General features: G+C 40.0%; 1 protein-coding gene, 1 long non-coding RNA gene and 1 pseudogene across 3 annotated transcripts; 2 read left to right on the forward strand and 1 right to left on the reverse strand.

Moving 5' to 3' along the window:
- Positions 1-34,974: 34,974 nt before the first annotated feature.
- LOC116102595 lies at positions 34,975-43,416 on the forward strand. Its single transcript, XR_004123237.1, has 3 exons — positions 34,975-35,044; positions 39,807-40,001; positions 43,261-43,416. It is a non-coding gene; the product is annotated as an uncharacterized LOC116102595 (long non-coding RNA).
- On the reverse strand, positions 41,867-60,586 carry Gorab (golgin, RAB6 interacting). 2 transcript variants are annotated; one of them, XM_031387414.1, is made up of 5 exons: positions 60,435-60,586; positions 53,605-53,962; positions 51,412-51,513; positions 49,268-49,408; positions 41,867-43,565 (listed from the first exon to the last, which is right to left on the reverse strand). In XM_031387414.1, exons 1-5 carry the CDS (start codon positions 60,493-60,495, stop codon positions 43,124-43,126), a joined length of 1,104 nt encoding a protein of 367 aa, XP_031243274.1. In that variant the 5' UTR covers positions 60,496-60,586; the 3' UTR covers positions 41,867-43,123. The 2 variants fall into 2 exon arrangements, with proteins under 2 accessions (XP_031243274.1, XP_031243279.1); XM_031387419.1 differs by having other exon boundaries at positions 53,601-53,962; positions 60,435-60,559.
- LOC116072340 lies at positions 59,163-59,281 on the forward strand (annotated as a pseudogene).
- Positions 60,587-67,698: the final 7,112 nt, after the last annotated feature.

The following is a 67,698-nucleotide window of genomic DNA, read 5'->3' on the forward strand; positions in this document are numbered from 1 at the left end:
CGCTTGTGTGTGAGGTTTACCAAAGCTCACTGATGCGCACTCATGTGCAAGGTTTACCAAAGATTACACTGGTGGTTTGAATATACTTGGCCCAGGGAGTGGCACTATTAGGAGGTGTGGCCTTGTTAAAGTAGGCATGACACTATGGAAGTGGGCTTTAAAACCCTCACCCTAGCTGCCTGGAAGCCAATCTTCTAGCAGCCTTCAGATGAAGATGTAGAACTCTCAGCTCTGCCTGCACCATGCCTGCCTGGAAGCTGCCATGCTCCAACCTTGATGATAATGGACTGAACCTCTGAACCTGTAAGCCAGCCCCAATTAAATGTTGTCTTTATAAGAGTTGGCTTGGTCATGATGTCTATTCACAGCAATGAAATCCCTAAGACACTCACTGATGTACATTCATGTGAGGATTACCAAAGCTCACAGATAGACACTCCTGTATATGGTGTCCAGTTGCATGGGACCCAGAGGAGAAGCTATTTAGGGATGTGTTCTGTGTGGTCTGGGGGAGCCTGCGATCAGAAGATCTTTAAGGTGAAGGCAGAGAAAGAAAATGATCCTTAAAGGAAAATTTCCTGTTCTAAAACATCATCGATCCTCAGAATAAAGTTAGTCTCAGCACTGCTGTAGATACTTGCTTTCCTAGACTTCAGCACCAAAGAAGGAGCAAGGCAGTTGGGGTTCTCACTAGTCGTAGGCACAGAAAAGGGCCCGGACTTCAGAGAATGGAAGAATTCCACCTGCTTCCTCAGAAGTAAAGGCCTAGTGCCATCTCTTCCTCTCCCCTATTCCAAGTATCTCTACTCACTTGCTATTCCAACACCTATGCTCTTAACTCATGGTAACAGCAATACGCTCATGAGAATAAAACACTGTGAGCAGTGCACAGAACACTTTACAATGCTGCTGGAAACACATGACAATTTATAAGAGACAAAATGCAATCCCAAAATACTTATCATATCTGAAACTGTAATTTCCAAAGTAAACAGTTCAGTAAATGAATAGATGAGTCATATCATGACCACTGAGGTTCAAACCAATGGTCTACAATATCAAGTAGAGGCAATATCCCAAGCCACAGCACTATATCTAACTCATGAAAATCACATACAGGACACTACAACACACACACACTCATGTTTACACGCACATACAATCATGCGTGTACACATACATGATGCACTTACATACACTAACACATACAACATGGAACTTGAAAGATAGATCCAGTGCTGCTTAAGTGAATGGTAAAGCAGCTAGAAGGTGCAAAGGAAGATGAAGAGACAAAAAGAAAATTATAGGTTTTCATAGCGTTGAAATAAAGGACTAACCTCAAAGATAAAAGTGCTGATAGGGTTTAAGAAAACCCTCCAAAGATAGAAGTTTTTGAAAGAAAAGCTATGGATAAATTCTTTCAAAAAATATTCTTTTGGTAAAGAACTAGAACAAACATTATAATGATCAGGAGTTTAAGAAAAGCTACCAGATGACATATTAAAAAACAATGCTGAGAAAAGCCTTATCTGACCATACAAAATGGTTATGACTGTCATTCTAGGCCATGGGAAAAAAATAAAGGGATTGTGATGGATTGCATATGCTTGGCCCAGGGAGTGGCACTACTAAGAGGTGTGTCAGAGTACATGTGTCACTGTGGGTGTGGGCTTTAACACTGTCATCCTAGCTGCCTGGAAGCCAGTATTCTGCTAGCAGCCTTCATCAGATGAAGATGTAGAACTGTGTCATGCCTGCATGGATGCTGCCCTGCTCCCACTTTGATGATAATGGACTGAACCTCTGAAACTATAAGCCAGCCTCAATTAAATGTTGTCCTTTGTAAGAGTTGCCTTAGTCATGGTGTCTCTTCACAGCAGTAAAACCCTGACTAAGACAGGGCTCATGTGTGAATGGCTTGTTCTCCAGTTAGCGATGCTACTGAGAAGCTATTGGATCCTGCAGACACTGATCTTGTCATCTGATGAGTTCCTAGCAGGATGGGCGAATAGAAAGTGGGTCTTTGTGGGATTGTAGACCAGTGGTGGCACGTCCTCATCCACCCACCATAGGCGTGATGCTTCCATTGTCTTTATTCTGCGGTTTCATTTTTTATAGAAGCTTCTAATGTGATAGAATCTCATTTGTTTGGTTTGGGCTTTGTTCCCTGTCACTGGATGTCTGGTGTGAGCTGGCCAGATGATGGGACAGTTGATGCAGCATGTGGGTAGCTCTCCTTCACTACTTTCTGCTGTGAGAGTTTCAGAGATTCTGTTCCATTCCCACGCTTCACAGCAATTGTCTTCAGCTTGTTGAGTGGTGTGATAGTATTTGTTCTTTTCTATTTCCCTTCTACAGGGACTTGTAAGCAACCCTCTTGCCAGAAGATGCTATTGGTAATTTGTGTTGTTTATGAGTTTGTCTGTAGGGGTTTCATTAGTTCCATGGATCTTCTCTGTGAATCGGCCTTCGGTTACATCGATCTGTTTTCTGTCTTGTAGATTACTGCTCTAATTTTTATTATCTCCTTTCTGCTGCTGTTTTAGGTGTCCTTGGATCTTCGTGATCTAACATATTAAGGTAGGCTAGGGTCACCGTCTTAAGAACTCTCTCTTTCTCTCTTGCTTTGAAATGAGACCGTAAACTTGTACATTCCCTGCTTGGGCACTGATTAAGCCATACTGCATGAATATCTATATGCCAGAGGTCTTAGCCTCCAGAACAATTGCAGGGATTATAGCATGTGCCTCCACACCTGGGTAGAAATTGATAGTCTTAAAAATGGAAGAAAACATTTTTTCATTCTTATGAAAAATATAAAATGTACTCATAGATATTTAAGTGCTTGGTGGCACCGTTCTTGTATAACGGTCTCTACTCTCCTTCCTAACAAATTTATGTTGTCATCGTCACTGAGGTAGAGCCTAGTCCAGGCTGGTCTCAACCTCCCTAAGTAGCTGAGGTTGACCTTTAAACTTCTGGTCCCCCAGTACCCGACTAATACAGAAGTAGAGGCTCACAGCTATCCATTGGACTGAGTACAGGGTCCCCAATGAAGGAGCTAGAAAAAGGACCCAAGGAGCTGAAGGGTTTGCAGTCTCTTAGGACGAACAACAATATGAACTAACTACTACCCTCAGAGCTCCCAGGGACTAAAACTCCAACCAAAGAGTACACATGGTGGGACTCATGGTTCCAGCAGCATGTGTATAGCAGGGGATAGCCTAGTTGGTCATCAATGGGAGGAGAGAACCTTGGCCCTGTGAAAGTTCTATGCCCCAGTGTAGGGCAGTGCCAGGGCCAGTAAGCAGGAAGGGGTGGGATGGTGAGCAGGGGCAAGGGGAGGGAACAGGAAATTGTTTTATTTTTATTTTTATTTTATTTTATTTCCCTTTTTTGGAGGGGAACCTGGGAAAGGAGATATTGTAAATGAAGAAAACATCTATTTAAAAAATAGAAAAAAAACCCTTTTGGTCCCCTACTTCTACCTCCCAAGTGCTAAGTGCTGGGATTGTAGGCTCATGAAATGTGCCAGTGAATGCTGGACTGGCAAGCAGTTCTGCCAACTCCTGAACTCTTTGTCTTGTCGCTGTCTATATCCATTTAACTATACCTCATCATTCTTCTTTTCCCTCAGATCCTATCCACTACTCTTTTATTCTTGTGATTTTTAATGACCACAAATACTTTCACTAGGAGAAATCCCATACCATTTGCATACCCGATTTATTTTATAGCAAAATGTCCTTGTCATTCATGTCAGGATTTATTTTTTTCTTTTTATGTCTGAAAATTTTTTTCTGTGCCTGTTTAACAGCATGTATGCCACATTTTGCTTACCCATGAACTTACTGATAATACTTGGGTTGTATCCACATTTTTATCTATACTGAATGTTTCCATGAGTGTGGCTATAAAAATATCTTCAAGACTCTTGTTTTGATTTCTAAAATTTATTTGAGACTTTGTTTATTTGTTTGTTCATTCATAGACAAGTTCTCACCATCTCCTCCAAGCTTGACTAGAATTTGAGAGTCTCCTCCTCAGGCTCCCAAATGCTAGGATTAGAGGCATTTGATACCATAACTGGCAATACCCTGATCTTAATTCTTGGAGGACATACCCTGTATTTATTTATAGACATGTCCTTGCTATGTTGTTCAAGATGAACTAGCACTTGAAAGCCTCCTGGCTTGTCCCCTCAAATGCTGTAATTACAGGCATGTGCTACCACACTTGGCAAGATACTGATCTTAATTCTTTGGGGACATACCCCAGAAAGAGAATTCTTGGATCATGTGGTAATTCTATTTTTATTTGTTCTTTTTAAGTACCATATTGTTTTCCTTAGTGCTATACCATTTTACTTTTTTATGAGCAGTGCACCAGGTTTCCAATTTCTCCATATCCCTCTAGCATTTGCTATTTTCCATTTGTTATGCTATACAATATATCAGCCACTCTGGTGAGTGAGGTGGTGTTCTTTGTAGTTTGTAGCTTGTGCATCTTTTTATGTGCTTACTGGACATTTGTATACATATATACATACATACATACACACACACACACACACACACACACACACACACATTCCCACAAAGCTTTTTTCCCCATATTAAACTGATCTGTTTGTTTTGTTGTTGAGTTTTAGAAGTTCACTGTAGACCCTGCATTAATCTGCTATTGCACATATGATCTGTATGTCTGTTCTCCTATTTGCAGTTTTCCTCTTAGCTGTCAATAGTCTTTTTGGATTTCATGAAGTTCAATTTGTCTACCTTTGTTGTTGTTGTCTGTGTCTTGGTGTCATATCTAAGAAGCCATTAACAAATTCAACATAGGGAACCCCTTGTCCTGTGGTTTCTTCTACAAGTCTGTTTTACATTTTAAGTTTAGGTTATAGAACAAGTTTGAGTTAATTTTACCATATGGAGTTAGGTAAGGGTCCAATTATTTTATATGTGAATATCCGGTTATCCTGGCACTATTTGCTGAGAAGGTTTTATGTTTGGTTGGTGGGGTTTTTTGTTTGTTTGCTTTGTTTGTTTTGCTTCTTGAACGATCCTCGTAATTCATTTGAAAAACCCCACATGTAAGGTGTTATTTCTGAGCTCTATTCTACTTGAGTATGTCTGACTTTATGCCAATTTCAAAGTTTAGTACTTTGACTATATATATATGAATTTTAACCCATTTCTGCAAAGAGTAACATTAGGAATTTGATAAAGATTTTGTTAAGACTGCAGATCATTTGGGTAGTGTTGTCACTCCTGATGGTAATGAACCTTCCAACCCATGAACATGGGTGTCTCTACTGTCTCCCACACTTCCTTAGTTAACCCCATAAGTGCCTCCATCTTTCTTGCGTAACTGCAGATGAAACTACTGCTTTGATTTCCTCCTAGGATTGCTCACATCAATGGGTCGAAGGACATCTGATTTCTGCATGCTTACTGCATGTCTTAACACTCAGCTGAATTTGTCAGTTCTATTGGTTTTATTTTTGTACATTATTTAGGATTCTCACCATATGGAAATCTGTCACCTACAAACAGAGAGAATCTTGCTTATTACATTCGAAATGGATTGACTTGTTGTCGATGTTTTTCATTTCATAGCTTTGACTGGGACTCCCAGCAATATGCTGAGGATAAAAATGACAAAACTGAGTGTTGCTCCTTTATGTTAAAGGAAAATTAGCCGTTTGCTACCCAGTGCAATGTGCACTGTGACTTTTTCATAGGCATGATAATGATAGTGATTGTTGGTTTGTTTGCTGTTGGAGACGCAGTCTCACTGTGTAGCCAGGGATGTTCTGAGCCTCCTGCCTCAGATTCCAGAGATGTATGTTACCTAAACTTCGTTGATTTGTTTAAATATTTAAAACTTCATCTCAACACGAAATCTCAACAATGTAGGTAACTAAACAAGACCTGAATGATGACACCACAGGCCAATGGGGGTGTGGGAAATCTCGTAAGGCCCCGTCCCTAGATGAAGAGCTACAGACAATTGAAGACTACTGAGAGGGGGGACTCAATATGCTCCAGGAGTGAGCTTCCTATTCCTATTCCTATTGGTTATTCAATACGAAGTAGTCAGCTCCAAAAACATACACACAAGCAACAGTAGATGGAATCATTTATGTATATGTACATATGTTACATGTACATATATGTACTAAAATTTATATATGTACATATAATATATACATACAACAGATATATATTGTATATATAAATACAACACATGTATATATATATATAATTATAATTATAATATACATAATTAATTTTAAAAAGCCCATGAATTTGAAAGGGAATGGGGCAAGAGATACAGTAGCCCTTGGAAAGTGGAGAAAGGAGGAAAATAATATGTATAGTAGTGATTAAATTCTCAAAAAATGTATAAATAAAATTTTTACAAAACTTGAATCTAGCATTCATGTCAACGCAACTTTGGAAGCTTCTATGTATGACTTTTTAGGTTTGTTTACTTGAATATATATTTCATCTGGCTTAATAGTGTAAAGACATTGTTAAAATTTATTCACTTGGCAGTTTGTTAATAGTTGAATGTCTTAGGAAGCCACTGAAGAACGCTCTTTAAAAGTGTGATAGGATGCTGAGGGGTAGATTTCCACACCTGATGGCTTCTCACAGTGATGAGAGAGGGGAAGAACTCAGTTCTATTTAAGGGGCAGGCCATTGAAAGTTTGACCAGTGAGTATATAGATGATATGAACTGGATTTGTTTATTTTTTATTCTTATTTTCATTTTTACTTTTTTTGGGGGGGATGGAGGTTACAAGACTAGGGGAGCAGACATAGAAAGACTGGGAAATATGTGTGATTGGGATGCAAGATGCAATATTCCCAGAGAATCGATAACAATGTTGGGGAAAAAAATAAGTTGAATATCTTTGATTGGAAATACTTGGGATTAACAGTTTTTTCAGTTTGGAAGTTTTTTTAAAGATTTATTTTTATTTATTTTATGTGTATGAGTACACTGTATCTGTATAGATGGCCGTGAGCCATCATGTGTGTGGCTGCTGGGACTTAGACTCAGGACCTCTGCCGGCCTGCTCGCTCTGGCTTAATTCACTGTAGCTGCCTTCAGTCGCACCAGAAGAGGTTGTCCGATCTCATTACGGGTGGTTGTGAGCCACCATGTGGTTGCTGGGATCCGTACTCAGGACCTTCGGAAGAGCCGTCAGTGCTCTTACCTGCTGAGCCATCTCGCCAGCCCTGGAAGATGTTTTAATTGTGGAATATCTGTAAGGACTTTATACTAATTAAGCATCCCAAACCAGAAAATTCAAGATCTAAAATTTTAAGATTTTTTTTCAAATTCTGAAAAATTTTAAGCATTATATTAGATTTTAGATTGATCTTTGTGCTAAGAATATTCAACCCTCCTCACTTTAGTAATCACAGGAACATTTTGCAATGTGTAAAAGTCATTATTTACTTATTCAGTTTCCTAATTTTGGACATATCTAATGTTCTTAAATCTTCATTGTCATAAACATCTTCCTTCATATGGCTATCTACTAACTATTTTTTCCACACAATATTAATAATGTATTTATTGGGTTGGTTTGTTTTAACAACCCTCACTCTGTCACATCAGCTCATATAGTTTTTATTTAATAAAATGCATAAAAATCTAATTCTGGGTTTTATTCCATGAGCTCTCTCAGTTTCCCTGCTGCAAATAGAATCCCAGGACATCTAGGTATTTATTCCTACCTTACAGCCTGCCTACAGACAGAGGACAAGTTTAATTAAAGAAACAAATATATCCCACATCTAACATACATAACAAGGAAGAGCTCAGAACATCCCAAGATCTAGAACAAGTCATCACTACTCTCAGTGTACTTTCATTCAGCAAAACACTAGAAGTTCCATCCAGAGCAATCCAGCGAGAGAAAGAACTATGTAGTGTATTGACAAAGGAGAAATCAAATGGCACTATGCATAACTGGTGTGATCTTATAGATAGAAGCACCCAATGACCCCAACAAAAATTTACTAGGCCTAATAAATGAATTTGGGAACATCATAGGAAATTAAATTAAAAATAAAACTATCATTGCTCTATGTCAATAATAACTTTCCTGAAAAGTAAAGAAAGCAATTCTGTTTATTTAAAAAAAAAAAAAAAGGCATTTGAAATAGATTAACCAAAGGCACACCCCCAAAAAACTATGGTGAAAACTATAAAACTTTGATGAAAATAACTAAATATAGCTACAAATAGGAAAACATGTTACTAGATAAGAAGGAACAACACTGTTCAGTTATCCATACTATGCAAGTGCTATGCAATGCCTATCAATCCTTCACAGAGCTAGACAAACAAGTTTTAAAATTCACATGGAATCCCAAATCTCTAAACAGCCAATTTTTAACAAAGCAGAAAATATTAAGCTTTCTGAGTGATATACTACGAATCTCTAGCACAATTCTGGCATAGAAAGATGGACAGAAGAAAGCTATGACATATTTGAATCCAACTATTCTTAAGTTGCTGCAAACATGAATCAGAAATGTATACTCTTCGCTGAATGGTGCAAAGGAATGAATTCAGATCTACCTTTTCCTGGTTACAAAAAACTGCCTAAAACAACTTAAGACCTGAACCTATGAAACTGCTGGCAGAAAGAATGTGGGGATGCTTGAGAACACTGAACTGTATGGGGATTTATTTTTTTAGATAAGCTCCTCAAAATACAAGAAAGAAAACCAAAGATGTATACACGGGGAATTACAGTAAGCTAAGATCTTCTATGGGAGTGAATAAAATGTTTCAAACATACATCAGACAAAAGGTTAATATTCAGAATACATAGAAACCCAATAAATCTATTAACAAAAAATAGTATTATATTTTTAAGCAATGGGTAATGGACCTAAATAGATACTTCTGAAGAAGACACACAAAGGCCACTAGACAAATTGCAAAACATGTGCAACATCACTAGTCATCAGAGAAACGCAACCCAGATCTGCAAGTGAGATGCCGCTTTGAAAGTTTGAATGGCTGTTATAAAAAGGACAAAAGATAGCAAGTGCTGGCTGAGAAGGAGAGAGAATTTCTGCGTACTGTTGGTGAGGATGTAAACTGTGTGTAGTCATTACAGAAAACCATAATAGAGAGTCTTCAAGAATTAAAACTCAAGCTGCCATATGAGCCAGCCATCCACGCCTGGGAATTTATCCAAGGGAAATTAAAGCAATATGTTAAAGAGATATCTGTACTTTGATGTTTATTATAGTACCACTCACAACAGCCAAGAACTGAAAACAACCAAGATGTATTTCAGCCAATGAGTGAATTAAAAACTAGTGTGTTTACATGCAGTGGAAAGTTACTGGGTTATGAAAAGGAAGGAAAGAGAGGAAAGGAAGGGAAGATTTTTCAGTTGTGACATCATGGATGAAGGTGAGATGATGCTAGGTGAAATGAGCCCGCCCACTAGACAAGGACCACTTGATCTCACTTGTGTGAAGAGTGTATTTAAAAAATAATCTCGAGGAAGCTGAGAGCAGGACGTGGTTTTAGGTGCTAGCAAGAATAGGTAGATGCAAAGACAGGAAAGGTTGATCAAGGACTCCAAAGTTGACACAGCAGACATAGGCTCTGCTTTTTCACTGCATACTAATGTGATTATAAGTAATTGCAGAGTATTGTGTGTTTCAAAAAAGCTGGAGGAAGGGATTCCATTTTTCTTTACCACAAAGAACTATCTACCCTGACATGAATGTGTGTGTGTGTGTGTGTGTGTGTGTGTGTGTGTGTGTGTGTGTCTGCATCAAGCTAGGATGTGTATATTACCTCACGAAAATGTATAAACATTTGTGTAGATTAAAAAAATAAGTTCAAATTTACAAAATCTATCACTTTAAGAAGATTCGTTATTAGCTAAGTGTGTATATATAATCTATAAAAATTCAAACTTAAAATAAAAAGTATAATACATTTTTTAAAAGAGAGAAGATAGATGCATTACATAGAGAAACAGTTGGTAGCATCTGTGACTTCTTAATGCTCTGATTTTGAATGGTCCACAAGGGTCATTGTGTTAAGAGACTGCTTCTTAGTCTGAGGCACTATTGTGAGATGGCAGAGCACTTGAGAACATGGCTTTGAGGAAGATCCTGGAACCACCAGCTTCCCCTCTCTGATTTTTACACTCTGCAAGGTGAGCAGGGATTTTCTGCCATGATATGTTGTGCTGTCACAGAGCCAAAGTAACATGGCCAAGGGACCATGTTCTCAAACAAGAGACTAAATAAATCTTTCCTTCATTAAGTTTTTGTGATGATTGTTGTTGTTATAAAATATAAAGCTAACAACTAACTAACATATCCAGAAACTCTTCATGGAAGAAATTATCTTGTGCCATAGCTTAACAATCCCCTGGACTCAATGTCCAAAAATACAAGACAGCAACCAAGTTTGCATTTGCTTATTGCCTGCTATTTTCTTTTCTTCTGAGTGTTCTCACTGGGATTTTGCAAGACTGAGTAAGAAATGTTGACTAATCTTAGACTGAAAGTACTTCCTTTGAGTAGATTATCCAAGATGAAATTCTCTACGTTAGCTCTTTAAAGTCCTGTGGATGTGTGAATATGATTCATATTTAACTTCCTTAAGTCTTATTCTCCTTATCTATAAAAGGGGATGATTGTATGTTCCATGTGGTTAAAGTAAGAAATGACCTGTTCACATTGATAAACTCCCTAGCTTGTTAGATACTCCATCAACAGCAAAAAACTGTCAAAGTCCCAATGCTAAGGAGATGTGTCTTCTTCAGATTCCAGTTATTTCACGGCTTTTCCTACATCTCCATCAGAAAAATATGCCTTTGTCTAGAGTGAACCACTATACATAAAATAGCCATTGAATACAGCCATTAAAGTAGCCATCGAATATCACTGGTTATCAGATTTCATCCTGTATTGAAGAGTCACTGAATGAAGTCAGTGACTAAGACTGAAATAAATGAAACCCAACTTGACAGCTCATTTTGGGAATGCACAAAGAAAACAGCTTCCCCTAACAGTATCTTTGAGAGAATGTTTGCCACTGTGTAGTGAAGAAAATGAAAGAAAAAAAACAACACACACGTTGTCTAGTCTAATCGTTCAGTTCGTCTATCACCTTTAAAGAGTTTCAGAAACAAACTTAAAGTTAATTGCTATAAGAGTAATCTAATGCCGTGGCTTACTTGATGCCCTTGAATTACTTTATTCAGATTTCTAGTATATAAAAATGATCTCCCCAACTTAGTACATATGCCATCAACAGCAAAAAGCTGTCAAAGCCCTGAGGCTATATAAAAAGCCCAACATATAAAAATAAATGATCAGAGCTGTGAACTTTGGTGGTAAGAAAGCTTGCTGAACTCTCCAGGACTCTGTTATTGTAGAGATGAGAGCCCCAACAGTCCGGGCAAAGATGTTCTACTTTTACAGCCATGGAAACAGGGATCTGCTCAAGGTGAAGGTGCTGAAGGTGACTCCTCATGTCTGTGGATCTGAACTGGGGCTGGCCAGATGCATTCCCGAGAATAATTCAGTGCCCCAGATATTCTCCTGTGTCCTGTGAGACAACAGACCATAGCTTGCTATCAAAACCCAAGAGCTGAGCATCATTCAGACAATATTCAATCTGTGTTATTATACTCCAGCTCAGGGATCAAAGCCTACCTTGTTGAGTTATTTTTATACTTTGAGAGTTAAAATAGATCTCTGATCTTTTTCCCCTAAATGTTACACTACATTTAATGTACACCTAGTCCCCAGGAAAACCCAAGACTGAGTACTTTTGGGTCACCAGTAGCACCTTATCCTTTCAAACACTGACTTCTTTGGTTTCCCCCGTGAGTGTTACCATCCCTTATGCTGCCTCTGAAAGTCAATCTGCAAAGTACTGTGACCCTAGTGGATTTATGTCTCCCTTAGCAAACAGTGGTCCAAATAAATAAAAAACAAACAAATAAATAAATAAGTAAACAACAAAACCAAGGATAACTGTATATTGACTTGATATTCTGAGTCATGTAAATAAATTGGCATTTTCCTGTGTGTGTGTGTGTGTGTGTGTGTGTGTGTGTGTATTTCTGGTAACTTGTTGTTCCTGGAAGCTAAGTAAATGTTTCTCTGGGGTTCATCTTGGGAGCATGTTGTTTAAAGAGACGTGTTAGCTTGTGTTAATGTAAGCTGGTTATCCCTTACTTTCACCTTGTGTTTTAGTCAGTTGTCCACCACTATAGCAAAACATCCAAGGAGATCAAAAGAAAAGGCTTTTTGGTTTCAGAGTTTTGTAAATTTCAGCCATCATCAGGTAGCCCAGTTGCTCTGGACCACTGGGGACAAGCCCATAATGGCAGGAAACAAAGGCAGAGCCAAAACAATTCACCTCACAGTCAGGAAGCAAAAATGGTAGTGAGTGTCAGTGAGAGACTCCATGGGTGAAGACGCTTGCTGCTCAGTGTAGAGGCCTGAGTTCAGTCCCTGGAACCCCTGGAAGAGTGGGAAGTGAGAACCAACTCCACAAAGCAGTTGTCTGCCCTCTGTACACTGGCATGTATCTGCATACACATATGTATCATGTACCCACGGTAAGAGCTAATTTTTAAATAAAGGACAGTGAGTATGGAACTGGGGATTTAACAGTCACCTTCCAAAGCAAATAGCCAATGACCTAAAGACCTCCCACCGGAGCCCACCTCCCAGTTGCCCTGCCTTGAGGATGAAGGCCCCACTAAGCATTAAGCCTTTGGGAGACATTCTAGATCCAAATCACAGCACTTTGCAACCTATTTCAATACCATGCCTTCCATTTTTGAAAACTTGGAGCACAACGAAGAGGCTCATTTCCTCTTACTTTTCCTGTTTCCACCTCCCCCTTCCTCATCTACAATGTTTAAAAACTGATTGTCTCTCTAACACTTACAAGAGTTTGCCTTCAGCCCACATTGTCATCCCTCCCATGTGCTTGGAAGCTCTCTGGCATGGCGACAAAGACTTTTTCAGACTTCTCTGCCTTTCTTTGGTTTGCTTGTTTGTATTTTTCCTGTCTGAGGTTAGACTGACTGTGGACTTTCCATAGGAGAGGCAGGAGTTTGGATAAGCCAGTAGTTTAAGCAGGTTTTATGAGCAGCCATGTAATAAAATGCATTCAGGGGTCACACGACAAACTTTAATCAGCACCAGGGGTCACTGGATAGCACTTCTAGCCAGGAGAGGAAGAAAAGGGGGAACAGAGCTTCAAAGGGAAGGAAGAAGAATTGGGGGAAGGGGCAGTTTTTTGAAGGTTCTCAAGTTATCAGAAATAACTTTAAAAAAAAAAAAAGCCAAAGTGTTTTGCAATCAGTAATGGTAAAGAGAGCCTTAATTGGCCAGCGGAAACTGGTAGAGATCTGCTGTAAATTACATGAGAATTTTACCCAAATACTTAACATCCCCCTGCCCCCTCCCCCACTTGCACAGTTTTGCTTGAAAGTATGGCCTTATGACTGGTCTCAGGATGGATATCAGATATCTCACCCTGAAGGGAGAAACATTCCCACCAAATCCTTCTCTGGAAAAAAAAAAAAAGCATCTCCATCCAAAAATCAGAGTCTGGGCAGACAAATTGGCACCAGTTTTTTCTCTCTCCCTAGCCTTCCTTTTATATCCAGTGAGAAATAAGACTGTAGACTTGAGTCACAATTCACAAATATTTAGTAGTATTATGTTGCAAAAATCACTGGGAGGGAAAAACCAGAGGAAGGTAATTCTTAAAAGCTTTGCCTTCACTCATGCAAACAAATGTTATGCCTCTCAATAAATCTCCTGTTTTGTAAGTGACCATTAAAATAACGGATCATTTGATTAAAATTCTGTTTTCTTTCCACAACAGTCATTTGGAGTTTTGGAGACCTCCAAATGTGGTCTTGACTATGATGTCATTAGCATTTTATTAATGCATCCAAAAGGTTAAAAGCTCTTAGGTTTTATAGGGCTTTTAAAAGCAAACGTGATTGTCTCTTGAATAAACTGAGCCTGAACCCATTAAAATGTGACAACAACTTCAATACTGACCCTGTTTAAAGGTTAAAAGAAAAATTGATCAAGGATTTGCCACATTTTTAATTGGTTTGAATTAAATGGAAACTGAACAGAGGCCAATATTTGTGAATGGAAAGAATTAAATCCAGTCCAACACCTTTCTGTATATTATTTTTTAAAAGTTGGGTTCACCCACCTTTTTTTTTTGTCAGTTGAATGACCCTTTGTGGCACAAAAAATAGTTTATAGTTTGAAAGGTTTACTTTTCTTTCTCTAGTCTAGTCACAATGCAGCCAAATGCTGAAAAACAATATATATATATATATATATTGTGTGTGTATATATATATATATTATATATATATATATATTGTTTTTCAGCATTTAAGTGGGCATTTAAAAACAATGCCCAAAGCATAGTCATTTCCTCTGTGCTGTTTATTTGGATGGAAAAGGAATTCAAGTACAGCCCTGGGATGGTCTTATCAAAGTTTTAGGACCCAAATTATTTTCTGGAGATAGCCTGGAACACACTATGTAGCCCAGGCTGGTAGCAAACTTAGTCTCAGCCTCCCAAGAGCTGGTATTACAAGCACATGCCACCATACTTAGCTTTAGAAACTCTTAAAAGGCGACTTAGGAAAGTTACAAACCTAAACCCACAATAAAGCAAGAAACCCATAGATGCTGCCACATACGTAACCATGCATTGTATCCCCCTTTTTCTATTTTGTCTCCTCTTCATATACATTTTCAGATTGGATTGTATTACCCTGTTGAATGATCTGGAATACACCAAGAAGAAAATTCCGTCCTCTCCCATTCTTTGATTGTGTCCACTAAAATGAAACTGTTGGAGCTGATATAGATGTTCCCTGTTCTTACATTACTGACCATGGAACGTTCTATTTACCTTTATTGCTTTATTCATTAACTTTTGGCAATTAACCTCATTTCTCATTCTAGTACATTCTGTGCTTTCAGGGAACATTAGCACTTTTAATTTAATTTTATTTTTTAGCCCTCACGAATGAACTACTGAAAAGCCGTCTCCCTGAGTCTCCTCGTTTAATTGCTTCTGTGTTCAGAGGGAGCTATAACTTGCAGAAGCCGATGGGCAGATAAGCTTGCCCAACATGTGCTTAATTATACAAACAAGTCTTTCTGGAGAAAGTCTTCAGACAATTACCTCCTGAAATAAATATACCCCAGCGACTGTCAATAGCAATAAAACCCACACAATCATTTCTTAAAGCTTTTATTGTTTGCCTGTAATTAGCATGTTGATGTGATTAAAGCTACATTTGACTTCTGATAAACCCCAGACTCCTATAGATAACATTTCCAGCGGTTCAAAGCTGCTTTCATTAGAAGCGATATTTATCTGATTTGTAACCAATCAATTGGAAATAAAACTTTCCTGTGGCATGCCGTGAAAACAGCCAGCAGCAGCCCCTACTTTCCCCCCAAACCCCTCCAGCAGGCTAGGTCCTTGAGTGAGATGGATTCCATATGGGTGGTAGGAGGAACCAGCCAGTCCTGAAAAGGTAGAGAGCACAGCTCTTGGGAGAATCACTCAGACCTGTGCCTCCTCTGCACGCTGCCACTACAATCTCGAAGGCGCAACGGCTGCAACCAATTTTCTTGAAAAATCTGCTTCGTGCAGCAGCTAAAAGCCTGCAGAACTGGGGTTCGCTGAGGCCATCATCTGTAACGTTTACTCTGCTTCCATATTTTAAGTTTATATTTGATTGTTTAATCATTCTTTAAATTTGCTTTTTTGCTTTTATACTCTGCCTTCTCTTCTCTCCTCTCCTCTTCCTTCTCTTCTCCCCTAAGTAGTCTCTCTCTCTCTCTCTCTCTCTCTCTCTCTCTCTCTCTCTCTCTCTCTCTCTCTCTCTCTCTCTCTCTCTCTCTCCCTCTCTCTCCTCCTCTCTCCCTCCCTCTCTCCCTTCTTTCTGACTTTTGACTGTATATGTTTTTCCCTATAAAAATATTTTGTTTGCAATCACTTTAATTTGCCTCTTTCAAAATCACAAAGCTCTAAATGTTGAGGTTTTGACAACTAGGTTTTCAAAAGTTGATTTTATCCAGCAAATACCCTGAGACTGCCGTAGTGGAGGAGGGCCGAGCAAACAGCATCCCTATGCTGTAGAAAAGACGTGTCCTACATCTTAGCGTTTTTGTGTAGTTTAACTACTACATCAATGTATTTATTTTTATTCTTAATGGAGAAATAGGGGGAAAAAAAAGAAAGCCAATTGCCTTCGATGTCTGTATACAGTATTCAAAGCACTTCTCTTTCACTCTCCACCCTCTCCAAACATTCCATATTTTTAGAAATGAAGTGGAGGAAGGAAAATATTTTCTATAATGGAATAGTGTTGACATGCAGACCTTTATGTATTTCTAGCCATGCCTCATTAGAATCTGTCTTTAAGTATGTGGTAAACATGTGCGTAAATATGATGTGTGCCATGCTTTTTAAATGGAGTTTTAAAGTGAATATACATAAACAAAAATAGCATATTGCAATTAAAATGAAAACATGTAACTCGGGTCTGAGAACCTTATATTAATCTAGGCAAGTTCAAAGGTTTTCCATTTTTATTTGACTGTATGGTTTCTCAGTGCCCATTTCAAGTGTCTTTTGTAAACGTTGTGATTTATAACTTGATATTTCCATATCATCCCAATTTTATTTACACATGCATAGTTCTTTATACACAAAATTTAAGAGCCCTGTCTTGAAATATTGATAGTTTACAACCTAAGAACAGCCAAAATGACATTTAATATCTTAGAAATGAATGTTACCTCACATATGTATGATCTACAAAGTATTTGCACACATACACACACATGCATGCACACATACACACGTGCACCAAGAAAACAAGAGGAATTGTGCCAGCAAAATGAACTTCTTCAACAAGAAGATTGGGTATGACAAGTCTGTCTCTGTGGGGCTGCAGTTTATGAACATATCTCATAGCAGGAGCATTTCTGAGGGTGTTAGGCTCAAAGGAAAGCTCTATGTGGAGTATACTATGTACCTTTAAAAATCAACTTTCATCAAACAGTTTAAACATTTCTTTCCCACAATTTAGAAAACATTTCAGAAGTCATTAAAAATCCATTTAAAAACATCAGTCATGTGTTGTTCTCCATGGTAAATGCATTTCCTCAATCCTCCACTTCTTAATTAATATAAATCAAGATAACTCCCTTGCCAAGTGGATTAAACTACTGAAACACAAAATATTTATCCTCATCACCTTGATTTTAGATTCATTCACTTAAGATCATTAATAACATTTTTGAATAAAATTTTTCTTTCTGCTAGAATGTTCATTGTAATTTGGACAATAAAGTTGGACTCTCTCTTGTGAACCCATTAACTATTCTGTAGTATCTATATGACTAAGACAACAGAGAGAACATTCTGGCGCAGGACAATGCCTTTACTCTGCGCATAACTAAAACCACAGTTGCAATATCTCAACTAACAGAAGGAAAGTTGTTTAGTGCCACAAAGAGAACTTGTATATTTTTATAGTTTTATTCTTGAAGGAGCTTTTTGCCTTACTGGTAAGTGATTCTGAAATAATATAACTCAAGTCAGAAGAGGAAATCTGGCCTAACTGGGTTTTTGTTGGTAGTTTTTAAGTGTGTGTACATACATGTATTACTCTATTACACTGAGGGCACATTACTACAACATGATTTAACTATATATTTTGTGTACTTTTTAAAACTTTATTATTTTAAAACTTGCAAGTGAACGTTAAAAGAAACACATTCAGCTCAAAGAAAGAAAAAAGAAAGAGAAAAAGAAAGAAAGAAAGGAAAGAAAGAAAGGAAGGAAAGAAAGACAAAGAAAAACCCAGTGCCCAGCCACAGCTATTATATATCCAACTTTTTTTTCTGAGAGAACAGGAATTACAAAGCCATCAAAAAAATGACAAATATTCTAATGAAATGGATAAATGCATAGCTCTCTGGACTGTTGCTCTCTACAGTCTTTAAATGTCTGAAAGTTGAAGCCTGTCCTAATGTGTTCACCTTTTATCCAGTGTTAGGTATCTTCTAGACTCAGCCATCAGTGCTCATCTCTGCTGACCTTGCCTGCCTGTCAATGGTGTGATACGGGACAGTTAAGAGTCCTCAGTGGAATGACTGTGAAGCGATTTAGGGTGACATTCCCCAGACTTCAAACTCAAAAGAAGGCTTGGACAATTTTTTTTTTCCCTGCAAGCCGCTGAGCCAAGTAATTCCAGTTCACAGCTCTCCTCTTAGACTCTAGAGAGGATTTTCTCTCCCATCAGTCTTTGCACTTGTGTGTGTTAATTCCATTTAGTTGCTGAGAACTTTTAGGTGTTTTTGGAGGGGGAGGGGGACCAGTGGGGTGGGAACTAGGAATGGATCACAGGGCATCTATCAGGCAAACAGTAGTACATCTCACAAGCCCCATAACAGTTTTAGAAATTCTTATACACAGTAGAGACGTTGGTTTTGCTTATAAATCTTAACACATACTATCAGCAAAAGGCTGTTCCCGTAGCTCTGAGAAAACTCTGGCCTAACCCATAGGGAGAGAGGAAAGAACCTCTCACTTGAAGTGTTATCTAAAGAAAGGGTGGGCTCCCTGTATTTCTTCCAAAAAAGAATGTGTGTGAGCTAGAGACAGTTCCGTTTCTACTGTACCATTAAACTGTAAGGCTGATTCAAGTTTAACTAACTGTCAATTTATTAGGGGGAGTGACTTTGCCACACACCCCCACACACATGTTAATCTGAAGCATGTGCGTCCTGTTAAGTGCCCTTCCAAAGGCTGATCACACATTGACAGAAGCAACTCCAGATGAAATCCATAGCAAAAGCCCAGTCCAAAAAAAAAAAAAAAAAAAAAAAAAAGATGAAGATAACGGTGGGTGTAGTGATCTTTAGAACATATTCCATATATGTACAAAACTTGTTTGCTTAAATTCAGGGCAGGGAAACATCGCTTCTTTTTAGATCTCTTTGTAGCCACGTGATTTTCCACAACTTGAATGTTCCAATAAAAGACAGCAGTTCTAAAAATAAATGGATACAGTAACTCCGACTCTCTAGATTTCAAATAGCTGATTTTTAAAAGCAAGCAGAAGGGTTGTCTTGATGGAAACCCTTCACCCAAAATGGCAGCGCGGGGGTGGCAGGCCGGAGTGGGGTCCGTTCATTGAGCAATGGCTGGTGGAGAGCCTATGGATTCTTGCAGAGGAGTGGACCAGGCAGCTGTACGTTCGCACTCCAGAACCCTCCGGGGCTGTTCCTGGGAGCCTCCTCTTTACATTTTGTGTGAATATCTGACAGGGATGGACGGCGTGGGCGTGGGAGGCTGTTTAATCTCATTTGCCTCCTTCCTTCCCCCATCCCCACTCTGAGTCATTATGGGACTCTGGAGAAAGAACACCAAAAGAGACATTTTTCAAAGGAATGAAAGAAAAAGAAGAGGGATGAGAACGGGGAAGAAGAAAAGAGCAGACGCCCTCAGCTCCAGCGGAAGCAATGCCAAGAAGCAACTAACCAAAACCAGACAGAAGTGGGGCAAGAATAAGATGACTTGGACTCAGGCTGACAAAAGCACAAGAGAAAAATTCACATGGCCTCAGGGCGGGGCTTGGCATCGGGCTCAGAGATTCATGTGGATGTATGCACGTAGTTTTTATTTCTGGAGCCTTATTTTGCAACTTCTTCCTGAAAAAGATGCATTGGTTCTCTCCATTAAAATAATGGAAAGCACACCACCAAATTCTGCCTTCCCTAACTTACTACAGTGAAAAAACTTTCTTCTAGATCATTTCCTAGGGGTCCTAGCCAAATGAAATACTAAAACTTCAAATGTCTAATGGCACTTTATCTAGTTTTCTAACACTCCATTTTGAAGAGATAGGGGACCTCTTTGCCTTTTAATTCAGTCCGTTTCGACAGTAATAAAAGTAGCTGGGTAGAAGTCAGCCTGTGACCAGGGCCAGGGACAGTTTTGATTGTGAATTGTTTTGCATAGTCTAAGCAGCCTGCGGCCTCGGTCTGCAAGCATTTGGCTTGTTAGATTTAATCCACTGATGGTTTGTATGGTAATGAATGTCTGAAGTGCTTGTCTATAAGGATTTTTTTTTTAATGCTATCCTCATGGGCTCTGCTGAACTCTTTCTATTTTGTAAATGAAGGCTTAACACACTCAAATCATCTGTGGAACTGTGTAAACTGTTGCTACCCAGAGAGAAAACCCACCGCTGGGATGTAATTTTCCACTGTCATCTTTGAATAACAGGAGCAATTATACACAATTTATGAAAGGAGTCCTTCTGGAATGAGAGGACACAGGAAACATGGGAGACACAGGACTCTCTCTCCCTCTCTCTCTTTCTCCCTCTCTCTCTCCCTCTCTCTCTCTTTTTCTCTCTCTCTCTCTCTCACTCTCTCTCCATATACATATATATTATATACACACATATGTATATACACATATTATATATACATATATATATATGATATAGGTTTATGTATGTGTGTATACACAAACTCATACACACACACACATATTTATGGAGTGATTTATCTAAGTCCAGAACACCACACATGCTAGGCAAATGCTCAGAAACTTTTTGAAATAAACTGACTACCTTTCAGATAAGGGATGCAAATGCAGTTTGGACTGGATCATTTCCCCTTGCCTTCTTATCAAAGCACTGGGAGATTTTCAACTGCTCACAAAGCCAGGTCATCAGAGTGGTGATTTGCATTTGGACCTCTCTCCACAAGGTGACAAGAAGCAGGCTTGATGACACACAGATGCCCAGCAGCCAGACTTTGGTTTCCTTCTTCAACAGTCACATTCTGAAAGTACTCATGGTGTCGAGTCATCAGACTGACAGGGATAGTCGTTAAAGGGGAACATTCTATTGGTATGGTTCTGTTCCATTCTCCCTCCTGTCCCCAGTAAAACAAAACAAAACAGAACAAACAAACAAAAAAACCTTAACTGAATTGTGTGCTCTGATAAAAACAAGAGGAAAGTCACCCTGGATCAGAGAGTAGTTAGATGTCTCCCATGTCTAGGGTAGTTGCTATTCTTGATTTGAGAACATTTATGTAGCTTCCCGGTGTCTTTGAGAGAAGACTTGTCAAATACATATTTCATTGAGTGCATGAGTGCATCTCCACTTATAGAATGGGGAGTGCGTAAGGGTTTTTTGTTTGTTTGTTTTTTACAACAGAATTTAGTCCCCCTGGAAGGGTCCAAGCGGATTGTAAGACAGGTATTGGTGAAGCTTCTCCCTTGGCCTGTGTCTAGTGGGAATTGGGGGGCACACCCTCTAACCACAGTCAAGCAGCCATGATGTTTTTTGGGTGTTTGTGTGATTGTTGGTTTTGATTGATTGATTGAGCTACTCCATCAGTGCCTGCTATTGATTGAAATTTCCAGACTAGTACTAAAGTCAAATCTGGTCATTTCCATGTAGTAGAAGTAGTATTCTCTAAAGCTTTAGAGCTTTAAAGTTGTGCAGCTTCAGAGTCACACAAGATGAATCACCCATGTGACCCCCCTGATCTTCCGGTATCAACTTTCTTATGCCTAAATGGATGCCCTATCAAGAGACTTTTTAAAAAATAAGGTATATAAGTTTCCAGGCACATTGAAACAAAAGCTTAGTCAGTGACCAATAATAATTATTTTTCAGTGGATCATTTTGTTGCAGATCTTTTTAGAACCTAGTCAGTAACTTCTAATAACTGATGACCTTGTTTTGCTATAACTACATAACTCAGATAATAGTTGTAATTGTACAAGTTGTAGGAGATATGATAAACAGTATCTTAAACAAAATAGACTCTTAAATTCACCCAACACCAAATATCCAGATGCTTTTCAATGCTTTAACAACAACAATGACATATTTTTGCAATATTTTATTGCAAGCTATTCATAAATTTATTTGTTTTACTTGTTTCTCCTAATGATTTTTATGAAATAACCTGTTTCAAAAATGAGGCAATGGGTACTCAGTAGTAAAATAAAACAATATCACTACATAAATCCTAAATATGAAAATCAAACCCGGGTCTACTTGACTGAAAGCTTAAGCACTGTGCATATTGTCTTGAGCTCCTGACCAGAAAGGACAGAATCCTCTGGGACCTCAGAGTCACCGGAATACTGCTAGATGCTTGGATAACATAAAAATCATGTTTCTATCTAGATAATTCATTCTACAAGTTGGTGCAGGTTTTTTTTTCTTCCAATTCTTTGAATCAAATAACCATTATACTGAAGCTCGAAGGAACATTTGAACAAAAATGTTATAGTCCTAAAGGGGTTGGGGGGAGCTTCTGGATTCTCTCCAGGGTCCCTGGCCACTATCTGGTGCTAGTGAGATTCTCCATGGTCATTAAATGTTATTTTTGTCAGCATATTTTCAAGATGATATATTAGAACTGCATTGCACTGAGGCGGGAAGATTGAGGCCAGCCAGAATTACACAGTAAGACCCTGTCTCCAAACACAGAACAAAAACATACACCAACTGTACATGCCATTCTTGGCTATCGGGTATTTTCTATGCTGAGGGATGCAAAATATACTCTGGGCTACAACACAGAATAATGTAAAATACCTCGTTTGTGTATTACCTAGCGGAAGGGCAATATTTTGTTAGCATTTCTGATAGTTCTGATATGAATTAAGTACACTATTAAAATTCTTTTGACATGTTTATTTTTACTCATTTAAATGCGGCAATCAAAGTCCCTTCATGACCTTTTTTGGCTTCCATGTACAACTTTGCATTATATTTTCTATTGGGCAGAACTTATTTCAAACCTTGCAAGAGGAAGGTAGAAGGCCCGTTTCTATCCTCAGGCAGACTCACAGAACAGCAAAGGTTCATGGAGCTGCCCTCCTACCCAGATCTGTGGCTTTCACTACAGGTTACTTTGCATAAATGGACAGAGCACCTCCTTCTGGGTGTATAGCTAGTTTTCAACAAAGTGTCTCTTAATTTAATCGTATTTAAGCTTAATGAGAGCTAGTTGTGTCTTTAGAGCACTGCTTGCACTGTAAGTGAAGGCATTGCGTTATTCCACAAAAACTATAAAGTCAGCATTAAGGAAAAAACAATTAGGCATTTGTCCTGAGTTTTGCTGATTTATATAGAGAAGGAATGGAGGGTGGGTGTGGAACAGGGGACAGAGTTATGTTCAATGGAGTCAGGTCTAAGCTCACATCAGTAACACCGTGAGTACTCGCAAGGACCACAAACATCTTTCCAGATTCAGTGTTCTCCGTCTGAAAAGAGCAGAACGCCTTACAGAGTGAGCGGCGCTGCCGAACACTGACGTTATCTGTTCCTTGAGAAATCGAATGACATTATCCACTACTCCACCTACGTATGATTGGTTCAGGAGACTACAGCTGATTTCCATCTGAAGGAAGGAATTGTTTCTGTCAGCCCGCCTGCCTGACACTGCAGTTGAGCCATATTTAGCCTCTCACGCTAGATGTTTTAGTGCCTGGCTCTTTTTAACTGGCATATGTTAAGAGCTTTGAATTAACAGGTGCATAAAAACTGTCAAAAAAACCACTTAAATCTCAAGACAGACTGTCAGTTGTATTAAAAAATATGGTGTTACATAATCATGCAGCCTCAACACAGCCAGCATGTTATAGTTGGAATGTCCTTTTCCCTCTCCACGAAATGCAGCTATGCTAATCCAGAGCAGGGGACAAAAGGCCATGCATGGTCCTTCAGCTGGTAGCGGAGGACCCTGGTTATGAGGTAGATGGAGACAGTAGATCCTATGCATCAAGTGAAGGTTTTCTTTTTTTACAACTTAATGTCCTTTCTGGTTTAGAGATCCATTTATAAGCCAAGCTAACTAGAGGGAAGAACTACACCTCTAGCGGGCTCCTCAAAGTTGTTCCTTTTAAAGAACATCACATCACAGGAAGGCACTGAAATTCAAATTTGTATGATCACAAATTATATCATCACATTACTAGGGAGAAAATTGATTGGTTTTTGAAACATTTTACTTTTATTTTGTGTGTAAGCAAGCTTTGTCTGCATGTGTATCCCATGGATGTCTTGTGCCCTAGGAGCCAGAAGAAGGCACTAGGCCCCCTGGATTTGGAGTTACAGACAGCTGTAAGCCTGCACACAGGTACTGGGACATGAACCCAGGTCCCCTGAAAGAGCAATAAATGCTCTTAACCATTGAACCAACTTTGGTTTGCATTGATTAAAGCTGTGTGAATTACTGTCACTTCAAGTAAATGGATAAAAGATACAGCTTGCCCAAAGAAACAAAATCAAGTATGAGGCAGTTATTGCATAGGTTAAATCATGTATATATTTATATCAAGCATTCCTTTTTGTCAAAGACAATAGTTATTTCAGGGAATTCTGAAACTGGGCTAGAACCAAGTATTTCTGATTTAACTACTCCTTTGCATGTGTTATATGCCATTAAAGCATTTTTAAAAAAATGAAATCAAGTTAAAAGTTAGACTTGACCTTAGCTGTATTTTAAAGTATCTCATATTCAGCACTGACCCCTAATAACTGGGTGACCATTGATAAGTCGCTTATCTAAAGCTTTAAAAAATTATCTTTAAATGTATGATGTGTGTGAGGATGGGTATTGGCTACACGAGAAAGACTCAGCGTTCATTTTAGTACTAAAAGGAACCTATGGCACCTAAGATTTTACCACACGTCTAGATCCTCCTCTCTGGAATGCTAAACATCTTACTGAAATTATGTTTTTATTCCGCTTCATTGTTTTTCTGTGTTCTGACATTTACACTGCTGGATTTGGGGTCATGTTTTCCTTCTTGCTAATATTTTCACGTGTCCCCCAGACATAGACGGCTCTCATACATCAGGTTCTCACAAAAGTAGCCTCTGGAACAGAGACATGTTTACAAAAGTTTATTGGTGAGGATGCCTAAGGAAAGAAACTGAAAGAAGGGTGATTCAGAAAGGAGCACTGGGTGGAGTTCAGGGAGGAGCTCCAGTCACCAGCGACTCTCTCTTCCAGGTGCTGTAGAGGAGGTGTGGCCCTGGGTCTTTCCCAACTTGGGGTAAGGAGAAATCACTTATACACTCATAACTATAGTCTGGCTTCTTTCTGTCCCCCAAAAGAAAGTACTTTTGACAAAGCTACTCTTTTTAGCCCAGAGTAAGCCCAGAGGTTATCAACTCAGCCTTGATAGTTCCCTTAGTTGGGTGATAATTTTGATTTGTAAATATGGAACAGGAAATTCCCCCTTTCTGTCAACATTAGACTAAAATCAAGCCTTTCTCAGCCTATCAGCAAGTTCTAGTAAAAATGTCTTGTGCCAGAACCATTTCACCCTTAAAATGATTATCAGAATTTCCATCAACTACCAATGCTTTCCAAAGGGTAACACAGTCCCGAGGCATAAAGGGCCCAGCACACCATGAACCATAGTATTCATCACAAAGAGGATGTAGATCTGTTCTGGTGGTTCTTGTCGGGACCTTTGACAAGATACCAAATACTATCTTTCTAAGTCTATACTTTCCTTCTTCCTAATTTGGAAAACCAGGCAAAATCCGGAATGATATTGTAAAGGATCGTAGAGGGTGTGGATGTCCAGTGTTAATTGTTCGGTTCACTGTCCTCTCTTACTAGATAATAATCTTTCTTTATGACTAAAGATAACTTAAGAAAATCAAGAGGTAAGAGATATGAAGCTGTCCTTGGGTCTCTTCTGCAGACCGAGATGTTTTCCTATTGGAAGCTGTCTTATTCCTTGAGGAGGACTGGCATTTCAGACTGTATTGCAGCATCAGAAAAATGTCATAGGCTACAACAGCCTCTTTCTAGCTCCATACTTCCTCAGCTTCTCCAGCATCCCTCACTGCTTACTGTCAACACACCAGGAATCGAGGCCAGAGGGATTCTCCAGAAACATTAGCTCTACTCTCCTTATGTACTAATTTTGGTGACATCATTAAAAGTTCTGCCAATTTTCTCTGAAGTTGGTTTAAGATGAGGACTTGGATAGGACAGGTGGGAGACATGCAGAAGTATTGAGTTATTTTGCCAAATCCCTTTTAAACTATAAACCCAAGTCAGAAATAGTTTGCACAAATACCAACAAACTGCTTTCCCATTGAGAAGTTTTGTTTTGTGGGCCGTTTTGTTAAGTATCATCATCACACACAGTCTATTATACACTAAAGTATATTATTAACTTACTGTGATTATCGAAGGAGTTATATTTTTGTTATTTTGTTCATATTGAATAGAAAGAAGTCAGTTTCTAAAAAGGAAAATGAGGAAAGGGGATTTTATGTTTTAAAACCCAATGTGTGCAGGTTTCAACAGATACACATCCTTCTCTGACTACTCATTCAGGAGGTCCTGTTTGAAATTCCAAAATGCACAGCAAATCATCAACACCATCTTTATTCTTGTCTACTTCCTCTCTCCCTGCTTCCTTTGCCCAGAGATCTTTTGGGGTTTCTAATTCCCAGCATCAGCTGATCTAACTCAACCATCACCACAGGCCAAAGGAGAAGCAATGTCATAAACCAAATACTGCTAATGAATATTCTGAATTTAAAATAAAATAAAACAAAACAAAAAATCTAAAAACCAACTAAAACAGAACACAAACAAAAAAATCTCATTTCAGAAGTCGAAGGACAACATGGAGGGAGGAATGCCCTGCAAAAGCACCTGGCCTTCTGATATTGGCAATTTTCTCTTCACCCTTTGTTTCTCCTCTTCCTCTCCCCCTCCCTCTTACTCTTGTCTCCCCACCTTTCTCCTCTCCCCTTCCCATCCCTACTCCTTCCCCTGTCTATCTATCTATCTGTCTGTCTGTCTGTCTACTTTGATTTTGGCATGCAGCTAACGCTGGCCACCAATGCACCTTCCTGTCCCAGAATTCCTCACTACTAGAATGACAGTTCTGCTACACTCAGCCTTCATAACTTCCTTAGTTGGGAGATAATTATGATTTTTAAATATGGAACAGGAAAGCTCTTTTCCCCCAACATTAGACTGAAATCAAGCCTTTCTTAGCCCATCAGCAAGTCATATTGAAAATTTCTTGGGCTGTAACCATGGTGAGCTTAAAAAATCATAGTAGTAAAATAACTTTTAAAAGGTCTAAATAAACAAAACCTGCTTTCTAGTCCATCGTAGGAGCTAAACAGCCATACTTCACAGGACGAATTGGTTTCACTTCAGCTTATTTACATTTAGACATCCATTTTCCTCTCTGATAGGATCTAAGGAGTTTTAAAAACTGAAAGGAGTTTTCTACTAGCAATGTTCATTGTGTTATTTTGGCCATGATAGAAGATGTCAGGTGCTTAATTTTGAAGCATGAAACAGGTCTCTTAGAAAGATTATTAAACTGTTTATTTTACTGCTTTAGCTCTCAGAAGGGATATGAGTATGTGGTTTCATAACTGATTAATACCTTACACTTTGTCAAAATTTAGCAGTCTTTCTATGTAGCAAATTTCAAAGTAACAAGGCTTGGGCTGAGTTACAGAGTTGTAGGTGATCAGGAGACTCACAGAAGAGAAGGAGATGGGGGTTGCCAGAGGGGCTCCTACCCATTCTAGTTCTAAACATCTCCTGAGGGTCTCGGGACTCCTTTGATCTTTTGTCATTACCTGCCACCTCAGCCGCCTGGCTTGGTGGCTCTGGGTTAGACAACCTCTTGCTTTGCTGTAGTCAGGTTCCCCTCTCAGGTGACACTCCTATGTCAGGGAGCCACTGTCTTCTACCATCAGAGTTGGGGAAACAGGCACATTGCAGGCATACTGCTCATACCACACACAGCATCTCAGGCTCCAGAACCACAGACACTGTGCAATCTAGAAAGCTTGCAGAATCAATGCCCAAGGACTTAATCGCCTCCCCATCAGAATAAATAAAAGTGGGATTTGTCAGACACATTTCCTTTTCTCCCTCTGCCTGATCAACTGATCTGACGCATCATCTTGCTACCTGCAAATGGTCCTACTAGAAAGAACCCCCTGGCTACCCAGCTATGTCTCTTCCTTATTGTTGTCAAGAGGAGACCAACACAATATCCCTGCCTATTCCTTTACTCTTCACTCAAACTGGCCTCCTAAGTAAAATCACAGCAGTTACTTCTTCGCCTCAGCATCATGGTCCTATAGACGTCAGTCAAACAGCAGGGCAGAAAGAAATCTTCTGAGAAATTGGCCATTTAACAGGGTGAATAGAAAGAGGAACGTGCCCATCAGAAAACCTGCTGGGCTCCAGGAAACAGAAGCCAGGAAACTCTGAGGTGCTGGTGACAGTGTGCATCCTCCAGGGTGTCAAAACAGTCCAGGTGGAGGTGGGAACCCCCGGAAGACCACTGGATTGCAAGTCTAGCCACGGGCTTCTGTAGCTGCAATGAAGAATCATCAAATACCTTCATCATGAAATGGCTGAGAATAAATAGCTAGACAGCAGTATGGCAGGGATCAATACAGCCAGAGGTGCGTATTGGTGTGAGAATGTGCTCAGAAAAGGCTGGGAGGGACCTCTTAGATTTTAAAACTTGGAAGAAGGAAGGATTGAGAGAAGGATCTAGGAATTCAAATTAGACCAAGGCCAACTTCTCAAATGTAAGTGTTGGCCTGAAGAGATGGCTCAGTCAGTAAAAGGATTGCCTGGAAGGAGAGTTTAATTCCCAGCACCCATGTAAGAACGGCAAAACAAAAACAAAACAAAACAAACAAACAAAAAACCAGGCATGGAGGCACACACCTTCAGTTCCAGCATCGGTGATGTAGAGACCTGCAGATCACTAGAGTTCACCATCAGCCAGCCAGTGTGCACACTGGTAAATAGAGAATTGTGGAACATCTACACAAAAGAATATTTCTAAGCTTATAGAAGAAGGAAACTTGCCACAATGTTTATTTTCCTGGAGGACATTATATTAAGTGAAATAAACTAAAGACAGAAAGACGTATCTACTGTGGTCTCAAGCTTGTTTGGAACATCAAAATAAATAAATAAATAAATAAATGAATGAATAGCAGCCAAGACCAGATTGTTGTTAAAATGGTGTTACTTAAAGGATATCAAGTCTCAGCTAGTGAGGAGAAATAACTTCAGAAAATGTATTGTACAACAGAATGACTATAGTTAAAAAAAACAAAAACCAGGCATCGTGGGTTAGTGAAATAGCCCAGTGGGTAAAGGCACTTGCCACCAAGCCTACACACCATGCCCAGAACCCACATGGTAGAACCAACTCCCACAGGGTAGAACCAACTCCCACAGGATTTCTTCTGATCTTCACAATTGCACCACGGCATGCGCATGGCTACATTTGCATCCACACACTAAATAAGACCTTCAAAACAGTGATTTCTTCGAAACAATTAGCAGAGAATACTTTTAGTGTTCTCAGTACAAAAATGAGAAGTCTCTGAAATACCAGTCACCACACACTCAACTGGCTGGATTTAGCCATTTGTCAGCTCAGGAGACTGTAGGGTATGTTAGTAAGAAACAAGAAGAACAGAAGATCCACCGAGGAGGGAGTCAGCCGACTCATTTCCTCAAACGTACGGTAGAGATAGGATTGATTAGCCAGGCTTAATTAACTAGCTGTCAGGGTTGTCCAGCAAGATTGGCACTGGGCACACTGGGCTTTCACCAGCCTAGCAAGTGCCACGCTTACTCTGTAACTATCACCGTACACAGCAAGAAGACATTAGAGACAGAGAAGCAGGAGCTTTATATCAAGTACTCTATGCTAGAGCTGCACCATCTTGGAATGGTGACTTCAACTTTCTGAGACGTGTTCTTCATTTTAAAAAGTGCCTAATCCTATTTGGGAGCTGGCGTAAACAGTCAAAGACCATCCATCCTGTCGCCAGATACATGTCGGGAACACTTTGTGCATGTAAATCTGGCTTTTACATGTGATCGCTTGGGATGAACAGACGCTTGTGGAGAGCTCAGCTCAAGTCTGACACACGGGGAAGCTGCCATTTGTTTAGTAAGCCAAATGGGGCCTTTGATGCGTTATGTAAAGTATGTACTACAAACCAAATCAATCCCCTAAGAATCAGGCGGTCTTCTGATTCCTGATTGCTGATGAGAGGCAGAGGGTCCACGGTTTCAATGAAAGAGCAAGACCCACATCCTGATGTTCCCAGAAAAGAAGCAGCTCAGAATTCAGTAGCCACTCAGGACCGTTAGTGAGCACAGTGTGTGGCAACCGAAAAAGTGAATGTGTTGGGGTGAATGGTAAGCACAACTGTAAGGAAAGTTCCCCATCATGTGTTTACAAAGGACAGAGAATAGTGTTAAATCAAGCTTCAGAAACAGGCAAAAGATGGGAAACAACTGCTAGACATTTTCCCCAAACTCCCTGGAGTGAGGGAAGAACAGGGATCAAATCTCTCTGACCCGTTTACACGACTGGCCAAAGGGAATAACGGCCGTGGTACCTGGGTTGGTGCTCTGGGTCTCTCTCTGGAAAGAGCAGAAATGCGCGACTGAAACCATTTATCCAACGTGGTAGTATGGAATGATAGAATCAGGAAGACATCAATGTCAGCTCAGTGTGGTGACTCACACCTATGAGTTCACTGCTCTATGCAGTGAATTCTAGGCTAGCCCCAGCTATATAATGAAAGCCTGTCTCAAAAACTGAGAAGTAAACAAACAAACAAACATATATACCGATATCAAAATCTGAAGTTTGATCAGAACTCAGTATCACTGGCAAGAGTCACTGTTTCTAGTATACACTGTCTCCTGAGTCTCTGGAATGGCTAAATCAATCTAGTTAAGCATGTATGATAGAGACAAGAATCACCTTGAAGGATGAGGCAGCAGAATGCACTGAACCCAAGAGATTCACAGGCTGAGTAAGAGAAAGTCGCAGAAGAGACATGTATATGCATGGAGTTCCTGAGTTTTCTTGGAGGTTGGTTGGAGCAGAGGGCTGGGGAGTCAGAAGCCAGGTGACTGCCAATTTGGATGCTTGGACTTTATGCTGAGACCTGCATTAACTGCTCTCTGCTATTTGTAGAACAGTCTCCTGTCTCTGCCCTCCAGTTCTGTTTCTGATGCACTTTTGAATAGCTTTGCAGCTGTCTGCATCCTCTGTCCCGAACCTGTGTTGTTCTAGGCTCCCCCATTTTCTTTGGAGATAACTACAAGATTTAAAAGAAAATCCTCATTGATTTCTGCTTCTCTGGCTGGGAAATGCAAATAGGGAAAAATAAGAATGCAGGGAGAAGAAAAATGAGGTCCATCGAGCTTGCCTGTAATTACAGGTACCTCATTAGGGCTGATTTATGCTTGGCTAAGTCAGACAATATTTTGACCAAAACAGCTCACTCCTAATTCTTAGAGCCATGTAGCCTTTCACCCTCAATCTGACTTGAACTACAAACGTGATTTAAACTCTGCAAGGCGCACGTTGCCCAAGGCAAGGGTTTAACGTCAGAGTCAAGTTTGCAGTCTTTCACAAAATAGCCTTTCTCGCCCTTGTCACTTCTCTAGTTACCAAATCTTTTCCAACCTGTCTGGACCTTCTGAGGCCCGTGCATAAATCAGGAGAGATGTGGGTGGAAATGGCTTCCTTTGCTTCAAAGCAATGCGTACCCACCTCAACAATGAGTGCTAGCCGTCTGTAATGGCGCATGTGGTTTCCATTACGTCAAGGGGGAAAGCCTGTCCTCGCTGCTCCAAATAGTCTGTGGTTTATAGCAACACAGCCTCTCCTCTGGATAAACCCATTTTTAGAAACCCCAAGGCCCTAGGTTAGAATCAAAGGCATCAGAGAATGGGGAGATGGATCAGTGACTAAAGTGCTTGCTACGAAAGCCTGAAGGCTTGTGTTTGGATCCGCTGCACCCCCAAGAAAAGCCAAGCCAAGCACAGTGTCACTTCTTCAATGATGGGCAGATGGACCTGGGAGACAGGAGGATCCCTGGAGTTTGCCGGGCCAAATGAAATGGTGAGCTCCCCAGGTGCAGTGAGAGACCCTGCACCCTGCCCCCGCCCCCATAGAAGAGTAATCAAAGTACTAAACTCAGGCCTTTCCATGTGCCTATGTAGGAGGAACATGCACACATGCACACACAAGCAATAAAGGACAGAGAGAACATTCACATACATTCAACATACATGTCCTCCTACATACACACATGCATACATGCAAACACATACACACATACACACACAAACACACACACACAGGGCAAGAAGAGAGAACTATTTCATTTCTTAGATCAAGTCTTTTACTTTGAAGAACAGAGAGAGAGAGAGAGAAAGAGAGAGAGAAAGAGAGAGAGAGAGAGAGAGAGAGAGAGAGACTGAAGACACTGTGACTTGGATATTTGGCATGGTCTCTGAAGGAGAGATTCTGCCCTGATGTTTCTGACTTCAAATACCACTTGAGGGATTTCAGACAGAGGCTGTTTGCAGCCCGAGCCAGAATGGTCACAGAAGGCCTGGGAACAAACAGGAGACATGAAACCTCATGGCACCAGGGCTGTGTTCGCAGCTTTCCTCCCTTGTTCCTCCTTCCCCCTGTCTCTACCCTTTCCTTCTCTGCCTCCCTTCCATCTCCTCCCATCTTTCTTCCCTTTCTCGATTCCTTCCCCAGTCAATATTGTCCTTACCTTTGCATCACCTTTGATGTTTGATTTCATTGTGCCGAGCAGGTGGACCACTTAAAGCAATCACCCAGGAGCACTCCAGTTTGTTGCTTTCCCTGAGACTATGTTATCATCACTGTGAGCTAACTTCCTCTGGTGAGGAGCAGCATTTGTAGACAACTGGATCAACAAATAGATGTGATTATGCCAAGGAGAGGCATGGAACAGGGAGATGGAGGGGTAAGAAGCAAAGTTCCTTGCATAAGTGAGTTGTGCATACATTTGTCTTCCAGATTTATAGGAGAAAGACAGAGACAGAGATAGCCACAGTCAAAGAGAGACAAAGACACACACAGAAGAAAAGAAATACTTTCTATGCATCAAGTCATCAAATTCATTCAATGAGTAGCTTTTCATTACTGAGTAGCTTTTATTCTAGGAACTCTTGTAGGTGTGACATAAAACAGTAAACATGAAGACACACCCTGACTGGTTTACTTTGTAGTTACAGGGACCAGGTATGGATATGTAACTTTGATGTTCCCAAGGAGTCTCAAACTAGAGATTATTTCCAGTTTACATACAAGAAAAATAAAACCTCAAAGATGTTAAAGTACCATGGTTCAGTAGAAGAGCCTGAGTTTTAGACCAAGTCCATCTGATTCCAAAACCTGTATGCTTTCCATTAGATAATGCGGTGTTTAGAGTCTAATGAAATCCTTCCAGAGAGATAGCATAGGGAGTGACGTCTAGGTTAAGTGTCAATTGAGCAATCTGACAAAGGGCTGAGAAGTTCTATGAAATCCCCGGGAAGGCGTAGAGTCTGAAAGACAGATGTAACGAGGACAAGAGAGAAGGGACCCTGAGCCACCAAGCACAGAGTGCAGAGATGGAATGGTGGCCCCATTTAGGGACATGGTGTAGAAATGGTATAAGTGAAAAGAAAGACTCTCAGAGTAGATCATCTAGAGGCAGAGACAAACAGGAAGGCCTAGGACATACCTGCTCAGATCATTAAAGTATGGCAAGGTCGGACTTAAACATTTGACAGCAAATAATCAGCTATTACTTTATGAAATCTTCCCCATCCAAAATCACCTTGTTCTTTGAAATGGAATACGATTATGGGCCAATTTTTAGATGTCTTTCAGAGACACAAACTAATAAAAATGCTTGTAAATTTCTGCTCAGAATGTCTAGCACACGATTAGACTCCCCATTCTGGTTATATGTTTTAATACAAGCACAGAGTCTTCTTGGAGCAGGCGTGGTGTTCATATAACTGGATACATAAGTATTGAGCCAATAAAGCTGGTTGAAGAATGTGAGAAATTTATCTAGTACATGAAGTCATTGTTTCATATTTGTCTGAAGCTCCCAATAGACTCGGAATCCCAGATCTTTGCTCCGCTCTGCTTTCCACATTGCCTGTTCCCATGAGGAGACTCTTTTGATATCAGCATGGGGTATGTGGAATTCTTTGGAGTGGGGGAGGTGAAAGGTGTACTTTTTGTTATAGTCACTTTTTATTTAACTACTTCATCCCCATGCAAAACCTCCTACAGATGCAATAAAAGTTGAAGGAGCATGGCGGGTCTGTTGGGCTCCTCTGTTGGGGGACAGTTACTGGGCAAATTTGTTGAGCAGCTGGAATCGTTAAGGCCACACTAACATTGAAAAATGAAGGTCCTGACATCAACATACTCCAAGATCTGAATAATCTTGGGCTGCTTCCAATTTTGAAACCCATTCTTCTGGGCTTCTCATTTCTTTCTTTCTGTCTTTCTCCCACAGTGGTTCCTGACTTTTCCCCTTTGCCTAATGAGCCCAATTCTATGTGGATTTTTAAATTTTTGCCGGTCATAATGCTAACGGTTCCTATGCTAACCTTTAGGTCAACTCTACCAAGCATTATTTGCTCGATCTGCTCAGGAGGTTGGGGTGGGGGCAGGGGTATCCCTTTCTCCTGCCCAGATCTTTGTGTAATTGCAGGAATTCTCTGATTTAGCTTGCAATGCAAATCCATCCCAAAAGTGCACTGGCTGCAGAGACTGAGGGGGTATTCATTATGCATTCCCTGCTGAAATACTGACCTGAAAATAATGATGGGGAAATCAACCTTGATCGCTGTGCTTTCCTTTAGTCTAATTTCTTCTGAACTTCAGACTGTAACCTTTTTTTTTTTTTTTTTGGATAGATAGCCCCAGGACATACTGGAGTCTAACCAGGAGAATGCTGGGACCTGGATTTTCACACCATGAAACTGGTAACAGTTTTGACTTCAATGTCTTGAAAAGTAGGTGATTTCAATTGCCCTGTTTCCTTTCAGGGGAAAATGCTTTCTTTGCACCTAAACAACCTTCCGGTGCCTTTGACTGACAAGCATATTGTTGTGATTATGACCGGACTTCTTGACTCCCGCAGGGATAGCATTTAAAACGGCCCGAGACTGGCACAAATCAAAATATTCATCAACTTAAACTATGTCACCTAAAATGGAAATGCCCAAATTGTAGTGTTTTATATCATGTCAGAAGCCCATGAACAAAGTGCAAACCACTTAACTGTTTCCCTGCCCAGAGAAAATTCGGTGTGTTCACATATGCAGTCGAAGGAGCAGAAATTTTTCCCCCAAATCATAACTACTATGTACTTACTTCCCTTTTATTATTTTTATTATCTTTATTATTATTATTATCATTATTATTATTATTTTATGAGGCAGGGTCATACTATGTAGTTCAGGCTAGCCTAGATAATAACCCTGCCTTACTCAGAGTAAGGGATTCTGAGCAAAATATGAGTGGCCATACCATAGAAACAGGATTCAGTCTGTTCTGAATATTTTTTGATGTGGGAGCATTTACATAAAATTTTATAGTCACAGAACAAAAGAAAGTCATAAACCAATGCCTTTACCAGGTAGGGACAGCAGGGAGGGAGGCTCTCTGCTACAGTTTTTTGGGCACTGTATTGGGTTTGGTAGAAGCTAATGATCTGCTCAATTAATATGTTTAAAATGTTTTACCTGATAATTGAAAGAAAAAAATCATAGGCCAAATATAGCTAAATAGCTACTGAAGGGAATAAAGAGCTGGGGCCATTTTGGTTTTCATCAGGCTGTGAAATCCTCAACATAGGTGTGTGTCTGTATTGTCCATCTGACAGGTTCTAGAATCAACTAGGAGACAAGCCTATGAGCTCGCCAGGGAGGAGCTGTCATGACTGCACCATCCTGTGGGCTAAGTTGATTCAGAAGGAGAAGATGATAGGAACATTAGCCTTTTTCTCCTTGCTCTCTGCTTCCTGGCTTTGGAATGAATGACCTGCTAGCTGTCTTAAGCTCCTGCAGCCACGACTTCACCATGACACATACAGCATTGTGCCCTCCCACTGGGAGCCAAAATTAACAAGATAACTTCCATCAGACAGTTTGCCCCCACAATGCTTAAAGTGGGGAAGATGCCAGGTACCTCTTTTCCTTTCTAGAGGTCACTGATTGCTTGACCTCACTAATTCAATGAGATTTTCCCTTCAGTCCTCATCCATTGATTCATCTGATAACTCAATGCTCTTATCGTATTTTAAATTTCAATTTGGTTGGACTCTCTTTGCCTTTGTGAGGAAGAGCTAAAGTCATGCACACAACTTGCTGACAGTCCATTGGACCAGACACGTCCATAAATCAGTAGAAATCAGGAAGTGCAGCTCCTGCGGGGAAGGTGTGCATTAACCCATTAACTGCCAAGCTTGTTTAGTAAAGTGGAATCACTTCTACCTAGGAAGTGGTGAGACAGACAGCCAAGAGGTTGTCTACCTCGTCTCTGCTTTCCAATGCTTTGTCTCTTCCTCCGGAGCAGTGGCTACTTCACAGACACTTTGGAATGTGAGATTTTGTCTTTTCAGACTAAGCTGATGCCCATTGGCCACACAGGCCCATTCAGAAGCCGGTCCCTTGGAGGTCAGATACCATAGCCTGAGATTTCAGGGTCAGTCAAGTCCAGAGGACCATGGTTTAGGTCCTTCCCAGAAAGAAGTGAACAGCAGTAAACAGGGACATATAGTCAACATTTGGGAGATGAGTGGAGACCAGACAAAGTATGGCTTTTAAAGACATTTCCTATCGCTAATGTTTTCTCTAACTGGAAGTCTGCCTGACTCCTGGCTCTCCCATCTCTTCCCCTACTGCCTGCATTTCAGTTCCCCAAGAAAGGGAAATAGAACTAAGCTGATTCCTATTGGTTACTTTCAAGGAAACCTATCCTTGCTATACCATGTAAGCAAGGAAGAAGGGGTTGACTCCTTTTAGCAGAGAAAGGGAGAGAGAAATTGCAGTGTAGCAGGCTAATATTTTGATGTATTAACCAATGTGTTTTCCCCATGATTTCCTGTTATCCTTTACTCCCCGTACCACCCTCCCCCCCCCAAAATCTGGGCAGTTAGACCATGAGTCATTCTGTGTCTCAAGGGAGTGTTGTCACAGCAGAGTCAGAGAACAAAAGAGACAAATTCTTGGCTTTGGAGTTTAAAAAGCTCAGCTTCAGGCTTCAGACAAAAAATGATTTGGAAGACTATTTGATCCATTTGAGCCAATTTTCTTTCCCCCTGCCCACGTAAGATAAAAATTCCCCTGGCTGGGATACAAGAGGCAATTTTAAGGCAAAGCCAGAGGGTTAGAAGCCATGTGGTCTCCAGGGAGCTCCAGGACTCTTTTACCCCTTCCTCTTCCTAAGCCTTGGAGCATGGGCTTTTAAAGTCAATTATTTCTTAGTGTATTTCTTAGTTGGGATCCAGAAGGTGGGAGGCTTTAGAGAGCCTTATAGCAGGTATTATGGCCAGAGACACTGCCTGGTATATACAGACTAAAAGGGCTGAGGTGACCTTGGAGACGTGAAGGACTTCAGCCTAAAATTCTTTATGGCCCTCAGATATAGAGGTGGCTGAAAGAGAGCAGAGCTGGAGGAATCCCACAGTTATGGCAGGTTCGGTAACAGTATTCCCAAGGATTGGGTAACAGGGACTGGTGGTTTCAGATACTAGCCTGGGCAAACAAATAACAATCAGGCTGGAGCTGGGGACAACACAAGTTCAGAACTGAGAGGGGTGGAATCGGGAGAATCCCAGGTTTGAGGAAAGCTTGTCATACCCAGCAAGATCCTGTCTCAAAACCAAGCAAGCAGCCACGAGAATTAAACCCCAGCAAATACAGAACATCACGCAATTCTGGCTAAGTAGCTTGAATTCCCTTGGAGCAGCCATTTCAGCTTGTGAGACCCGCATGTCTATCTGTTCCTACAGCTTGTGAGACCCACATGTCTATCTGTCGCATGTCTATCTGTACCGAGTTCTCCAGATACTCACGATGGAGTGACCTCGTGATTTAAAAGTTCCTTCAAGAGCAGGGTCTCAGAAATTTGACGTCTTGACAAGCCCTGGAGCCCTACAAGCTGCCTCAGAGTCAAAGCTTCTAGTCTGCCTCTTTACCTTTTCTATCAAGCACAGGGAGAGGTTTTCCCCCTTTTTCTTATCAAATTCCATCCAAAGAGGAACACAAATGGCTGTAATGTCCTTTCTAGAATTTCATTGCCAACTTCATATTACAGGAAGAATAAAAGTCTAACATCATGTAGAATATAGAGGAGTCTCTTTCCAAGCCATTGTCTGTTCTTCTAAGCCTATTAGTTTTACTGAAAATGATTTACTCTCCTAAAATGGCCTAAACACTACTTTCCCTTCTCTGTAAAAGTAGCCCACCACCAACTACCTGTCCTCTTGGGTGTCATACCACACATCTCCTGGGTTTCTTCATGTTGATAAATGTTGTATTTCTTGTTCATCTGTGTACCGCTAGCTTATTTCATAGATTAAAATTACAGAAGAGTAGCCCAGTATGCTGGCTCTTGCTTGTAATCCCAGTTACTGGAAGGTAGAGCCAGGCAGACCAAATTCATGGCTAGCCTGGTAGACAGAGCAAGTTTTAGGCCAGCCAGAGCCACATGGTGAGACTGTCTAAACATTCCCCTCACTCACCACTCTCCCAAAACCCCAAAGTCACTGAAGCTTTAGATGGAAAGTTTGGACTTCCCTACATTGTCCTCTGTTCTTTTCCTCCAAACTGATTTTAAGAATGAAAGCCCGTCACCTGGAAAGGGTCTGAGCCCAGAGAAGCCACTGTTTGCTCTCATTTGTTTAGGGACATGGCTTGGCCCTGCGCCTCAAGACATCAAGGCCCACAGAAACTAGTTTCAGCCACACTTTCATTATCTTCTGAAGCGGGAAGACCCAGAGTACCGTAGGGGCAAGAATCCAGTCAGCTTCCAGCTTCCACCGGAAGGCAGTCCAGAGCTCCCTTCAGGAGGAGCTTGCTTTGTCCACCTTACAGTCACTGAGTATCTCACCTCTTACCTTGGACAGACCTGCCTCCAACATAGGGTGGAGTTTAGTTGGCCACTTGATTCAGGGGCCTTCCTGTCTTCTCTGGGTAGCACAGAGGTAGAGCAGAGAAAGCTTAGTCTAAAAGGCTCAAAGACGTTGGCAGATCCCAGTGGCACTAAGGCCACATCTGAGTGGAGGAATTACACATGAAGTAAGCAAGCCAACATATGGAAAATGACTTCAGGTGTGTTCTTCAGCACCTCCCAACAGTAAAACCCAAGCCCAAACAACTAATCATAAATCTAGCAGGCTGTACTTCTCTATATAGATTTTCAAGTTTGTGACTGAATGGCTTTGTTTTTGCTTGGCTAAGTAAATAAGAGTTTTTACAATAAGCCTCTGATATAGCCTTAGAAAGCTGAATGAAACTAATGGCCACATGGACTGTACATATGGCATTATTACCCAATCTCTGAAGTAATAGCTCATGAAATAACTTTTCTAACTCCAATTATTCATTTCCTTCTTCTCCCCATAATGACAGTGCACCAGACCTAGAAGGGTCATTTCACCCCTTATATGATGAACCTCTGGCCTAGTGACGCATCCCTGAAGGCATTCTACAATCACTGACAAATGTTATCCCTGTCACATCTTATTGCTTAATTCTGCCTCTATTTTAGGCTCCTGGAGTCATTTGGCTTGGAGAAAACTCTCTGATGTTCGATCTTCCAACAAGCCCTGTGTTGACTCACCTTCGTTTCTCACGGTTCCATTTCTATCTTGTCCTGGCTTATGCAATTACTGCCCCTTGGTTTGACAACACCATCTACAACTGTAGTGAGCCCCTATACTCGTGTTATTTCCCTTCCAGGAAGGTATGATACCATCAACTTTTTATCATAACACTGTCCTTACTTCTTCCAGTAATTGATGAGAATTTGTACTGGCTACCGTAGTGGGTTGTCTAACTTTAAATACAGGACACCTACCCACCCCCACCTCTTTGTAGTCTTACTTTGGTAAGGAGACTTAAAGGAAACTTCCGATCTGACTCATTCTTTAACATGGATATTTTGTTTTATTTTAGTGCTAAAAGCGAAGTAAGATAACGTAGTAGTTCTTAGTCACAATGCCCAAACAACTGGATGGAATATCTAAAAATCACAAGAATTATCCATGTCCAATATTCTAGCCACTTACTTCACTTTCCTTAAAGATACTGTGCATCAGTGTATAAGATGTTAATCTTATTGTTAATTATTGTTAATAAGCTCAGGGAAGAGGGGCATTGATCATACACATGGGCATGAGTTACATGCAGTTGCTTGATCAACTGCAAAGATGACAATTTGCAATTCGAAGACAGCTGCTTGGGATTAGGATCTTGCAAAAATAGTCTAACATTACGGTGAAGGTAGCCTGGGGCCCAGCACACTCCACTTCATCTCTCCAGAGAATAGCACAAGTCAGGCCTGGGGTAGATCTATGCTGAGAGGAGGTATAATTACCCTGGACCAGAGTGGCCTCAGGTCACGTCTAGCAGACTGAGTTATATCTATCAGGGCTTTTTAAAATGCTCACTTGGCTCCTTAGAAATACAAAACCCCAAACATCATTTATAAAGGTCACTGGGAATGGCCTGGGTCAGAATAACTTGGGTCAGTTTTGTGCCAGTACTATGAAAGAGGAAGTGGCTGAACAGTCAGATAAGCTCCTGCGGAGTACAACATTGCTAACTCCAAACAAAGAATAAGAGTGCTTTAGAGCTGAGTTTCTAACTCTGCAAGTCAAATGCCAACCCAGCAATGAGGTCTGCTCTCGGAATCCCAATCAGAGATTTTTATCATGACTTGCAAATCAGCTGTACTCTTCTGAGAACAGATTTACCACCTGTAATCACTGTAATTCAGCAAAATTATGCAGAGGTCAAATTTTTGAGAGAAAAAAAAAGGTTATTTTCAATAGGAGAACCATTCTTAAAGGAACTCTGCTTCTCTGAAGTCCACAGAAACAGCTCAAGTTTAAAACAAACAAACAAACAAACAAACAAACAAAAGGTTGCAGAGTTTTTAAGGAGCTCTTTAAATTCAAATTCAAAACAGGATTATGCTCTTCAGTAAGTGCAGCTTACAACTATCTGGTAAACACTACCTTTTAACAGGGTCAAGCCAGATGATGATTAGTAACTTGGGCCCCGTCTCCTTCACAAAAGTGTACTTGTGACTTTATAGACTGAAGCTGATGAGGCGTAGTTTAAAGGACGTGTTCCAGGGCTATCCTGGGGAAGTCAGTGCATATGGTCCTCATATCAGGACCCTCCAGTTCTCACCCATTTGCTCTGGAGCCTCACACACATGGGTTACAGCTGCCTTTGCATAAAACTGTTGCAATATAATTCTGTCACTTATATCATCACCTGAGCATTCAGATACCACCCGAGGAAAGCTGGTGAGACAATGCTCTGTCAAAAGAATGGCTTCAGTGGAACTTTTATAGCACACATTTGAAAGCATCAACACACAGACACACGGACACACAGACACACGCACAGGGGTGTTGTTAGTAGATGGACGCAGTGAACTTTATGGGTTGAGATAGGCAGAAACTAACAGGAGTACAGAACTCTGCTAAGCGCAGTAGACAGTACAATTCTACTGTGATTCTCCAGGGTTCTGTGATTCCACACACTCATTATTTAACACATACTAAATGGTGTGAAACAATAAATGAAAGACCATACTGCAAATATATCAGACTTGTTTATTCTTTAGAAAAATAAGACCATATTGGGCAATGAAGTTTTGAATTTTATGTGTCTTGTTCATAAATAAAAACAACTCTATCGAAATAAATGTTTGTGTTTAGAGTCAGAAATGGGAAATTATACTTGTAGCTCAGGTCATAGAAAAATACAAAGCATCCTTACTATCAGAAGATGTCTTAGACAATAATTTAAAAATAGGATGTCCCTAACTTTTCTACAATGTCTTTGACTCCTTTAAAAACAGCTCCATTTTTATGAATGCAACATTTTTCATTTTTTGTAATTTCTGATCAATCGATCACAATTTAAGGTAACATTTGTATATTTGTGGCAAAACTAAAATATTTATACACTTTCCAATCAAGCACAATGTACCAGTCAAGTTTTCAGGAACAAGTGATTAACAAGCTATGAAAGTAATTAGAAAATGAGCACTTTAACACTTTCAATACTTTATGACAGCAGAATCAATACCTGACATATAAATATCCACGTTATAGAGCTTTAGAGAAGAAACACATCAATGCTGGATAATTAAAAAGACTTGACATTTTCACAGTCACTTTAGAAACACTTTCATTGTCTAAATCTTATCTGTCAGTTCATTGATTAAGGAGAACAGAATAAAGTAAAGGTAAAGTTACAGATGCACAGCTTATGGATGTGCATCAACTAACTAAAATTCAGGTGGAAATAAGAAACCATTTACCGGCAAATTAAAAGGAAAATAATGTTGGCTTAGGTTGTCTAGCTCCTTATATAAGCTGGGATTTCCAAGTTATGTCTACTCACTCTACTAGCGTCCGGATAGGTAATTTAACCTGTTTTTCTCTTCTCCTCTCGGTATATAGGAATTTTTATCTTTTTAATGACTGCATAGAAGGCCACACAGTCTCAATGTTCTCTCACAAGTTAAATTTGGCCAAGGGCTGAGAAGCCATGTAGTTTTTCTCCTCCCACTGTGCTTGGTTTGTAGTGCTGAAGGTCAAGCCCAGGGCCCCAAGCACTCCCATCCTGGGAGTCAGTTATTCTAACTCAGTAACAAGGAGCGAAGGAACCGAGGGGTCAACACTCCCTAGATATGAAGTGGTCACAACTTGTGACTTTGGAATGATCTGACATGCTAACATACTAACACTAAGCAGTGATTCAAACACAAACAAGTTTAAAGTTTTATCAGAGACAGGCTATAATTTACTGCAGAGATACGTTAACTGAAAAAGCACTGGCCACTCATGTGGCCACAGCAGCTGAAAAGTTCTTGGCTCCTGGATCTGGGCAGTCTAGTCTATGGGGAGTGCTACTACATTTGCCCAGCTTGTCTGTCTCTGGGGAAGGAGCTTGCTTTTGAGGCTCTTTGTTCTCTCCAGCCAGTTCTGAAGACACACTCTCCCCACGAGGCTGGCACAGTCTCTCTACAGGAACCATTTGTTTGGCTGCCTCTGCCTCCTGCTGCTGAAGCAACTGCTCAACCTCCACCTCAAGTTCCAAAGCCTCCTCGTCAGCCTGCACATCCAGCTGCTGCATCAGCTCCTCCAGCTTCTTGGCCTTTCGGAGCTCATTCTGCTGGATGATGGTACAGAGGTGTTCTGTGAGCTGCTCTTTTGTCTCGGTTTTGCGCTGTAAATCCAGCTTGGCTGTAATGTACTCAGCTTCAGCTCTGTCAAAACGCTTCCTGTAAGGACACGGGCATCAGCTTATCCATTCTCAGTTATGGAGCTTCCTCAGGGCCAGAAACAAACTCAAATGTGAAATGAAATGCAATCAACCTATGGAACTGATACATAACAACAGCTGACAATATCTACGGAAAGCTAGGCTAGAAAGCTACTATCACAACATGCTAATTTGAATTTACTGCCAGTTTCTGTTGTACTTGAGTGACAGCAGACCAAGAGAGTTCCTTTGATGGCAGGTTAGCTCTAGGGAGAAAAGGAAAGCAGGGGGCTCAGCTTTGTGGCACTTGCTAGGCAATATTGTATAAATACTGCCACTCTGGCTAATTTCAAGTTACCTGTGTGACACCACCGAAAACCCAGAACCTGCTCTCAGGAGCTAGAACGAGACAGCTAGCACAAGCGACTCAAAATACAAGGTTGGTTAAATTCATACGAGTCAAACTAAGAGGTAAGGAAAACAGGAAATTCACGTCTCTTAATTAATGGTCTGGGAGAGAAATATTTAATAAGGAGTGGACACAAATGATACCAAGTAGGGCAAGAAGTAAATATAAAACTAGAAACTGCAAGGCCAGAATCGGTCTAGGCAGGGCTCCTCAAAGTCCAAACTGATAATTTGGGCCACAAAACTCTTTCGTATGAGGAACTGTCCATTGGTTGTAGAATACTGAACAGCATCACTGTATATCTATTAGTACCACCATATATTAAGCTATGACATCAAAAAATTCGCTCTAGACATCGCCAACACAACAAGTACTCCTACTTGAACTCCACTTTATGTATCTGCACAAGTATAAGCTCTGTGGATGGGTAATGCCAGTTTCTTGTGAAGTGAGATAACTCTAGGGAGAAGCCACCCTGAAATCTCCCCTAACCCCTTGCATTAGATTGCTATAAACAGTAAAGTTGTCATGTCTTCACTTTCTACATAATGTTACTTTACTTTAGAAAAAAAATGTTTCTTCTTCTGAAAGAAAGGAAATTCCAATTTATCAACTAGTTCAACTTAATTACCACTAATATTTATGAAGGCCTTGCTAATTTATCAGTTTGATTGATGTCTTTAACTTCACTAATTTTAACATGCAGCTTTAAGTATAATTTACAGAAAATAAGAAAGAACTAAATTTCCTGACATACGAGACTCTATCTTGAAAGGACACACTGAAATTTATAAAGGCTTTGACTGGAGAGGACTGAAGGGTCCACCCTGTTCTCAGTTGTCCATCCTGTCTATGTTTTTGGTCTTTAGATGCACAGTTACCTAGTCAGATTAGCTAAGGGAGAGAAAAATACTTTTCAGCAGGATACAAGCAGCAGTGTTACAGGCAAGTCACCAGGCTCCCAGGCTGTCCTCAATGCTAAGAAGCCACACTATTTCTACCTGAGCTCTCCTTCATACTCATGGGCCAAAATGGCTATAAGCTACGGCTCTCCATCAGATTCATTCCACTCAATCTCTCCTTATTCAGAACGAGGGCACGGAAAGGCCTTGTTCACCTCAGTTTAAATGGAGTACTTAATGTTGTTGGTCTGTGAATGAAATGGCCTGGAATGGATATAGATCTTGGGTATACCAACACGGTCAACATTTGGAGCTAAGTACTTGATTTTCTGCAGAAGGGGTCAGAGAAAAGGAGTTATGCAAAGATCAAGAGTGAGTAGAGTAACTGTAGTTCCTGAAGCCAGCCTTAGGTCTATGTGTAAAACAATGACAGCCACAGAGTCGCAGAGCTATATGGCCTGAGATTCAGCAGTGTAAATGATTCAATCCTCCCCAGTGGCCCCAAATAAAAAACAACATTGCCATTTAGTGACATTATCTAAAACTATGGTTATAGGAAATTTAAGGGTCTGATATTTATAGCTTTAAATTTTACAGAGTGCTCATTTATTATATGTCTTCTATTTTACTGTCACCTAATAAACCTAAGAAGGAATATATAGCTTTTCAGTAACTTCTCATGCTAAAAGAACTTTACTGGGTATCTAGGTTCTTTATTTCTACACTTGGTAACATAACCTGCTTATGAATGTTTTCACATCAAGTATAGAGCTCTGACATTATAGATATATGAATAACTAACCCTTTCCCCCACATTCTCCTTTCTCCAAGTCTATTCCTACCCCTAACTCTTCAGCTCTGCCTCCCCAGTCAGTAAAGATTTACAGCCTGGGTTCATGAATACTGAATTGAAATTAACATTTACAATCAGGTCCCTAGGTTACCACTCATCGGGGTTCACCCCAGATAAATCACTTAAAATTCTGTATTTTGTTTATTTATTTAAAGTCTCTTTGGTCTAAAACAAATACATATATTCTCCTACAGAGTGACTGTTGTTTAAAATAGTGGTTAGTTTCACAAACGACATGATTAGCCTAAGAGTCGTGTCACTTATACTGAAGCTGTGTAGAAAGAGCACTCTGGAAGAGAATAAGAAGATCATTATACACTAGACAGTAAGGCACACTGAACTGGAAATGTAATTACAGAACTGTTTTGTTATTTTAAGGGGACACAGTGATTTAATGTTATTTAAAGGTTTTAGAAACTGTCTCTTGGTCTTGGTATCTTTGAAGTTAAAAAAAAATATATTCAATTTTAACCCTTTCTATACCACTGGGTTTTACTGATCCTCTTTTAGTTTATAGGTCTCTTTTCTCTTTTCTGAAAAGTTCAACTGTCTGTATGGATTAACATATGATTTTTATCCTTTCTTAGAATTTCTTAAGAACAGAGGAATCTTGATTAATAAAACAGGATCTAAGAGCTCTCTCCCTCTATCCTGAAACCCTTTGCTATTCCATCACCACAGGAAGTTTTCACTCTCATCTATGATAAAAAGTCAAATATCAAGACAACAAGAATGATGTGATAACTGAATAACTTATCATCTGTTAGTTCCCTGGTGCCTAGTTCAAAGTATTGTCTCAAGAATGTGTAACACTGTCATCTTAACATTCTTAGTTTTTTCTGAATAAAACTGAACAGTTTTTAAATTTGTTGCATATGTTGGAAATAGAGAAAATTGACAGAGAAAGGCATTTTGATGCTGCTAGACAAATTCAAATATGATTGTAAGCTAAAATGCAGCTTCCTCAAAGTAATAATTTTAAATCTGTGGAACTTTAGAAGATAACTTCTAGGAGAACAGAGGTGATTGAGGGCTTTAAGAGGAGGTATTCTGAGTTCTAGTGGATCCCAATTACAATCACATGGAACCTTTGATAAGAGAGAGCACCCAGGAAATGTGGAGATGGGTGGAAACATGTGACTACTGTGATTAGATGACTATGAAGACACAGGACAGAAGCTGTGGCCACAAGTTCAGGAATAGGGATTGTCATCAGAGGCTGGAAAAGGCAAGAAATGGACCCACAGGCTGTCTCAGAAATCATGCCCTGCTTACACATTTATTCTGAGTTTCCAGGTGTTTTAAGGCAGACAGCTTCTGGTAATTTGTTAGCAGTCCTAGGAAACTGAAGCAATGCAGAGGCACAGCCCGGAGTCTAAGTAGCAAAACTGATCATGGAAGTGAAGTGTCAGTGTGCACAGTAGTCCACTGAAGGGTCGGTGTGCACAATAGTCCACTGAAGTGTCAGTGTGCACAATAGTCCACTCAGATGGATTGCTTCAATCTCATGATAAAAAGGAAATGCGATTTCCACATGCAACTAATCATTTCAATAGGAAGCACTTACAAGTATTTATAATTCCTCAATAATCACAAATACAAATATAGAAGATTCTGTATTAATCTTATGAATGAACCAGACACAATCCTACTTCTTAGGACTATCTACGGCTTCTCAGATTTACCTCCAGAGCTTAGCTTTGAAAAGGAGCCTCAGACATCAGCATTCACTCATACAGTTATGTTAGTAACAGAATCATGCAAATGATATGTTTAAATTATTAAACACATGAAATAAAAATATATGATGTGAAGCACTGTGTAAGAACTCTCTGCAGTTTCAATAAAAATTGGTGGTTTTACCTTCTCTATGGACATTTCCTACCTAATATCCAATGCAAAAAAGACATCTTTCTGTAAACTGTTCAGAAGAGAAATAAAACACAGCATCCTCCCTCCCTCCCCCGCTCTTTCCCTCTCTCTCTCTCTCTCTCTCTCTCTCTCTCTCTCTCTCTCTCTCTCTCTCTCTCTCTCTCTCTCTCTCGGCTTTTCCTGCTGACCCAGGACTATGATGAGAGGCTAGAGCAGTGTGAAAATGACCCCTGGCAGCTCAGTCACAGAGAATAAGATGTGCTCAAAGTTAAGGATGAGTTTACTTGTAATGAAATTCTAGTCACCTCCTGAACAGTAACGGAAATTGGGAACTTCTGGTTATCAGCTCCTGATGGCATTAATTTAGGCTGTCCACTAATAAAGGCAACACATAGTGTCTTATAGCATATAAGCAAACAACAATTACCCAAGTCACAAGGACAACCACGGGCCCCTTTTAAACACTAAACAGTGAATTAAACCTATCACCAAGCATTTCCGCTTTATTAAACTGTTATACAAACATTCTGAGGCTGTGGTTTCCCCGAGACTAACGAAGCATTCTGATTGATTTCTAGTGTTACAGGGAAGATACAAAGCTGAGTCACTAGCACAGCCTTCCCTTGCGAAGAAAAGACAAACTCAATGATTAAAGCGATGTCACAGGGACTGAGAACCCTGAAATTGGCCCAGTTTTTTGCCCTTTTATCTGTTTGCAAAGCCCATGTAATTCTTTACATGTGTTTATTCATTTTAAAAATATTCCACAATGTTTTTTTCCTTTATAAAATATGCCAACAGTTGAAAGCCAAGGAAGCACATGATAGCAGACCCATTTTGTACAAAGTATAACCAAACAAGGAAAAAACAAACTTCACAGTTCTTAGAGGACATTAAAGAAAATATGCACAGTAGTTTTCCTTTGTACTCATAGACAGAATCCCACTTTGTACCCCAGGTTGGCCTTGAACTTGCATTGATCCTCCTGCCTCAGCCTCTTGAATGCTAGGAATACACACATGTACCACCATTCCTAGCTTATATTCAAAAGCTTTTTCAAAATAAGTACATCTTTTTCTTTGATAAAAAATAAAGTTAGAGCCTGGCGGTGGTGGCGCACACCTTTAATCCCAGCACTCAGGAGGCAGAGGCAGGCGGATTTCTGAGTTCAAGGCCAGCCTGGTCTACAGAGTGAGTTCCAGGACAGCCAGGGATACACAGAGAAAACCTGTCTTGAAAAACCAAATAAATAAATAAATAAATAAATAAATAAATAAAGTAAGTAAGTAAGTAAGTAAGTAAGTAAGTCAGAATTTGGCTCCAATTCCATGAAGGCAATATCAAAGAGTCAAAATTTTAATAGGAAGAATAGAGACTAGGTGTTAGACTCATACAGTTCTGCAGGAAGTTAATTGGGTATATAATTGGATAGATCCTGAAATACTTAGGGTCTCCAATGTTAATGAGCTGAAGCTTGATCAGGAAACACTAAAATGCAGATGAGTAATTAGGTGTGTTGTAACAGGAATTCCAACAAGGTTAAGCTATAGGACAGGTAGCCACTTGGGTAGCACATTACTGATGGCATTCTTTTGAGACTTTCCTGATAATATCCATAAAGCCCACCAGCATAGTTAGCAATGGATGACCTAAGCCCCACAGCTGAGACCTCTTATCCTACTCACCGTGCATAAGAATACTCTAGGCTGGCCTGGTCAATTCTGTTCCTGAGGATTCCAATGTCAGCTGACACCATGTCGTCTAAGGCCTGCAACTCCTTCTGGATCCTCTTTAGTTTTATGGTCTCTGCTTGGGTCCTCTTAGATCTGGAAATCCAGGAATGTGAATTGGGGAAAATACTTTAAGATCACATTTACATACATGATATAAACAAAAAAGGATGGTATTTGTGTATATAATTATAATTCATGACATTCTCTTCAAAAATTAGAAAAAAAATCAGAATTAAGACAAAATAAATGCTCTGTACTCCTTGTTTTATTAAACTTCCTATTGGTATATATTATTTTCATGAACAAAGGTCAAACTAAGATCTTTCTATAGTTCCCTGACGAACAGTTCATTTGTGACTTACATCCTGTCTCTAAGAAGTCCTGAAAGGACATGTCACTATTCCTTCACCTGGAAGTATCCAACACAGCTTTTCAAAGCCCAGTACTCCATTCTCCTTCCTAAGCCCACTTCACCTTTCACCCTCACTGGACAAGATGACACAGTCTAACTACAGAACATCTCCTTGTCTAAAAACATCCATGCTTTCAATTTCTTCAGGCTCATCTTGTTTCCTTGGAAGACTGTATACAGGCCCTTAACATTAACCATGGACTCAGATACTCTTTACTGTTGAAAAGCAAACCTGATTCAATCATTTATCTGACCCCTCACCATACCCAAGTGTTCACTCACACTCATGCACACACACACACACACACACACACACACACACACACACACTAAAAATACAGTAATAAACAGAGAAGCGAACCTTTAATCACTAATCTGCTCATTTCAAAATTTCACACACGTTCTCAAGGGAGTAGAACTGTCTCCCCCCAGTGACAGCATCACAATGCAGCTTATACTCGTGACTTTCCCTGCATTAGGCACAGATCTGCCCTTTTTGCCCACACTCACTAACCAGCACGTCTTCCTTCAAGTACTTCATTATCCATTATTATATATGGATATATAATCCTGTTGCATTTCCCTACATGGCTATCTATGTTATTTTGTCTTAAATCAACAGCAGAGAAGTATGGACTCTATACATTCTTTGTAAGATAGGAGCCAAGGTTGGCTTTGCACTCACAATTTTCTGTCTCTACCTTCCAGGTGCCAGGAATCACTACAGCAAGTTCAATACACCTAAGTTCATTCATAAAACCCCCAGTAAACAGTCTCTACTCTTAGTAAAGACTAAGAGAATTACTTAAAAAGCATAATCACTTGTAGGAAAAAAGATGGTATTAATTCATATTTTGTTCTTTTCTTGAAATATAAGCCAACCTGTGAGTTGTATCTTTATTATGCTTCATGAGAAGTTGTTCTAGAAGGGGAAAAAAATCTTTACCAAATGTATCTCTGAGTTATCTACACATCTCCCTCTCACCTTTTCTGCCCTGACATCAACTCAAGCCTCAAGCAACACCAGTTTGGGAATTCCCTGTTGGGAATGCTGGCGTAGCAGGCAGGTTCCACCACTCCTACCTAGAGGACTTTAAAAGCAAACACATCATTGAATATTTGCTCGAACTCAGTTCAATTGCTACTTAACTGACACACCTTAAGGTCACAGGAGAAGAGGAAGTAACACGCAAAGTGCGGGAAGGGCAGCAGAGGCTGGGGAATGCTGCAGTTGGGGCCAGTGTGACATAGTACATGAGAAGAGATAAAATCAAACCTCGCATAGGGTACATGACAGCTGCTGGGAGTCACCAATGAAACACAGTAAATTATTTAAGAAACACAAGAAAGGTTTCCAACAGTGCAGGCCACCCCATTCTGCACTTGATCCTCTACATGCCTGATGCTAACACATCCAAATTAAAGCCTGCATTTGCGGCTCACTCATGCATGCCAATACCTACTTCCGCTGCCCTGTGACTGGGTGGCTAACACTGATGCCAGCGGTTCACTTGCAGCTGACACCACAAGTGATTCATTACTTAAAAAAAAGTTTCAGTTTCTTTTGACGCATCCTTTATCTTAAAAGTAAGAGCTGCAATGAAAGTCCCAGTTTATTGGGAGAATAAATGTGAACTCTACAGAGATACCCGTGAGTCCCAAGCCCCCGATCTGGATGCCTCACCTTTCCGCAATGGCTTGAGCCAAAAGGGCTTTCTTACGTTTATTTTTCTCTTCCATTAGTCGCTGTTCTTGTTGGAGAACTTCCCAACGGGATTTCTCTTGCCTGAAAAAAAAAAAAACGGCACAAAAGTAAGTTTATGAAAAAGACTGTTACCCAACCCCACACCTTACCAGTCTGTCTCCTACGCATAAAATTTAATCAGGCAGATTACATATATTTTCTTTCAAAAACTCTCTTAAAAGAAACCCATCTGCAGTTCATTATTCTATTCTAATATGAACAAAGAACACGGTCTGAAGTAAAGAGGCTCCCATAAATTGGACCTTTGAAATCTATATATGTGTATAATCTAGGAACCCACAAACTAGAAGCCCAAGTACTGTAACATTCTTTTGGGAGTACAAAGAAATGTGTGCATGGATAACAACATATGTAAAGTAGAAGTCAGAGTATTTTGGTAAGATGTCATGTTTTGCCTTCTAGAATTGTCTTTATGAAAAGTCTAGATTCCCTCAATATCTTAACATAACAGCCAGTTTGTTTCTTATATTTTCTTTCATTCTGCTCATTATTCTCCAAATTAAAAAAAAGTTAAAACAGGTTTTTAATTGAAACAGAATTATATCAGTTTGCCCTTGCCTTTCTTCCCTCCAGCCCCTCCAATGACCCCACTTCAAGTTGCTAGCCTTCATTGTTACATACATATGTGTGAATGTACACTACAAATATGAGTCCCTTTCTCCAGCTCTTAGTTTTAGATGAGCAGTTGCCTGAGCTAAAGGCAAGTGGAATACACTAAAACAGAAAGTCAAAGAACTTAAAACATGCACTGATCTCCTAATGTGTCTGGTTCTGAGAACGGTACACACACATTTCAATGGCATAAAGCTATCAACTGGAAGAGGTCACAGCTCTTCCTTCCTCCTGCTGGTCTGTCCAGCTTATCCAGTGTCCTTCTCTTCCAATCCTCCCCTTTCTTTCTCTTCCTCTAGCCTCCACCAGGGTCAGCACCAGCCTCTTCTCACAGTTCCCACTCCACAGGCACTTCAGGATCACTTCACCTGGTTCCCTCTCCCAAACTATATAGACACCCATCATTTCTCTAATCGATACTTTGACCAGGACATTTTCTCCTTAGGGCTCTGGTCATATGCTACACCAGGACGCAGGCTCCCCTTTATCCTCACTCTCTTCTACTTCACTATTATTCATTAGCATTTGCCTCTCTCAGAAAATTGAGATGTCATCACAGAACACTGCAGGATATAGCTCTCCTTTACCAAGCTTAGCATTTCAGGATTCTTACTTCTTAAAATCAATGCTTCCTCAAATTACTGTCTCCTATGGATGTCCCAAAGCATCTAAAATCCAATGATTTTTCCTACTGACATCTCATCACAGTCACGAATTCAAGTCTTCTCATCACAATCACAAATTCAAGTCTTCCTGAGATACACTGAGATTCTGTTTTTAAAACAAAAACCAAGCAAACAAACAATTCATGTGACTTTTATGTCTCTTATTCAAACGAATTCTGTCTTAAGACTCTGGTAGAGAGAACTCTTGGGACACAAAAGCTGGGACAGTAGAGATGAGGAATATTGTCTGATATTGGGAAAAACATAAGACACTTTGAAAAAAATTCAGAAAAAGAAAAACAAAAACAAATGTCACCTTTTCTTTCCATTACTAAGAATTCGTAAGTTAGAAGATGGAAATTTTTATATGGGTAGAGCTAAACTACACAGGTTCTAATACAAAGATATCTCAACTGTTACTTACTGGCTGTGTATGTTACCTTCAGGGAGATAGTTCCCAGCTCCTCTGCATATGTATATGTGCATGCGCGTTTGTGCGTATACATGTTAAACTTGAGAATGCTCTTGCTATACTTCTCAGCTCAGCCCGGTACTCACTATGTAGGTCACTGTGGTCTCTAGACTTGACAGCTTCTTTCTTAGCCCAAGTGCTAGCCTTACTGGAATGTGGCACATGTCTAAGGTTAAGAAAACAGTATCTTTTCTAAATCCTAAATAACTCCTCTATAAGGTAAAAACAATAAGCATGTATGACAGAACAAAATATTTAGCTCCTAATATATTTAGGTGGTAGATTCTTGGAAAAAAATTAACAAACTATATTTTTCCCAAGTCCCTGGGGGAAAAACATGAAAAGTCTCATAGACTTACTAACAATTCCATTTTCTTTTTCTCCACTTTGCAATCTGGCTTTGGAGTTCGAACCTCGGCACTTGTGTGACCATGGTAGGAATTCTCAGGTCCTGGTTCTTGTGGCTGACTCTCAACACCACGTAGCTTTCCATCGCCAGTGGAAGAGGTGAGTGGGAGGGGGTTGGGGACCGAAGGGGAAGAAGGGCAAGGCTTTTGACTGTTAGCTCTCTGCTTGGGTGCAGAGAGCAGCTGCTCTGGAAGCAATGAGGCCGATCCATCTTGAAGGCCAAGCTTTTGGCTCTGCTCTAGAAGGGCTTTTTCTCGCTGAAGCTGCTGTCGAGTTTTTTTCACAGGGAGACGGCGCTGAGGTTCAAATGGATCTATATAAAAGAGAGCAAATGAAGTGTCCTTGCTGAACAACAAATAATGATCATTTCTCTAAAAACATAAAGTAGTGGCATTAAATTATTGTAATTCTAAGGGCCCCTTCCTCCCATCCATCTTGAAATTCCCAGAAAAGTCAGCCATTTTCCTGCGTGCAACTGTTCTTATGTCATACTATTAATATTTAACAAAATCCAGCCTAGTTCTCAGTTCATCTTTATCGGAAATTGATTTCATTGACTCAAGTCCAAGGACACAGGCAAAGTTTTCATTTTGGCTTGAGGTCTATAAAAAAACTGACTAACTTTGATGTAACTAACCTGCCAACTGAGCTGTTTCTGTTCTACAGAAACAACAGTGGCTGGCTCTCACATGTGATACCCTTCCCTGCTCTACAGAAACAAGACTGGCTGGCTCTCACGTGTAACACCCTTCCCTTGGCTCAACGCTACTTCCAGCAATGCTGCTTATTTCCATATTGCTTTAGCTTACAGAGATCGTTCACCAAACACCGGTCAAGTTCTAATCAATGCATTTAAGCTAATTTTAACAGCAGCCGGGGAAGATAAGACAATTACAGGGATGTTGTTCTTTTAAACCCAAATGATGCTCCTTTGGGGACTATTTATACCAAGATTAAACTCTTAGGGCAAATAATTAGGGGATTTCATTTTTACACTACACAGTATAAACTTATGAGTCCTTACTAGTGAGCAACTCAAACAGGACTTTTAAGGCTGGGCGTGTCACACAGTGGTGCAGCATTTGCCTAGCAAGGCCGTGAGCTCAATCCTCAGCACAACAAGAAAACAAAAGCCAACCAACCAAAGACTTTTCAAGTGTGGTGCTTAAATTCTACACACTGGCTGGCCACTGAAGTACAAGTTTCTTAATTTAAACTTTGCAAAGTAAAGCTGAAACTCTGAATCACTAGCTTTGCTTCAGACTTGTTTGTGGGACTCAGGCCCTGTCATTCCAGTTGTAAACTATCTGCTGTACTTCACCCATGGAGACAAGGAAAGAGTGAGATATGCATGGAAAATGGGTTTTAAATGATATCATGGCCGGTGTTGGTTAATCTGAATCATCAACTTGATGAGATTGGGAATTACCTAGGGGACAGACCTGTGGGCATGCATGAGGGGGATTACTGATTAGGTTTACTAAGGTGGAAAACCCCACCCACTGTGAGTGACACCGTTCCCTGGGAGAAAGTGAGTTGGACACAGGCATTCACTGCTCTCTGCTTTCAGAATGGAGATGTGCCACCACAGTCACCCCAAGCTTCTGCCTCTAGGACTTCTCCACCATGATGACCAGTACTCTCCAACTGGGAGCCAATATCATCCTTTTCCCTTAACGGTGTTCTCAGGGTATTCTATCACAGCCACGAGAAAAACAGCTAAGACATGGACATGGACGCTCTCGGAAAACACAGAGTGTTCTCCTCTACAATCAAGATGACTGCTGGCTGTTGTTCTTATTAACAACACTAAAAATGTCACTGAGGCTGACTTGGGTTCCAACTGAAAACATTAACTGAATAATTAGTAGTTCCTTTGTAATTCAATTATGTCTATTTTACTTTATATTTTTTACAGAGCATAGATATATAAGGCTTAGAATGATATATTTGTCACTAGCAATCAATATTCAAATCAGGACATGTGAAAACAGAACACACTGCTTAAGCACTATATGTTCTGGAAACTTAGGGCCAACCGAGGAGCGTAAATCTAGTACAAAGAGAACTAGCCATAGTAACTTCTACTTAGCTGCTGTCATTAAAGCAACTTAGGTCAATACAGCCAGACACTGATTTTCACAATTAAAAACAGGCACTTAAAAATTATTTCTATTTTTATTTATTTACTTACTTCTTCATTTATTTTGTGGTGTTGGACTGAACCCAGACCTTGCACATGCCAGGCAAGTGCTCAACCACGTAGCTCTGGCTCCAGCTCCTAAATAGCAGTTTTATATGAATTGCACATGGTTTTAAAGACAGGGAACTGTAACAGTCATCAAAACCTAGATTATGCTACAGTGGAAAGCGACTCTTAATTTGCAGTGGCACGTTCCAGCTAAAAGCCAGGCTGACGATACAGCTCAGAGGGGAAGAAACATTATGACATTCTGGGTCCAATCTTCAGAACCAGAAAGCAAAAGATATCAGAGGCCAACAAGCAGATGTTAATTTTATGTATATGAGTGTTCTGCTTGTATGTCATGACCTCAAGAGGCTAGAAGGAAACATCAGATCCCAAGAAACTGTAGTTTACTTAAGGGTGTGAGCTGGGAACTGAACCCACATCCTCTGGAAGATCAGTGAGAGCTCGTAACTGTTAAGTCTTCTCTTCAGTTGCCGGGGAATTTTGTGTGTGTGTGTGTGTGTGTGTGTGTGTGTGTGTGTGTGTGTGTGCATGTGCGTGCGTGCGTGTGTGTGTGCGTGCATGTATGCATGTGTGTGTGCATGTGCGTGCGTGCATGCGTGTGTGTGTGCGTAGTTTAGTCAAGAGACTACGTGTGTGTGTGTGTGTGTGTGTGTGTGTGTGTGTGTGTGTGTAGTTTAGTCAAGAGACTACGTGTGTGAGATCTACTGTGTATCTTGTATTTACAGCCTCTCTCACCCCATCTCCAGTATCATTTGAATCATGTGTTGACCATTTTCTTATTGGGCTAAAAATATTTCTAAAAAGTGTTAATTTCACCAAAAGTATACTGCACAAGCAAGTAGTTCTTCCTTAGTGTCATTTATTTCCAGTGCTGAGTCACATCCCTCAGAGTGACAAACTGAGACAGTTTCCCTATCTTCTTCCCCTGGGAGACAATAAGGTTGGTTTTAGATTTACCTCTGTGAACCTGGCTGTTACATCTCCTATGTTCTAAATTTTGCCTTGGATATTACCCACAAACTATTGGGTGATAAAGTATAACAACAGGTGTTAAAATGCCTTCCAAAACACATTTTGCTCAGCAATGTGTAAGAATCCACTTTAATACACGGTATTGTTTTGTTTAATGTTTTAGCTCAGGCAAACAATAGAGCACAAGGTGGTACCTCCTCACTGTGCTTCTGATTTCTAATGCTCTACATTGATGGTTAGCATCTATTCATATTCCTCTCCTTTGAAACATCTATTATTTCTTTTCTATTCACACATTACTACAAGAGAATGATAATTAAGGAGAGAATATTTCAATACCAGAAATGGTCATGCATCTAGAGGAGAAAAATCTAACAAAATTTGTATGATGGAAAAATTCCAAAATGTGTAACATTCATTACAGATGGTCTAAATAAATGGAAGCATATGCAGCCTTCCTGGTAGAGTTAGTTACATGATGATATTAAGTATCTACAAAATGACCTAAAGATTCAATGCAATTCTAATCAAATTCCTATCCCCTGAAATTTAGTAAAATTGTTTAAAAATTATTGCATAAAATGTTAAGAATAGCAAGGGAATTACTAAATAAGACAAAGAGATGAACGAGACTCCTAATGTCAAGATAAAAGCAGTGGGTGACATAAATGAGCAGGTATAGGCACTTGTCTCCAAGCCTGAAGATCTGAGTTCTGATCTCTAGGGCTCACATGGCAGAAGGAATGAACTGACTCCTACAAGACAGCCTCTGACTGTCACGCCCATGCTATGGCCAAGAGGCCCATACAATAAATAAATGAATCCTAAAAAATAACAAAGGGCACATAGAAATAAATATATCTTAAAACTGACAGCATGGTTGCACTGCATTCTTCCAGTTTTTACATATGAAATCAGCCACAGATCACGTGTGTACATATATATACATCATACACATTTGTGTATAGGTATGGCATATATTTGTATATATGTATGCCATACATTCTTCCAACCTGAACAACTGAAAATAATTCAGTTTAAGATGTCAATGACTGCAGTTGACATACCCCCTCTCCCTGTAACGCCATTTCAGTTACATACAAACGTTTCCAGTTCCTAAAATTATATGACTTACTTTTATTAAAGTTATTTGCTAGTGAAAGCATTTAATTGCTAATGTTCTATTTCCAATCTTCTCTTCTTCCTGCCAAAATAACTGCCATGTGACAACATCAAAAGATAATATGGAATGACCGTGTATCAGCTTCACCTGGCAACCCATGTCACACATAACTCTAGACTGAAAAATAAACCTTCATTATTTTTAACAATTGGCTATGTTTTCAAGGTTTTTTTTTATTGCTCCAATTAAAACCGTTTTAGCCTAATATCTTAATTACTGGAGCTTCTGTATGTATTTATCCCTCACACTACCCCCATGACACCCTTGCCTCCCTACCAATCACAATTCTTTAACTCCTTTGATATTCTTCAGCTAGTCTTAAAATACACCTGCTTTATCTAATTTTGTTCATATATAAACTCTACCATTATCTACTCAGCCACAACTTGCTCCTTTTGCAAATACTCATGTAAATTCATTATTAATGTGGCTAATGATTAATAAAGTCCCACCAACTAACACATACTTTATATCCTCTTACCTGCTAGCAAATGATTGATTTGTTTCTAACTTTTGACTATCATAAACAAGGTAGCTAAGAACATTTTTGACCGCACATGCATTTATGCATTTGAGTGTCTCAAAAGCACCTCAAAAGCACCGTGAACTTATTTTGGCTGGCAACCGATCCCATCTTCCTAGATTATTTAACTGCATTCTTAATAGCTGCGAGGACTCGATTTCTGCAGCTTTAAAAATGGGAAACCCAAGGTAGAAGGTATTTTTGTGCTGATCACTGTTCCACTACAGCTACATAAAAACACGGAGATACTTCTGTTCTCACAGATGTCACAGATGAGTGATTTTATACCCACAGCTAGCACTTCATGACCAAGTGACAGGCCTTAAAGTTTAGGTTCTCATCACCTTCTAACCAAATCCATATTAAAGAATCGGTTAAAATATAATTTTTAGAAAACAAACATAATGGAGTCCTACATTAAACCTTTGCCCTGGCAAGCTAAAGGCAACATTTAACCTCCATGTACTATCCCCAGTGTCCATTAAATCCTCAGCATGAACTTGCTCTATGGCTACCACTTGGCCAGTATCTGCTACCACATTATTTTAGTCTGTCTCATTAATCTACAAGGTCTCTAAAGGCAAAGATGCCCTGCTCATCTTTCCATCTCTAATACAGATGTTATGTTTCTTAACAGGTTAGCATTCCCCTTGACAAGGACGGAAGATGCCTCTGGACCAGACAACACACCTAATTTCAAAAGCAAGATACTGAAAACTTGGGAGTCAGATCAGATCTTGGTGCCTATACTTTGTACATTTAGGTATGTGAATGGAGAGTCATCCACAGAACAAAGGAACCTGAAAACATCTGGCTGGACTGAATCAGTTGGGACACATCTGACATGATAATTTCAAGACAGTATTAAAAGATCTCTGGACCAGCCCAATTTTCCCTAAATGTATATAAGGCATATTGACTCTTATATACATTAGTAATTTACTTCCTTTTGCACCTGTCAGCCCTAGATAATTCACTTATCTAGGCTAAAAATTCCAAAAGACCCGAGCCACATCCAAATTTCTCACAAACTATAGACATGGAAGAAGTTATTTAATTTTATCCTTAAACAAAGTACTTTAAAGAAAAATGTTGCCCAGAGTGGAAGAAAGTTCTCACAGAAGTGATGGGCACTACCAAGACTACCACAGACATCTTTGTGAAATTGCAATCACAGGCCAAGAGTGTTTTAACATCGCTTCCTACCAAGTACCGGAAAATTTAATGAATTAGTAACAGCGTTATAGCAAGCCCATGTAGTGATCTTTAATTATTCCATAAAGCTCTGGGGGAGGTACCAGATTTCGCTTGTCCCTGAAGGCAGAAAAGACAGACAAGGTGAGTGCACTGTGCATGTACACACGCATACACAAACGCAGTTCCAAAATAACCTCTCGAAAAAAAATTATTTTGGTTTGCTGACTCCCAAGAACTGAAAAGAAATGCAAAATCACCTGGTAGCCAGAAGTAAACGCGATACAGATGTATCATAAATAACGTTTCTTTTGCATCTATTCACTCTCATGACACCTTTCCCAATAACTGGTTTTATAAGCTCACAATTATGATGCTGCATACGCAGTACTAGCCTTCATTCACCATTGATTTGGGCTATAGTCCTCCCTTAGGAGCCATTCAGGTGGTGGCTTCGCTTTCCCTCCCTAGCCTCATTCCTTTTCTTACAGGTAAATATCAAATCATCAGAAAACGGATGCTAAAAGAGAAACCCTCTGGGCCCGCCCCTCTGGCCTCTGCAGCTAAGACACCTACCTGGGGAACCTCCCCATCCCTGCCCCCCCCTACTTGCAGCTCCAGCCCCACATCCCCTCAGCCACTAAGAAGGCTTCTTGTCCTTCAGACTCGAGACACCACATCCGCGCGCAAATACACCTTACCTTTGTTCTGCTTTAGTCTCCTCAGCTCTTCCTCAGAGAAGCCCGCCCAACCCTGAGCCATCCGCCTAGCCCTGGGCACCCAAAGAGTGCCCAAATCTCGGCGCGCAGATTGCCAACACAGCTCCACAGGCACATCCGGGTTCCTTCAGTGGACGCGGCGAACAGCCAATCAGCGCGCCGAACTGTGGCGCTAGGACCCCTCTGCATTCCGGGGCCTGCTGCCTCTGGGGCTGCCCCTACCGATGCCTGAAGAGCCGTCTCGGTGAAGCGCATAGCCACGGCCTTCGCCTCCACTCACAGGCCTCTGCTACAAGTTCCAGTTCTTCTTGCTCTATAACTTTGGGGAAAATGGGGCTTATGGGAATGTGAGGAAGGGTTGAGGAAAACAGGCAGGGAGGCAGTGACAGAGGAGGCCTAGAGGGGTCGGGTTCTGTTTAACTAGCTGGGCGGAGCCTGTGTTGCCTGGAAGGTGGGCTGTACCGGAGTATCCTTGGCTTGCAGGTTGTAAGTCTTGGAGAAACGTAGACTAGGGCTGAAATATAATCAATGGCCAGTTCACTTCTAGACAATAACATCTAGCAGATTTAGATTTCTTGTTTCTTTGGTGAATGAGTCTAATCTTTATGCCAAGATATTTTGCTGGTCTCCAATTCACAAGCCTCCTGCCAAGCGCTCCTCCACACACCACACTCAAGTCCTAAGTGATGAATTTTTCTTTTGCCTAAAGCTATCTTCTTGAGCTTCCATTTCCCCGTTTTAAGTAGAGTTTAGAAAATTAAAAGATGCAAAGCTTGTCAATGTATGCGTAGGTCAGCGTTTTTTTAAACGGACTAAGTATTTCCTTTTTCATTATTTTTACTAAAAACAACCAAAAGCATTTCATTGGCTACATTGAACTTTTTTTTAAAAAAAGAATATTAATTTTCGACAAGAGTCAATATTTTTAATGAAGTTGAAATAAAGTAGTATACTGGAAAATAAAATATGACACCAGCGATTGAAAGGAGCAGTTCAGTTTATATAAGTATCAGAAAAAAGTTTGACATCTTTCTTGTAATCTTTGAACTTTGAAGCTTAACGGAGTTTCCCAAATTCAAGGATGTCACACATGCTTATCTTAAAGATGAGTTTATTTTCAGTACATTTAAAAGGTAAAATACCATCCAAAAGGATTAGTTCCGTTCAAGTTTTGAACAGAGATTAAATCTGTAGACAGGTATACATTAATTAACTCCAGAATAGGATGTAGTAATCAGTCACAATCTGGTAGGGGATTCAGCTTGCCTTCTGCATACAATAACTTTTTACTAGGGACCCAACCACAATTTTAAACCCACTTGTGTGTTTTCGGTTACATTTTATACATACATTTTCTATAAGTTTCAAGATTTATCACTAATCTTAATAGAGTCAGTTATTATAGCATTTTAAAAGGTTTTGCCTTACTTGTGAATGCAAATCAAGGCACCGGCAGGAGATAATAAAAGCCAATAAAATCCACCTGTATAAAATTATGCTTTCCCCCTTGCAACATTCCAAATCTCCTTCCTAATGGTTGTTCTGTTAGCCCTTACACAAGGAGCCCACTTTTGTCAAATGCTGTAGGAGATACTGGTGGGAACTTAGCTCCAGAAGTCTTTGTTCTGTGGGAGTTCTTGGTTCTGAGTTGAGAGAGTACCTCTGAGAATAGTTTTGCTGGAAGTCTCGGTCATGTTAAACCAACTATATTTAAGGGGGGAATTTCCCCCATTTGTATAGTAAATTTGGATCCTGTCACCATATACACCAGGGGAGTTAATGTTTTCCCACACACAGAAGGCTTCCTTACTCCCCAGAGCAGTAGGTTGTGTTGTTCAAATCTTTATATATTCTCTTCTTTTTAGGCTCTTCACTAGTTTGTTTTCAATGATATGTAAGAAGCCAAGTCTTGAGTAGTTATATTTTGTAGTATTCTCTTTTTAAAAGCTTTATATATAATTCAGCATGTTCGTGTGTTTATAAGAAGGTATCATCCGTGACAATTTGGACTGTTATTTCTCCAGTTGATTCTCCATTAGATGGTTAGTGTTCTTTTAAAACCAAAAATCGATAGCCAGATGTGGTGTTTCACCCCTACAATTCCAGCACTCAAGAGGCTATGGCATGAGTTTGAAGCCAGTCTGGGTTACACAGTGAATTACGGACCAGCCTGAGTGCAATGTGAGACCCAGTGTAAAACAATAAAAAATAAATAAATAATATTTTTTAAAAATCTAATTGTGTTTCTAGTGTATTTATATAATGGAGCTGCCTGGCTGGCTCAGAAGGTTGAGATACTTGCTGTGGAAGACTGCTATCCTGAATTCAATTCCTGGTATCCCACATAAGGGTAAATGAAGAGAAGGTAATGCATAGAATGGCACTCTGACTTCCATCCAGATGCTGTTGTAAATGCACCCTACTTTTACAACATGGGAAATAACTTCCTACTTCACTTTGAATAAAATCTCAGTTCCTCCATGATCCTACCTCATTGACCTCTGCCTCCTTCTTCTATATTAAGCTGTCTTTTATCCCCTCTCCTTAAACTCCAGTCAGACTGGATTTCCTTGGGCCTTTGGAATGCACGGATCTTCTCCCTCCACTCTGCTGGCCTAGCCAGAGCTTTCCCAGTGCCTGTTCCTTATGCTGCTCTCTTCCCCTTGTCCATTGATCCTTCCTGCTTAAGTTATGGTCCTCAAATCCACATAGGATTTTTATGACCACACTATCTAAATATCATCCTCCTATTTCCTGTATTTTTTTATGACTTATACAGCACTGAGTGTAATACCCAGGCTGTTTGTATTTTATGTTTTTATTTTCTATCCTCCAGTTTGATAAGAGTTCCATGATATGGACCTTAACCTCTTATTTACCCAGCATGAAACAGACTAAAAGCTGCTAAAAACTCAACATGTATTGAAAGAACAAATCTTTCTGAGTTTAACACTCATTTGATTTTTTTTTCTTACACTCATTGGTAACATTTCCAACTAAATGCATTTGAGGTTTCTTTCTACAATGTATTTCTATGGTGCTGAAAATATGAACCATATATTTTTATTCTTCTTGCAGCTATGAACTTGTTAGTTAATGAACACTTTTAACTAGTTGAGGAAAATCAGGGAGGCCTTATTTAATTTTTTTAAGGTCCGATGTTAGGCATCTTCATCACATTGACTGCAATATGTGACAGAGGAAATGGAAGCTGAGCAAGGCTGCTTTTAACTCAAAGTTTCTTTCTTTCTTTCTCTCTTTCTTCTTCTTCTTCTTCTTCTTCTTCTTCTTCTTCTTCTTCTTCTTCTTCTTCTTCTTCTTCTTCTTCTTCTTCTTCTTCTTCTTCTTCTCCTTCTCCTCCTTCTCCTTCTCCTTCTCCTCCTCCTCCTCCTCCTCCTCCTCCTCCTCTTCCTCCTTCTTCTCCTTCTTCTCCTTCTTTTTGGTTTTTCGAGACAGGGTTTCTCTGTATAGCCCTGGCTGTCCTGGAACTCACTCTGTAGACCAGGCTGGCCTCGAACTCAGAAATCTGCTTGCCTCTGCCTCCCAAGTGCTGGGATTAAAGGCATGTGCCACCACCGCCCATGACTCGAAGTTTCTAATAGCAGTTAGTGTTGGACATGGTGAAGCATTGTGGTTCACAGTGGCTGGAGTATATGGCAGATGTTGGTTTAAAACCAAAAATCCTAATTGTTCAATTTTACTAGTTGAAGATTCAGGAGCCAGATACTGGGGTGAAAGCTCAGAGAGGCAGAGGAAGCACCGGGCTGGTTTTCCTCCACAACTGACATTGCAGAAGGAAAACAAACAAACAAACAAAAAACAATCCAGTTTTCCTTCACCAGGATGTCTTTAAAAACAACTCTTCTAACTAAATGTCCAGCCTTCCTACTTCCTGTGATCTCACTCTCTAGCCATCCTCCTAACCTAACCTCTTCTCATTCTCCTCTCTAAGCCATCCTCCTAACCTAACCTCCTCTCATTCTCCTCTCTAGCCGTCCTCCTAGCCTCCTCTCATTCTCTGTGTTTTTCCCCTTATGCTCTCTCCCTGTCAACTGGTTGCTTACTCCATTTCTTGACCTATGGTTGACTTTATTCAATTTGGTTCACAATAAACAGAAAGCTCTTGGATTAAAAGTGTGTGCTAGGTTAGAGCTGCACTACAACTAGAGACAGGTTTTTCCAGGATACGATCTTGGGGCTCACAGTGTGATCAAATATCCTGCAACAGGCAGAGACTTAGTATATCATAGAGGATCACAAAACAGAGAACATGACACTAACCAGGGACTGGGTGTTATCTGCGATGATCCGTGCCTCAATGACCTATTTGTATGCACTAGTTCCTACTTCCTAAAGATTTGGGACCCTTTTAAACTAGTGCCAACAGGTGGAACAGGTATTCAAAACATGACCCTGTCTGAGAAGTTGTGGCTTCAGACCTTCTAAGCCTTAACAGACTATTTTAGCAAACTTGACAGTTTTCAATAAATGATTCTTATACCTCTGCCCAATATATTTGTAGTGAATATCATAATGCTATTATAAGTAGTTTTATTTACTTTAAAAATCTTTTAATTATTTTGTATCTTTATACACCATGGTCTGAATGGTGGTATTATGGAAAATCCAGTGTGCTAGAATGAAGAGGTGAGGACTCTTTAGGGGAACTGCTAGGTAAAAAGTGCTTTTAGAACCCTTGTGAATAGAATTCATGTCCATATGGAATAGCATGAGAGAACCTATGTCCCCCTCACTATGAGATAATACCTCAAGAAAGCAGCTTGTCAAAAGTAGAAAGCAGCCCATCAGTATAGCAGGTGGAGCCTTGAGCGTGAATGTCCCAAGCTTCCAGATAACGAAATATAAACTTTGTGTTTGTAAAAATCTATTCAATATATGATATTTTGTTATAACAGCCAAATGCACTACTTATATCTGCAACTGATGCTTTATTTCTCTTATGGTCTGGTTGCCTTTTATTTCCTTTCTTGCATTACTGGTGGATGTAATAAAATAAAAGTGGGATCAAATAGCCTATTGGATTCTGTCTGTGACGGCCGATCTTGATTGTCCACTTGTTTGACTTGACAGATGCCTACTCTGGGTGTCTACCAGAGCATTCCTGGAGAGGATTAGCTGGATCATGGGTCCTGACCTAACCACTGGCTTACTGTGCCAGATCATAGTATTGGGCGAATGTTCTATCCATGCTAATTATGTGAACTTTGGTTGTTCAACATTAAGTCAGCCACTCTAACTATTCGCTATTTCAGTGAATATCAGCTTTAGTATGCCTTTTCCTTAGGAAAATTATCTCTCCTTTCTTAATTTATTTGCATTCTCTTTGTTTTATTACCTTCATTAGGGTTAGTTTTAAATTCATAGCACACATTTACTCATCACTGTCTGTCTGTAGTATAATGCCACATGTAGTATGAAAACTTTATCAATGTAGAGCTTTACATCTTCCCATTTAACCTTCACCTTATCGTATCACGTTTCATGACACATGTACCGTAACACCCACACTGCATTGCTAACTTTGTTTAAACTGTCAAATATCATTTAAAGAAAATTTAAACCAGAAAGTTCTATTGATTAGCCATTGTAGCAATCATGTTTGCACCGTCAAGTGAACCACTGAAAGGAGGAATGATTTATTTGAGCTTATGGTTTCAGAGTGTTCATTCTATGGGCTCCTTGCTCCATGTGCAGTGCATCAAGGAGGTGAAATAGTGTGGCAGAAGATGTTCTTCAACTCACATCAGTTAGGCAGCAGAGAGGAAGACAGAAACTAGAGACAGGCATAGGCTTCAAGGTACACCCTGAGTTACCTACTTCCTGTAATTAGCCTTACCTTAACGGTTTCCAGAACCTTCCAAAATAGTACCACTAGCTGGGACCAAAACACGTGCATGTGGAGGACATTTTATATTTGAGCCATAAGACCCTGCAGATATAACTTTTTGTGCCATTCATTTCTTTCTGCATATCCATATTTCCAGAAAATGACATTTTCCTTCTGCCTTGGGGCTTTCCTATACTGCCAGTGTGATGAGTTCTTTAAGTTTGGGTCTGTGAAAAATTAGTTTGCTTTTTTTTTTTTGAGCGGTGCCTGTGTGTCTAGTATTCTAGAATGACTTCTTTGGTTTCTTTTAGTAAATTATAGATGTAGCTCCATGTTCTTCTGACTTGTATTGTTTCTGGTGCAAAATCTATCACATCCCTCTTTTTTTCTTCATGCACGACAGCCCTTTCTCTGACTTTAGGATCTCTCTTTTTCATCGGTTTCGAATAGCTTGAAGATGGCATTACGTGTCATAGGTTCCAGATAATTCCATGGCTGCATTTCTCTGAGATGCTTGGCTTCCTGATGTTGTGGTGTTATAGTTCTCATCAAATTTAAAATGCTCTGGTCCCTAGTCCTTGAGGTTTTGGAGTTTGTTCTTTCTTTTTCTCTTTCTTTCTTTCTTTCTTTCTTTCTTCCTTCCTTCCTTCCTTCTTTTTTCTTTCTCACTTTCTCTCTCTCTTTCTTTCTTTCTTTCTTTTTCTTTTTTTTTCTTTTCTTTCTTTCTTTCTTTCTTTTTTTTCTTTTTTTTTTTTTTTTTTTTTTTTTTTTTTTTGGCTGTCCTGGAACTTACTCTGTAGACCAGGCTGGCCTCCACCTCAGAAATCCGCCTGCCTCTGCCTCCCAAGTGCTGGGATTAAAGGTGTGCGCCACCACCACCCCCTCCCTCGGATGAGTTTGTTCTTTCTTTTCTCCTATCATGATTTCTGTTACACACATATATCCCCTATGAGCTTTCCTGGAGATACTGAATGCTGTTTTAATTATTTAGCATTCTTCTTTCTTTGCCTCACTTTGTGCAACTTGTAATGCTGTATCTCTGCTTTTCACCATATTTACTATTGTCCCATATGGCATTTTAAAACTTATAGACATTGTATTTTTCATTATAGATCAATTCATTTTGTATTTTCAGTGTCTCTTGAAGTTTTTGAACAGGGATGATAAATATCATTGTTTGCTGATTCTAACAACTGAGTTAATTATGAGTCACTTTTAGGTGGTTAGGATTTTTCCTTATCATGATCTATAATTCCTGCTACTTTGCAAACCTGTCAACTTCTCCTTTTTAGGTACTAGCTATTTTTATGTTCCTATGAATATTTTTGAACTTTGCTGTAAGATCCAGGTATTTTGCTTGGGAAGAGTGTCTTTTTTTTTTTTTTTTTTTTTTTTTTT

This window comes from Mastomys coucha, unplaced genomic scaffold (genome assembly GCF_008632895.1).
Source record: "Mastomys coucha isolate ucsf_1 unplaced genomic scaffold, UCSF_Mcou_1 pScaffold1, whole genome shotgun sequence".
Taxonomy (NCBI): domain Eukaryota; kingdom Metazoa; phylum Chordata; class Mammalia; order Rodentia; family Muridae; genus Mastomys; species Mastomys coucha.

What these genes read in the sequence shown, in the direction of transcription:
- Gorab (XM_031387414.1), bottom strand. Translation starts at nt 60,495, where the DNA reads ATGGCTCAGGGTTGGGCGGGCTTCTCTGAGGAAGAGCTGAGGAGACTA. An exon ending in GAGAAAAAGAAAATGGAATT is followed by an intron (nt 51,514 to 53,604) that starts GTTAGTAAGTCT and finishes TTTTTTTTTCAG; the next exon opens with GCAAGAGAAATCCCGTTGGG. An exon ending in GCTCAAGCCATTGCGGAAAG is followed by an intron (nt 49,409 to 51,411) that starts GTGAGGCATCCA and finishes CTGGATTTCCAG; the next exon opens with ATCTAAGAGGACCCAAGCAG.